At 38.4% G+C, this 72,089-nt stretch overlaps 1 protein-coding gene across 3 annotated transcripts; it reads right to left on the reverse strand.

Moving 5' to 3' along the window:
• Positions 1–26,744: 26,744 nt before the first annotated feature.
• LOC104229059 (nardilysin-like) lies at positions 26,745–49,504 on the reverse strand. 3 transcript variants are annotated; one of them, XM_009781630.2, is made up of 19 exons: positions 48,911–49,504; positions 48,730–48,805; positions 45,532–45,578; positions 45,183–45,295; positions 44,155–44,228; positions 43,975–44,070; positions 43,761–43,880; positions 43,192–43,425; positions 42,373–42,521; positions 36,823–36,979; positions 34,702–34,854; positions 33,069–33,445; positions 32,742–32,891; positions 31,584–31,766; positions 30,434–30,637; positions 30,200–30,306; positions 29,425–29,578; positions 28,785–28,906; positions 26,745–27,281 (listed from the first exon to the last, which is right to left on the reverse strand). In XM_009781630.2, the coding sequence occupies exons 1-19, from the start codon at positions 49,226–49,228 to the stop codon at positions 27,038–27,040; spliced, it is 3,078 nt and encodes a 1,025-aa protein (XP_009779932.1). In that variant the 5' UTR covers positions 49,229–49,504; the 3' UTR covers positions 26,745–27,037. The 3 variants fall into 3 exon arrangements, with proteins under 3 accessions (XP_009779932.1, XP_009779934.1, XP_009779933.1); XM_009781632.2 differs by having other exon boundaries at positions 45,183–45,287; positions 48,911–49,439; XM_009781631.2 differs by lacking the exon at positions 26,745–27,281 and adding an exon at positions 27,955–28,365.
• Between the last annotated feature and the right edge of the window lie 22,585 nt (positions 49,505–72,089).

Raw genomic sequence — 72,089 nt, forward strand, 5'->3', positions numbered from 1 at the left:
TCCAAGACCCGGAAACCCACAAATCGCAAGCTAAGAAAAACATTACATAGCTCTAACTCTAGAATGTCTAATAAGAACAGAAAAATACAGAAGGGCTAAATACTAAAAATAGGAATAGAAAGGGACTTTTTGGTCTGCGGACGCGACAGATGTACCTCAAAGTCTCTAGAGCAGTCGCCTCCTCAAGGATGGTAGACCTGAGTAGCGATACCTGGATCTGCACATGAAAAACATGCGTAGAAGAGGCATGAGTACACCACAGTGGTACTCAGTAAGTGCCAAGCCTAACCTAGGTTGGGTAGTGATGAGGAAGGTCAGGGCCCTACTGAGATAAAATAAAGAATATGAGACATGACAGTATAAGATAAGCAGTACAGTTGAAAATCTACAGTAAGAATCTACACAGGATAATAAGGAGTACAATAATGGAAACAGAAATAATAGCAAACACCAGGAAGTACCACTCATAACAAGGATGATAACTGGGGATCTCTCAGTATCCTGAGGATCTCTTAGTACCCTTAATATATACCAGGGATCTCTTAGTATCCCGAGGATCTCTCGGTATCCTCAATGTATGTTAGGGATCTCTTGGTATCCCGAGGATCTCTTGGTATCCTCAAAGTATGATAGGGATCTCTTGGTATCCCGAGGATATCTCGGTATCCTCAATATATTCTAGGGATCACTTGGTATCCTGAGGATCTCTTGGTATCCTCAATGTATGATAGGGATCTCTTGGTATCCTGAGGATCTCTCGGTATCCTCAATAGATGCTAGGGATCTCTTGGTATCCTCAATGTATGATAGGGATCTCTTGGTATCCCGCACCTCAGTTCAGATCATAAATACATACAGGGGATCTCCCGGGATGTCGTCCCGTAGTCCCAAGGTAAAAACACACAGCAGCAACACAAGAATACCCAATTAAGCTAAATTTTGTACCAAGTAAACTGTTAATTCTAGCCTAATATGCTTCACGTAATGCAATTAAGCCAGTTTAAGAAAATAGACAATTAAGTCAACTAAACATGCTTTTCTGAACTAGCAACAGGCTAAATTCACAAGTAGAATAAAATAGGAAAAAGAACTCAATTGAAATACTTAAGGAAAAAAATCGAATTTTCAACAATTAGCTCAAGTACGAGCTTGTCACCTCACGTACAAGGCATTTCAATTATCAAATATATCATATCCTAAGGGGAAGGTCCCCCACACAAGGTTAGACAAGTCACTTACCTCAAACCAGCTCAAAATCAACCCGAAACCACAATTTTGCCACGAGTATCCAACTGCGAATGGCCCAAATCTATTTAAATTCAATTGCATATTGTAAATAACACTTCAAGTACTGATTCTACAATTAAAGTCTAAGATAATACGCAAAATTATGTAAAATGACCAAAATACCCCTCGGTCGCACATCTTGGAATCATGTGAAATTTACAATCAGAAACCTCGTACTCTCACTAGTCTATACATAACAAGAACACTGAAATCGAAGTCCAAATGACCCCTCAAATCCTCATTTAAAGGCCTCTTAAACTCAAGCCCTAATTACCCATTTTTCCCAAATTTCTCATCACTAATTAGGTCTGCAATCACATAAAACGAGTTATGAAGTCAAGGACGTTACCTCCAAGTAATTCCTCTTTGTTTTCCTCAAAAATCTCCCTCAAAAACTTCAAACCCGGATAAAAATGGTGAAAGAATGGCTAAATTTCGCAAAGGCAACTATTTATATGTTCTGCCAAGCGATTCCCGCATTTGCGGCCCTGGGACTGCATCTGCAGTCCCGCTTCTGTGGAACAAGTGTCGCATCTGTAACTTTCACTTAAGGACCCAACTTTCACATCTGCGGAACTCTAACAGCAGGAGCGGTTCCGCTTCTGCGGGCATTCAACCGCATCTACGGTTCTTGAGGAAAATCCCAAATTTTGCTTTTATGGCCCTTTACGCCGCTTCTACGGCTCCGCATCTGCGGTTCCCAAACCGCAGATGCGAAAATACCAGAAGAACAACTGCTGCACAACTTCAACTCCAAAATTTCCTCCGTCAAACATCCGAATTCATTCTGAGGCCCCCGGGACCTCAACCAAAGGCATCAATATATCCTAAAACCTTACTCAAACTTGTACCAATCTTCAAAACACTTCAAACAATATCAAAACAACCAAAATACATCGGATTCAAGCCTAAGTTTCAAAAATCTTTTGAATTCCGCTTTCGATCAAAAACCTAACCAAATCACGTCCGAATGACCTGAAATTTTGCGCACACATCCTGAATGACACAACGGAACTATTGAAACTCTCAGAATTGCATTCCAACCCTCGGATAAAAATTTCACTATCGGACCGGAAACTTCAAAAAATTCAACTTTCGGCATTTCAAGCCTAAATTAGCTACGGACCTCCAAAACACAATCCGAACACGCTCCTAATCCCAAAATCATCCAACGGTTCCATTCCGAGGCCTTCTTCATACTGTTCCGACTATAGTCAATTTTCCAATACTTAAGCTCTCATTTAGGGACTAAGTGTCCCAAAACTCTCCGAAATTCAAAACCGAACATTTCGGGGCGTGAATTCTTAAGATGACCGGACGGGTCGTCACATCCTCGTTGTTAGTCATTTCGGGACCCCGTATGGATTGGCAAATCACTTCGCCCGTAGGGACTTCGAGGATGAGTCCTAATCCCGATCCTTACGCATGAGATGCGACATCAGTGTAGAGAACCCAGAGGTCGGATCGTGCAGAAGTGCGAAGCGCTTCTTGCTCAACCTTGGGCAGTATTTTTGCACTGAAATCAGCGACGAAATCGGCGAGCACTTGCGACTTTATTGCAGTTCGCAGTTGATATGTTATTTTGTGCTCGCTAATTCTATGGCCCATTTGGCCAACCTACCCGATAGCTCGGGTTTGTGTAGGATGCTCCTGAGGGGGAAGGTTATTGCCACCTTTATGGGTGGCATTGAAAATATGGTCTAAGCTTTCGTGAAGCTACGACTAATGCCAGAGCCAATTTTTCAAGGTGGGGGTATCTCGTTTCGGCATCAATTAAGGTTTTGCTAATATAGTAAATGGGAGATTGCATACCTTTGTTTTTGCGGACTAAAACTGCACTTACCACGACTTTGGAGACCGCTAGGTATACCAGGAGGCACTCGCCCAGATCTGTTTTGCCAAGTAATGGCGATGAGGACAGGTACGCTTTCAAATTTCTTAGGGCATCGACGCATTCTGAATTCCACTGAAGTCTGTGATCTTTCCTTAATACATTAAAAAAATTATGGCATCTATCTGATGATCGTGAAATGAACCTTGACAGGGCGGCTATTCATCCTGTCAATTTTTGTACCTGCTTTTTGCTGGTTTATGTTTCTGGTATTCCTTCGATGGCCTTGATCTGATTTGGGTTGACCTCGATGCCTCTTTGCGACACCAAAAAGCCGAGGAACTTACCCGAGGTTACGCCGAAGGTGCATTTTTCAGGATTTAATTTCATGACGTATTGCCTCAGTATGTCGAAGGCTTCCTTCAGATGATCGATGTGATCTTCTTTCCTTTTTGACTTCACTAGCATGTCGTCGATGTAGACCTCCATGGTCTTACCGAGTTGATCTTTGAACATTTTGGTGACTAACTTTTGGTATGTCGCCCCCGTGTTCTTGAGTCCGAACGGCATGACTCTGTAGCAGTACGTTCATCGGTGAGTGATAAAAGAAGTTTTTACTTGGTCTTCTTCTACCATTAGAATTTGGTTGTAACCAGAATAGGCATCTAAGAAGCTTAGCAACTCATGCCCGTTGTTGCATCGATGAGTTGGTCGATGTGTGGTAACGAAAAGGAATCTTTTGGGCATGCTTTGTTTAGGTCGGTAAAGTCGACACACATTCGCCACTTTCCATTTTTCTGTTTCACCATGACCACATTGGCAACCCACTGAGGATACTTTGATTCTCAGACGGAGCCATTATCGAGTAGCTTATCGACTTCTTCGCTAACTGCGTCGTTGATTGCAGCGTTGAACTTTCTCCTCATTTGCCGCACAGGCGGGTAGAGGGGGTCAACATTCATTTTGTGTGTGGCGATGTCTCTTGGGATACCCGACATATCTGAATGGGAGAAGGCAAACAAATCGGCATTGTTAGTTAAGAATTTATGGAACTTAACTGGTTCTGAGAGGTTGTGCCCGATATAAGCTTTTTTGTGTTGTCATTATTGTCCAGATGGACGGGATCGAGGTCCTCTACAGTTGTCTCGCATGCTTCTACAACATCCGGGTCTTTGATAGCCTCTATTTATACGTCGGGTTTGGTTCCCGATATGGCTGATTGTTATGCTTCTGCACTTGCTCCTTTTAGTTGTTGGGTATTGTAGACATGTAATATTTGACCCTCCCCAAGATTTTACACATTTTAGCATAAATATTTAATTTAGGTGTAGTATCGCTATTCTAAATAGTGTTGACTCTTTTACTGTATTTTTATCACAAAAAAGTCAAAAATTACAAAAAAAAAAATATTTTTCATCTTTAGGTTAAAGTCAATTAGTATATTTATATTTATAGTATTATAACATTTGAAAATACAAAAAAATTAGTTCTATGCGTAGTATTTAGTTTTATATTAGTTTATTTTAATTTAGAGTGATTTTTATATTTTTATAGATACATTGTATTATTTGGTCTTTTTAGCCAAAGTTCAAACCCAAAAGACATGGTCCAACCCAATTACTCTTAGCTCATTCTTCCCAACCCATTAGCCCACTTAAGTGCAAGATTTAATCATAACCATCTATTTTCTTCTAATCCAATGGCCATCATTCTTTCTCACATCCATATAAAATACTCAATTATACAAATACCCTAAGTTTTCAATTCCTAGACCTTATAAAAAAAATACCTACAACCTAGAAGGACTCCCTAAAAAATCGGCCGCAGCTGAAACTTGGAGATTGGACATTGATCTTCGAACAATGAGCCTCCCGCTTAGGATCCATATTAGAATTTCCATGCCTCTTTGTCTGGAACCTATAGTGAAAGAGTAAAAAATGTTAAGCTAAATTCTATTACCACTCTTTGTGGTTTCGATTGGATCTGAAAGGGATCAGAAAACAATGCAAAGAAATTGCAATAATATCGAATTCAATCAGCAGCTCAAATGGTGAGAGTTTATTCTTCTTCTTTGCATATTCCGCCAACTACTGGAGCACCTACTCATTTCGCTCTCTCTTTTTGGAAAATCACATCGCTGTTAACTCCAACTTCTCGCCAATTATCAGCATTTACCCGTTTAGCGTTACTTCACTCGAGAACGTTGTTACCCAGTTCGCGTAATATCCAGTTTCCCATCTTTAAAAGGGTATCAACTATGTTGGGTCAAGGTCATACTTGTTCTAAAGTTATTACAGTTGTCAGATATTTGAGGTTTTAGTTTATTGTTTGACTGAGGTCGATTTGGGTTTCGAGCTTTCAGGTGTCAATTCAAGGTTCCGGTTCGCAATTTCGGCGTTTCAGTCTAAAGATTGTTGCTTTGTTTAGCCCAATTGATTTGTAATTTTCAACTTTGTTCATCAATAGAAGGCCCATTTCTCAATTTTCATTCTCATTCTATTGTGTTATGATAGTTTGGTGCGCGTGTTGGTTGATTTGTGATTCTACGTTGTTTGAGTAGCATGTCCTAGTTTTTATTTAAATTGTTTTAATTAGTTTTTTATTTCGATTGTGATGCATGTAATCTTAGGTTCTTGAATAAATCTTTTAATCAGGTAAATGAAAAAATTGGAGTTATTTCTTTCTTGGCAAGGAATAAGAATGGGCCATAGATCGGTTTTGAACCATAAGGAATCTGGCCAAGTAATAAATCATGTTAGCTAGCCTATTTGCTTCCCAATAATATCTTGTCCATAAATTTGGCATCAATAATCTCAAAAGATTAGGAAATAATTGAATGCGCTAGTTGCTTTAGGCGCGTTATAATAAAATTATCATAGCTACGGGTACGGTTCCCGTGACGTAGTTGTGATACATAATTTCCAAATCCGGGGGTACATTTATGTGACCTGGACACAACAACTAATAATGTTAATAATTTAGACATGTTGTGAATCGTGGGTACAGTTCCCGTGACGCGATTCATAATATGTACCAAACAAACAAGTGTACGATAATCGTAACTTGTTCCAGAATAATTTCATAAATAATTAAAAGCGGTCAAAAATTAAAAATGCACAATAGGTTTAAAACATGTAATAAATCAGATAATGAGTCCAATTATTAATAGTTGAGCGACCGTACTAAAACCACGAAACCCGGGAATGCCTAACACCTTCTTTCGGGTTAGCAGAATTCCTTACCCGGATTTCTGTGTTCGCAGACCATATATAAGAGTCAAACTTCCTCGATTCGGAATTTTAAACCGGTGACTTGGGACACCATAAATTATCCTAAGTGGCAACTCTAAATTTGAATAAATAATTCCGTTTCGGTTATTGCCACTTTAATTGGAAAAACTCCCTTATATCCCTTTTCGAGGGTGTAAAAAGGAGGTGTGACAGCTCTGGCGACTCTGCTGGGGAGAAGAACCCAGAACTTCTAGTTCAGGGTTTAGAATTCGAGCTTAGAATAACTGTTATAGTTGGATTTTATTTATTATCTGATTTTTACGTGTTTGAGCTTAATGTGCTAAATGTCGCTTTTTACCGCTTTGATATTGCTTGGACTGTATATAAACTGTTACGAAACCCTCTTCTCTCTGAGTCTTTTAAATCATCTGGGAAGCTTGCACTTCGTGTGGTTTATTTTCTGTTAGAGTCATATCCCAATATTAGAATGAGGTTCGGATAAGTTGCAAAGCCTGTGAAGCTTCTGTATTCCCGGTACGCTGCCCCCCCTCGGCTCGAGTTGTCCGCTCGGGTAAGTCAGGTCTAGAACACTACACCCAGATTTTAAACCTAGAATAACATAGCCTCATGCCGGATCCCTAGTAGGTACGTTTGTTTGCATCATGTGCATTTGACTTTGGGGACTCAACACAGGGGTTGGATATGTCTAGGACAGGGGTACCCAAAAATAAAAAGATCATCCTGATGCATTTACGTGCTACTTGTACATTTATTTGTTTTGGCTTGCATGTTGACTGGCTTCTAGAATATGGAAAGAAAATTTTAAAAAAAATAGAAGAAAAAAAGGAAAAAGAGAAAAAAAAAACAAGAGTGAGAGGTAGATATTTGAAAATTTTCGAAACTCTGCCAAAATTTTGAAAAAAAAAAGAAAGAAAATAAGCCAATGTTTTCAAAAATCATGTTTCCCTGTTCCATAAAAAAAGCGAACTACATGGGTTTGATTATCATCGGATGTGAGATACGTAGGCAAACCTCATCAGTTCCGGTCCACCATTTTCAAAAAATCTAAAATTATTTTCCTTTACTTCCTTCTTTAGAAAGTTTTTCTTTTAGACCCCAATTTTTAAAAAACAGAAAATTATTTTATTTTAATATCTCTAAAAATCCAAAAATATTTTCATTCTTCTTTCGAAAATTCAAAAGAAAATTTAAGATTCAAAAAATATTTTCTCCTTTCTTTCGAAGTATTCAAAGCGAAAGTCCAAAAATTCAAAAATATTTCCTTTTTTCTTTAGAAATTTTTCTGTTGAAATTCCAAAAAAAAAAAAAAAAAAAATCCAAAAAAAAAATTAGTTTATTTCCTTTATTCCTAATCTTCCCGAACTACACAAGATTTGATTCATGTTCCCACATGATACGTAGGCGACCCACATCAGGTTCGATCAAATGATTTTGAAAAAAAAAAAGAAAAAAAAGAATAAATGATAATAATAAGGACTGACTGAGTCCATTCTAACATGTCTTGTTTTGAATTGTAAAGAAAGTTGAGGTGGCCAGTTTGTAGTAAGCGGACAACACAAGATCCAAGGAAATATGATAACTGACATCGAAGTTGTTACAAGTTCTCAAAAGACTCAGGGTCAGAGGGTTCGACAAGAGTCTACTGTGTTTGAGGAAAATAGAATACTGAAACAGTAAATGGTCAAAATGTGTCAAGCATGGGCCAATGGCCAAGGACAGCCTTGTCATGAGTAACAATTTGCTACCCAGCAAGAGCAGTACCACTCTCCGGAGTATCACTCGTACTTGTTTGATCTTTCTGCAAACATTGAGAAGCATGTCCGAAAGATGGCACGGGAAGAAATGACCCAAAGAGTGAAAAACTTAGAACAACGGTTGAAAAATATGCAAGGGTTGGCAGGTCAGAAAAGTATTGCCTTCAAGGATCTATGTATGTTCCCCGATGTCCACTTGCCGCCTGGTTTCAAGACTCCCAAATTTGAAAAGTATGATGGACATGGAGACCACATAGCCTACCTGAAAAGGTATTGCAATCAACTAAGGGATGCGGGAAGAAATGAAGAATTGCTAATAGCTTATTTTGGGGAAAGCCTTATGGGAGTAGCATCCGAATGGTTTATGGATCAAGACACGTATCGCTGGTATGTCTAGGATGACATGGCACAGGACTTTGTCAAACAGTTCCAATACAACATCGACAACGCCCCAGACTGTAATTCCCTTTCAAACCTGAAGAAGAAACCAACTGAAAGTTTCAGGGAATATGCCATTAATTGGAGAGAGCACGCAGCTAGAGTTAAGCCACCTATGGATGATCACGAGCTAATCACTGTCTTTCTTCAGGCTCAAGAGCCAGATTATTTTCAAAACATGATGTCCGCAGTGGGTAAATCCTTCTCGGAAGCAATCAAAATGGGGGGAAATGGTTGAGAATGGTCTTAAGACAGGCAGAATTATAAGTCAAGCAGTTATCAAAGCTGCAACTCAGGTTGTCAGGTTGAATCTAATAATTTTAGTGACACGAATGAGAAGGACGAAGAAATCATAATGACATCAGGGTCGAGAAGAGGTCCTAGGAAAGCATCTCGAAGCTATGAGTAGCCTCATCAGGTTTCCCATGACTCCCTGGAGCACTACTATCCACCTCAGAACTCACAATACTCTGTTGCTCCACCTCAGAATGTCATCCAGCCACCAAATCACCCGAGAAGGCGAGCACGAGCACCGCAAAATCTCCACCAGCCTCCACAAAATTTTTAAATGCCCTATAATCCACATCCAAGCCAGGGGTATAGAAGGGAACAAAGGTTAAAAGATAATTTTACACTAATAGGAGAGTCATATGCAAGCTTATTTGAGAAGTTAAAGCATTATGACATGATTGCACCTATTCCTCCAAATCATGTGGACCCATGTGCAAGAAGCTTTGACCCTTCTAAAAGGTATGAATACCATTCCAATGCCCAGTGGCACAATGTTGAAAGCTGTCGAGATTTGAAAAGAGAAATAGAAAGGATGATCCAGAAAAAACTGATTGTGATCCAAGACAGTGACACCTAGAATATCGTGCAGAATCATTTACCTGCACATGATGATGCACACTTTGTGGGGATGATGCCCGGTGGCATGAAGTATGATAATCCTCTCGGGAACTTGTTGGCCGAAATTGGAGAAGGTCATGGTGATTCTGATGAGCAAATTTGTGGCTAAATGTCAAGCTTAGCAATTGAAAAGTCATTCTCTCCTCACTAGGAAGGAATCTTGGTAGTTTGTTTTGATTTTTTTCTATTATCTGGTTTATTTCAGGGTTGTGATCCATATTCTATTTGTTTTATTGAGTCAAACACTTCTATCCCTCTATTCTATTCGTGTGAGTTTTGTCTGCATGTTTTGTTGCTATTTTCATTCGTCAAGTTGTTTGTCTGTAACTCGGATTTTAGGTTGATTGTCTTGTTGTCAAATCCGTTCATCCTTTACTCAATGAAATACAGTTTGTCCTTTTGTGTCATTCTGTTCTTAGTTTCTTTCTCTCTAGTTCTAATGACATGACATGCATGCGGAAATTTTGGCCAGATCTTAGAAACTGATTTAATCTGGAATTGGATAATTGAAAAAAAAACACTTTTGAGGATGAATAAAGAGTTGAAATACTTTGGAATTAAGGTCGAGTAAAATTCACCTTCAAATCATTGTGAAGATCGGGCTTGAGGATATTGAATCAATTGAAGCTTGGTCGAAAGTTTGACATTAATGGAAGGAAAATGTCTTTCGACCACGACACACCAAGAAGACAGACATGTTCGTCAATGTTGTGATCGCGAAAAGATACTATGTTTGGCGTTTTCGAGATTGGGAGGCTCTTTTTCTGCTACCCAAACACTTTATACCCTTTGTCACCCCTTTGACCTTGTATTATTTTCTTTGACCACCCTCTTTTGGAATCAAGTTTAGAGTCAAAAGTCAAAGAAAATGATGAAAAAATGAAATAACAATAAAAGTCCATGCCCCAAGAGTACAAATCGGGGCATCTTTTAGAAAGTTCTAAGTGGAAAAAAAAAGAATTGTCAAAGGTCCATGCCCTCAAATAATAGAAGCTGGGGCAGTTTGTTTTGAAAACAAAAAGAAACAAAAAAAAGATAGAAAAAAAAAGAGAAAAGAAAAAAAAGATACAGAAAGGAAGAAAAAAAATAGTTGGGTCAGATGTTTGAACTACGTTCGACCTGATTCCTTAAAAAGGATACGAAGGCAGCCTCACGGTTCGGTCCAACCAAATAAGAATTCGAAAAAAAAATTCCAAAAAATCCCAATAGCTGAAACTGGGGCAAAGATTTTATTTCACTTTTGAAAGAATCGATTCCAAGAGTTGTAAGTCTACAACCTCCTTTACTTTGAGTCTACTTTGAGCCTTCATATCATCCCTTCTTTCCAACCTTATCTAAAAACCTTCCAAATAAAAACCTCCCGATATGGCTCCAAGAATACCAAGAGAAGCATGCAATAAGCAACGGTTGTCATGCGACATAGAACACTGTCAAGTTGCTCACAAAAGAAAAAGAAAAAGAAAAATGAGAGAGTCTTGCTAGTGAAAACCTTCACGGGCACTGTAAGGCGATGGTAAGCAGAGAAAATAAATAAGAGAGACTTGTTGGTCAAAACCCCTCGGGGTACCACTAGTCGAAAATGAGTCGTGAAGCTGATACGAAGGATTGACACGAACAAGCCCGACTTCAAAATCATAACAATAGTAAAAGGGAAGATTGGATTAGTTTGATAGATCAGGCCGTTAAGTCCAAAATGCATGTCATGATCATTAAGGCTAGTTATTGAAAAAAAACTCTTCCTTTTAACCTTCCGACAGGGGCATTTCTTGTTAATACTTGTTTCTTTGTATCATTGTGTCCTTCACTCTGAATCAGTCCTTGTCAAAACAAGTAAGAAAAGATTTCAAAATCTGCTACCAGCTTTTCAGTTGCATAAAGTACATTTTGCCAGCACACTCAGTTGTTACTTTCAACATGCCTTGAGGATTCATGCAAAGATCCCCCCAAAAGACTCTTGTCAATCAACTTGGCACAAACAAAGATAACTTGTGATTCTCTCTGAAAGACAAATTGCTCAAAAGTAGGAAGTCATTCAAGATATCAGAAAAGGTCACCTAAGCAAAGATCTCCAGTTGGGATAAGGCTGATTGAGCCACAAATACAAATGGTACTGGGTGTGAAACAATCAGAGTTGGTACAGAACAAAGACTCAAGCTGATAAGCAAAAGCCAAGCTTCTCAAGACTCAAGGCCACAAACCGACCACTACTTTTAAAACTGAAAAAAAATTCTTTATTTTAATAGGAACAAAGCAGTGCAAGGAAAGTGGTTTCAAAAAAAGAAAAAAAAAGATAAGAAAAAGAAAAAAAGAGAAGAGTTGATAAAGGGAAGTTTCTCAAATCTTTGCTTTATTTGCCTTGCTATTATGCATAAAATCTTTCCATTGGTCTTCACATTTTTTCCTCCTAGGATAAAAAGTCCTAGTCTGATAGATTCTCCCAATAAAATCTTAGTCTGATAAATTTTCTCCTAGGATTGAAAGCTTAGTCTGATAAATCTTTCTCCTAAGATAGAAGACCAAGTCTGATGAACTTTCTCCTAGGATAAGCATCTTAGTCTGATGAATCTTTCTCCTAAGATAACAAAAAAAAACCTAGTCTGATGAATCTTTCTCCTAGGACAAGAAATCTTAGTCTGATGAAACTTTCTCCTAAGATACCAAAAAAAGAAAAAAAAGACCTAGTCTGATGAACTTTCTCCTAGGATCAAAATATTAATCTGATGAATTTTTCTTCTAAGATAGAAGACCTAGTCTGATGAACTTTCTCCTAAGATGCTAAACCCTAGTCTGATGAACTTTCTCCTAGGATCAAAATCATAGTCTGATGAATCTTTCTCCTATGATAGAAAACCTAGCCCGATGAATTTTCTCCTAGGATAAACGACTTAGTCTGATGAATCTTTCTCCTAATACACCAAAAAAAAAGGACTTGGTCTGATGAACTTTCTCTTAGGAATCTTAGTCTGATAAATCTTTCTCCTAAGATAGAAGACCTAATCTAATGAACTTTCTCCTAGGATAGAAATCTTAGTCTGATGAATCTTTCTCCTAAGATAGAAAACCTAGTCTGAAGAATTTTCTCCTAGGATAAATATCTTAGTCGGATGAATCTTTCTCCTAAGATACCAAAAAAAAGGACCTAGTCTGATGAATTTTCTCCTAGGATAAACGTCTTAGTCTGATGAATCTTTCTCCTAAGATAGAAAACCTAGTCTGATGAATTTTCTCTTAGGATAATTTGAAAAAAAAAGGAAGTCTGGATTTTTCTAAAAAAAAAGGTCAATTTTTAGTTTTCTTAAGTTATCAATCTTTAGTTTTATCGAAATCAGGGGTCCCGCCTGGAGAATAGGGTCAGTTTTAACTTTAGTCAAGCGTAGTTTATAGTTTTCCGCAAGTTCAATCTTAAATCTAGGAGATGCACTTCCTAGTTTGGGTCATTTAGGTTTTTTTAGTAGACGTATTTGCTAGTTGAAATTTTCTTGGTTTTACTCACAGGAGACACACATCCTAGTCGAGTCCTCAATTTTACTCTCATCAAATAGCAAGATGATTTATAGTTCTGCTAACAACTCACAAATCTTCCTAGTATAAACTGGAGCAGAAAAGTTTATTTTGTTTTGTCTGTTTTATTGTAGTAGCAGGTGCCCACCTGGAGAATAAGGGAACTCATTTCAGAATTCATTTCAGAGTCATTCGAAGCTTCAAGTCAGTAGCAGGCTAAGGGAATAAGGGAATTAATTTCAAGTTGCAGTCAGAAACAACAGGATCCCTCCTGAAGAATAAGGGCAACCTCCAGTCCTATTTAAGTTAGAAGTAGCAGAAGCTCGACTCAAGAATGTGGGTCGACAGGGGTCCGAGATAACCAAAAGAAGTCTCAATTAAGATTAAAAGAAAAAGAAAAAGAGAATCCAAAGTGTAGAAGCAGAGAAAATATGTGGACTGTTCAAGACATAATTGATGTCACAAGCTCCGCATGTCCCATCGTGATCTGAAAAAGCTAAAGAAGATTGAACCAACACCTGCAGCTAACAAGTATCGAGATTCAGATCAGAGTCCGCATAAAGAACCATTCAAGACTCAAGATCAAGCTTCAGAAGACTCATAGATAGGAATCTTGTAACTCATAGCTGATAGGCTTAGTTAGTCTTTTCAATTTTGATTTTTGATGTAATAACGGGACCGCGGACTGGAACCTCGACGGCACCTCAATCGGTTCTCCACCTCGGTATAATCCATCACCTCATTCACTTCTGAACTACACGTGGCATGATTCCTTTCTAGCCAAGGATATGTAGGTAGCTCAGATACCAGGGCTCGGTCGCATTCTCCTTTCTCTTAATTTTTGGTCTCTCTAAATAAGGGTCGGGTCAAAAAACCTGTCTCTTCGTTCTTTGTCTAAAAACTCTTCGCGTTTCCAGTCAAAGAGGGGCAGCTGTTGACATGTAATTTTTGACCCTCCCCAAGATTTTATACATTTTAGCGTCAATATTTAATTAGGTGTAGTATCGCAACTCTAAATAGTGTTGATTCTTTTACTTTATTTTTATCACAAAAAAGTAAAAAATTTCAACAAAAAAAATATTTTTCATCTCTAGGTTAAAGTTAATTAGTATATTTATATTTATAGTATTATAACATTTGAAAATACAAAAAAAAAATTAGTTTCACGTGTAGTATTTAGTTTTATATTAGTTTATTTTAATTTAGAGTGATTTTTATATTTTTATAGATACATTGTTTTATTTGGTCTTTTTAGCCTAAGTTCAAATCCAAAGGACATGGTCCAACCCAATTACCTTTAGCTCATTCTTCCCAACTCATTAGCCCTCTTAAGTGCAAGATTTAATCTTAACCATCTATTTCCTTCTAATCCAATGGTCATCATCCCTTCTCACCTCCATATAAAATACCTAATTATAGAAACTCTACCCTAAGTTTTCAATTCCTAGACCTTGCAAAAACAAAAATACCTACAACCTAGGACTCCCTATAAAATCTGTCGCAGCTAAAACTTGGAGATTGGACATTGATCTTCGAACAATGAGCCTCCCGCTTAGGATCCATATTAGAATTCCCATGCCTCTTTGTCTGGAACCTATAGTGAAAGAATAAAAAAATAAGCTAAATGCTATTACCACTCTTTGTGGTTTCGATTGGATCTGAAAGGGATCAGAAAACAATGCAAAGAAATTGCAGTAATATCAAATTCAATCAGCAGCTCAAATGTTGAGAGTTTCTTCTTCTTCTTTGCATATTCCGCCAATTACTGGAGCACCTGCTCATTTCGCTCTCTCTTTCTGGTAAATCACATCGTCGTTAACTCCAACTTCTCGCCAATTATCAGCATTTATCCGTTTAGCGTTACTTCGCTCGAGAACGTTGTTACCCAATTCGCGTAATATCAAGTTTCCCAGCTTTAAAAGGGTGTCAACTATGTTGGGTCAAGGTCATACTTGTTCTAAAGTTATTGCAGTTGTCAGATATTTGAGGTTTTAGTTTATTGTTTGACTGAGGTCGATTTGGGTTTCGAGCTTTCCGGTGTCGATTCGAGGTTTCGGGTCGCAATTTCGGTGTTTCAGTTCAAGGATTGTTGCTTTATTTAGCCCGATTGATTTGCAATTTTCAGCTTTGTTCATCAATAAAAGGTCTATTTCTCAATTTTTATTCTCATTCTATTGTGTTGTCATAGCTTGGTGCGCGTATTGGTTGATTTGTGATTCTACGTTGTTTGAGTAGCATGTCTTAGTTTTCATTTAAATTGTTTTAATTAGTTTTTATTTCGATTATGATGCATGTAATCTTGGGTTCTTGAATAAATTCTTTTAATCGGGTAGATGGAAAAATTGGAGTTGTTTCTTTCTTTGCAAGGAATAAAAATGGGCCATAGATCGGTCTTGAACCATAAGAAATCTGGCCAAGTAATAAATCATGTTAGCTAGCCTATTTGCTTCCCAATAATTTCTTGTCCATAAATTTGGCATCAATAATCTCAAAAGATTAGGAAATAATTAAATGCGCTAGTTGCTTTAGGCGCATTATAATAAAATTATCATAGCTACGGGTTCTGTTCCCGTGACGTAGTTGTGATATATAATTTCCAAATCCGGGGGTACATTTATGTGACCCGACCACAACAACTAATAATGTTAATAATTTAAACATGTTGTAAATCGTGGATATGGTTCCCGTGACGCGATTCACAATGTATACCAAACAAACAAGTGTACGACAATCGTAACTTATTCCAGAATAATTTCATAAATAATTAAAAGCGGTCAGAAATTAAAAATGCTTAATAGGTTTAAAACATGTAATAAATCAGATAATGAGGCCAATTATTAATAGTTGAGAGACCGAGCTAAAACCACGGAATCCGGGAATGCCTAACACCTTCTCCTGGATTAACAGAATTCCTTACTCGGATTTCTGTGTTCGCAGACCATAAATAAGAGTCAAACTTCCTCAATTCGGTATTTTAAATCGGTGACTTGCGACGCCATATATTATCCTAAGTGGAGACTCTGAATTTGAATAAATAATCTCGTTTCGGTTATTGTCACTTTAATCGGAAAAAGTCCCGTATATCCCCTTTCGGGGGTGTAAAAAGGAGGTGTGACCAGGTATGTGCACAATCCTGGGCAATTCGGTAGCATTCTTGGGCGGTGCGTTGCTCGCCCCAGATGCTGAATATTCCCCACGGAATAGGAAATTTGATTACTTGATAGAAACTTGATAGGACGGCCCGCATGGTGTGTATCCATGGGCGCCCTATGATGGCGTTGTAGGTTGTTTATTGGTTCATGACGTGAAACGTTGTTTCTAGAGTGACTCCTCCGGCCAGAACGGGCAGCACTATCTCTTCGGAGGTTCGTTCAACTACATTATTAAAACTCGTTAGTGTTATGCAACGCGGTATTATTTTATCTTCGAGTCTCATTTGTACGAGGACTCGAGGATGGACAATACATGTGCCACTTCCGTCATCCACCATTATTCTTTTTACATCAGTATCCGCGACACGTAAAGTTATAACAAGTGCATCATAGTGAGGGAAAGACAAACCGTCGGCATCTGACTTATCGAAGATGATACTATATTCGAGGTCATCATACCGTTCGTGAGCGATTGACCGTTTGAGTTTGTGTGTAGTGGTGAAATTTACGTGGTTGATTGTCGTATCATCGCGGCCACCGATGATCATCTGTATAGTACGAGTGGGTGAAGGTGGTTTTGGGGGTCCCTAAGGTTGATCACGCCCTCGAGCGAAGTTAGCCCGTCCTTGATCGCTCAGTAGTTCTTTCAAGTGTCCCTGGCTTAGCATTCTTACTACTTCCTGTCGCAGGCCTATGCAGTTTTGGGTCTTATGCCCCTTTTCCTGATGGAATTCGCACAGAACATTCGATTTATGGGTGCTCAAATTTCATCTTTTGCAGCCATTGCACCTTTGTGCCGAGCTTCTCTAGTGCATACACTATTTCTGAAGGAGAAACACAAAAGTTATGAGCAGATAATAGTGGAGGCATACCTCTTTCGTTTCGATGTGGCACGACATGTCGAGGAGTGATGTCTACGTGTCATGGAGGAAGTATGATGGATGTCCAGATGTAAGACTGATGCCTCTCTCGACTGAGACGAGGTAGTTGATCACTTCGGCCAGCGTTGTGGCGATCTTTCCTTGTTTTAGTTTGGACTGATGTCAGCCATTAGATCGGACCATTGAGATCGTCCTCGTCTGCCCTTACTTAGACATAATAGGCGTTGTGGATTTCTTCCCAAGTGGTGGGAGGGTATTTCATGAGCCTATTTAACAGCTTTTTTGTCACTTTCGACCCATTCCTGCTTAACCCATTTTGGAAGGCTGCAACTGGCATCCCCTCTGATACGTTTGGTAGGCTCATTCTCACCCTGTTGAATCTGGCTAGGAAGTCCCTAAGTCCTTCGCCCGTCATCTGTCTAATGGCGAAGATGTTGTTTACCTTGGCTTCTGCCTTTTTCGCTCCTGCATGAGCGGTGACGAATTTGTCTGCCATTCTTCGAACGTTGATATTGATTGTGCTGGAAATTGTGAGCACCAAGTCAGCACTCCCCCCTGTCAAGGTTTTGCCGAACTTTTTCAGCAGCACCGATGACACTTGTTCTTTCGACAGATCGTTGCCTTTACCGGCTGTGAGGTAGTGGATTATGTGATCTTCCGGGTCCGAAGTACCATCATATATTTTCAAGTATGGTGGCATTTTGAAGGTTTTTGGAATGGCGTGGGGGGCTGCCTCTTCATTGTATGGTTGCTCGACGAATCGACCGACGTCCCATTTTGGTAGTAACTTCGGAGCGCCCGGTATTTTATCAACCCTTTCTTGATGCTCCATCATCTGATCATAGAGCGCCTTGTTCTCATTTTCCATTTCCTCCATTTTCTTTAGGATGGCTGCGAGTGCGTCGTTACCTGTATCAACAATAATATGAGTGTTACCTGTGCGTGGAGTTTCTAGTTCGCCGGCGACTATTACGGCGTCTGCATGCATTGTGCCTCCGATATCCCTTTGAACGGGTTTATCAAGTATGTTTCTCAAAGTGTTTGTCAGCCACTCTTCCAATAGCCTTTTCACAACTGGTGGTGCTTTTCCTATTGCGGATGTGGAGGCTTCCTTCTCGCGTGAAGCGGTTACGCTTTCATGTGGGGGAGGTGAAGCTTCTCCTCTAGGTGTGGCATTTGTTGTTCCGTTTTCATTCTCCTCCCTACTCTATTCGTCGATGGTGTTTAGGAGGTTGGTTGAGACACCTACTATTGCTTTCAGCCTTGTATCTCCTTTACCTACAATTGTTAACTTGTACAAAGCTAGGAAGAGGCGATTATCTCTTTCAAGGGTTAGTTTATGCAAAGCTAGATGGAACTAAAATCTTAGCTAAAGAAATCCCCACAGACGGCGCCAAATTGTTTGACCCAAAATATATTGAAACCTTTTTTATTAAATCAATTAATGAAGGTGAAGAGGTAAATCTAAGCTAAGTATAATAAAATCTAGATTGAATGATGTAAGAGAAAGACAAGGTGAACGATGGTTCCTAGTGTGTTGGAACCAAATAATTATTCATAAATGCGAGAATTTCAGATGTAAGAGAATATAGCAATAAATGCAATTAGTCAAGACCAAGGATGATGTAAGGATTTTTTATTTGTAATAAGCAAAAGCCCCCCTTTTACAGAGTGTTCTCCTTTGTTTTTATAGGGGACAATCCCCCTTTTTACCCTAAAAAGGTACAACACAAGGAATATTTGAAAGGCATATTTCCTTCCCTATCATGCTAACACTACTACATACGCCGTGTATTTTCTAGCCATTGTTAGTTGTCACCCTTCATAACGATCGAAGGACGCTACATCGTAAGAACCTCGTTCTTATCCCTCCTGAAGAATAAGGGCAACCTCCAGTCCTATTTAAGTTAGAAGTAGCAGAAGCTCGACTCAAGAATGTGGGTCGACAGGGGTCCGAGATAACCAAAAGAAGTCTCAATTAAGATTAAAAGAAAAAGAAAAAGAGAATCCAAAGTGTAGAAGCAGAGAAAATATGTGGACTGTTCAAGACATAATTGATGTCACAAGCTCCGCATGTCCCATCGTGATCTGAAAAAGCTAAAGAAGATTGAACCAACACCTGCAGCTAACAAGTATCGAGATTCAGATCAGAGTCCGCATAAAGAACCATTCAAGACTCAAGATCAAGCTTCAGAAGACTCATAGATAGGAATCTTGTAACTCATAGCTGATAGGCTTAGTTAGTCTTTTCAATTTTGATTTTTGATGTAATAACGGGACCGCGAACTGGAACCTCGACGGCACCTCAATCGGTTCTCCACCTCGGTATAATCCATCACCTCATTCACTTCTGAACTACACGTGGCATGATTCCTTTCTAGCCAAGGATATGTAGGTAGCTCAGATACCAGGGCTCGGTCGCATTCTCCTTTCTCTTAATTTTTGGTCTCTCTAAATAAGGGTCGGGTCAAAAAACCTGTCTCTTCGTTCTTTGTCTAAAAACTCTTCGCGTTTCCAGTCAAAGAGGGGCAGCTGTTGACATGTAATTTTTGACCCTCCCCAAGATTTTATACATTTTAGCGTCAATATTTAATTAGGTGTAGTATCGCAACTCTAAATAGTGTTGATTCTTTTACTTTATTTTTATCACAAAAAAGTAAAAAATTTCAACAAAAAAAATATTTTTCATCTCTAGGTTAAAGTTAATTAGTATATTTATATTTATAGTATTATAACATTTGAAAATACAAAAAAAAAATTAGTTTCACGTGTAGTATTTAGTTTTATATTAGTTTATTTTAATTTAGAGTGATTTTTATATTTTTATAGATACATTGTTTTATTTGGTCTTTTTAGCCTAAGTTCAAATCCAAAGGACATGGTCCAACCCAATTACCTTTAGCTCATTCTTCCCAACTCATTAGCCCTCTTAAGTGCAAGATTTAATCTTAACCATCTATTTCCTTCTAATCCAATGGTCATCATCCCTTCTCACCTCCATATAAAATACCTAATTATAGAAACTCTACCCTAAGTTTTCAATTCCTAGACCTTGCAAAAACAAAAATACCTACAACCTAGGACTCCCTATAAAATCTGTCGCAGCTAAAACTTGGAGATTGGACATTGATCTTCGAACAATGAGCCTCCCGCTTAGGATCCATATTAGAATTCCCATGCCTCTTTGTCTGGAACCTATAGTGAAAGAATAAAAAAATAAGCTAAATGCTATTACCACTCTTTGTGGTTTCGATTGGATCTGAAAGGGATCAGAAAACAATGCAAAGAAATTGCAGTAATATCAAATTCAATCAGCAGCTCAAATGTTGAGAGTTTCTTCTTCTTCTTTGCATATTCCGCCAATTACTGGAGCACCTGCTCATTTCGCTCTCTCTTTCTGGTAAATCACATCGTCGTTAACTCCAACTTCTCGCCAATTATCAGCATTTATCCGTTTAGCGTTACTTCGCTCGAGAACGTTGTTACCCAATTCGCGTAATATCAAGTTTCCCAGCTTTAAAAGGGTGTCAACTATGTTGGGTCAAGGTCATACTTGTTCTAAAGTTATTGCAGTTGTCAGATATTTGAGGTTTTAGTTTATTGTTTGACTGAGGTCGATTTGGGTTTCGAGCTTTCCGGTGTCGATTCGAGGTTTCGGGTCGCAATTTCGGTGTTTCAGTTCAAGGATTGTTGCTTTATTTAGCCCGATTGATTTGCAATTTTCAGCTTTGTTCATCAATAAAAGGTCTATTTCTCAATTTTTATTCTCATTCTATTGTGTTGTCATAGCTTGGTGCGCGTATTGGTTGATTTGTGATTCTACGTTGTTTGAGTAGCATGTCTTAGTTTTCATTTAAATTGTTTTAATTAGTTTTTATTTCGATTGTGATGCATGTAATCTTGGGTTCTTGAATAAATTCTTTTAATCGGGTAGATGGAAAAATTGGAGTTGTTTCTTTCTTTGCAAGGAATAAAAATGGGCCATAGATCGGTCTTGAACCATAAGAAATCTGGCCAAGTAATAAATCATGTTAGCTAGCCTATTTGCTTCCCAATAATTTCTTGTCCATAAATTTGGCATCAATAATCTCAAAAGATTAGGAAATAATTAAATGCGCTAGTTGCTTTAGGCGCATTATAATAAAATTATCATAGCTACGGGTTCTGTTCCCGTGACGTAGTTGTGATATATAATTTCCAAATCCGGGGGTACATTTATGTGACCCGACCACAACAACTAATAATGTTAATAATTTAAACATGTTGTAAATCGTGGATATGGTTCCCGTGACGCGATTCACAATGTATACCAAACAAACAAGTGTACGACAATCGTAACTTATTCCAGAATAATTTCATAAATAATTAAAAGCGGTCAGAAATTAAAAATGCTTAATAGGTTTAAAACATGTAATAAATCAGATAATGAGGCCAATTATTAATAGTTGAGAGACCGAGCTAAAACCACGGAATCCGGGAATGCCTAACACCTTCTCCTGGATTAACAGAATTCCTTACTCGGATTTCTGTGTTCGCAGACCATAAATAAGAGTCAAACTTCCTCAATTCGGTATTTTAAATCGGTGACTTGCGACGCCATATATTATCCTAAGTGGAGACTCTGAATTTGAATAAATAATCTCGTTTCGGTTATTGTCACTTTAATCGGAAAAAGTCCCGTATATCCCCTTTCGGGGGTGTAAAAAGGAGGTGTGACCAGGTATGTGCACAATCCTGGGCAATTCGGTAGCATTCTTGGGCGGTGCGTTGCTCGCCCCAGATGCTGAATATTCCCCACGGAATAGGAAATTTGATTACTTGATAGAAACTTGATAGGACGGCCCGCATGGTGTGTATCCATGGGCGCCCTATGATGGCGTTGTAGGTTGTTTATTGGTTCATGACGTGAAACGTTGTTTCTAGAGTGACTCCTCCGGCCAGAACGGGCAGCACTATCTCTCCGGAGGTTCGTTCAACTACATTATTAAAACTCGTTAGTGTTATGCAACGCGGTATTATTTTATCTTCGAGTCTCATTTGTACGAGGACTCGAGGATGGACAATATATGTGCCACTTCCGTCATCCACCATTATTCTTTTTACATCAGTATCCGCGACACGTAAAGTTATAACAAGTGCATCATAGTGAGGGAAAGACAAACCGTCGGCATCTGACTTATCGAAGATGATACTATATTCGAGGTCATCATACCGTTCGTGAGCGATTGACCGTTTGAGTTTGTGTGTAGTGGTGAAATTTACGTGGTTGATTGTCGTATCATCGCGGCCACCGATGATCATCTGTATAGTACGAGTGGGTGAAGGTGGTTTTGGGGGTCCCTAAGGTTGATCGCGCCCTCGAGCGAAGTTAGCCCGTCCTTGATCGCTCAGTAGTTCTTTCAAGTGTCCCTGGCTTAGCATTCTTACTACTTCCTGTCGCAGGCCTATGCAGTTTTGGGTCTTATGCCCCTTTTCCTGATGGAATTCGCACAGAACATTCGATTTATGGGTGCTCAAATTTCATCTTTTGCAGCCATTGCACCTTTGTGCCGAGCTTCTCTAGTGCATACACTATTTCTGAAGGAGAAACACAAAAGTTATGAGCAGATAATAGTGGAGGCATACCTCTTTCGTTTCGATGTGGCACGGCATGTCGAGGAGTGATGTCTACGTGTCATGGAGGAAGTAGGATGGATGTCCAGATGTAAGACTGATGCCTCTCTCGACTGAGACGAGGTAGTTGATCACTTCGGCCAGCGTTGTGGCGATCTTTCCTTGTTTTAGTTTGGACTGATGTCAGCCATTAGATCGGACCATTGAGATCGTCCTCGTCTGCCCTTACTTAGACATAATAGGCGTTGTGGATTTCTTCCCAAGTGGTGGGAGGGTATTTCATGAGCCTATTTAACAGCTTTTTTGTCACTTTCGACCCATTCCTGCTTAACCCATTTTGGAAGGCTGCAACTGGCATCCCCTCTGATACGTTTGGTAGGCTCATTCTCACCCTGTTGAATCTGGCTAGGAAGTCCCTAAGTCCTTCGCCCGTCATCTGTCTAATGGCGAAGATGTTGTTTACCTTGGCTTCTGCCTTTTTCGCTCCTGCATGAGCGGTGACGAATTTGTCTGCCATTCTTCGAACATTGATATTGATTGTGCTGGAAATTGTGAGCACCAAGTCAGCACTCCCCCCTGTCAAGGTTTCGCCGAACTTTTTCAGCAGCACCGATGACACTTGTTCTTTCGACAGATCGTTGCCTTTTACGGCTGTGAGGTAGTGGATTATGTGATCTTCCGGGTCCGAAGTACCATCATATATTTTCAAGTATGGTGGCATTTTGAAGGTTTTTGGAATGGCGTGGGGGGCTGCCTCTTCATTGTATGGTTGCTCGACGAATCGACCGACGTCCCATTTTGGTAGTAACTTCGGAGCGCCCGGTATTTTATCAACCCTTTCTTGATGCTCCATCATCTGATCATAGAGCGCCTTGTTCTCATTTTCCATTTCCTCCATTTTCTTTAGGATGGCTGCGAGTGCGTCGTTACCTGTATCAACAATAATATGAGTGTTACCTGTGCGTGGAGTTTCTAGTTCGCCGGCGACTATTACGGCGTCTGCATGCATTGTGCCTCCGATATCCCTTTGAACGGGTTTATCAAGTATGTTTCTCAAAGTATTTGTCAGCCACTCTTCCAATAGCCTTTTCACAACTGGTGGTGCTTTTCCTATTGCGGATGTGGAGGCTTCCTTCTCGCGTGAAGCGGTTACGCTTTCATGTGGGGGAGGTGAAGCTTCTCCTCTAGGTGTGGCATTTGTTGTTCCGTTTTCATTCTCCTCCCTACTGTATTCGTCGATGGTGTTTAGGAGGTTGGTTGAGACACCTACTATTGCTTTCAGCCTTGTATCTCCTTTACCTGCAATTGTTAACTTGTACAAAGCTAGGAAGAGGCGATTATCTCTTTCAAGGGTTAGTTTATGCAAAGCTAGATGGAACTAAAATCTTAGCTAAAGAAATCCCCACAGACGGCGCCAAATTGTTTGACCCAAAATATATTGAAACCTTTTTTATTAAATCAATTAATGAAGGTGAAGAGGTAAATCTAAGCTAAGTATAATAAAATCTAGATTGAATGATGTAAGAGAAAGACAAGGTGAACGATGGTTCCTAGTGTGTTGGAACCAAATAATTATTCATAAATGCGAGAATTTCAGATGTAAGAGAATATAGCAATAAATGCAATTAGTCAAGACCAAGGATGATGTAAGGATTTTTTATTTGTAATAAGCAAAAGCCCCCCTTTTACAGAGTGTTCTCCTTTGTTTTTATAGGGGACAATCCCCCTTTTTACCCTAAAAAGGTACAACACAAGGAATATTTGAAAGGCATATTTCCTTCCCTATCATGCTAACACTACTACATACGCCGTGTATTTTCTAGCCATTGTTAGTTGTCACCCTTCATAACGATCGAAGGACGCTACATCGTAAGAACCTCGTTCTTTGCTACGCTCGGTAACGGTCACGGTCGTCCAAATTTTAACCTATACAAGCACCTCTGCTCAAATGAGTATATCAAATCAAATGAAAGATTCATGTAACATGGCCCTCAACTGTAGTGGTAGGTATATCATCGATCCTTTTTAGCTTGTATGTCAAATCTCCTAAGGTCATTGTGAATCTGTCTTTAGAGTGTAGCTCCGCGTCTTACCCATTGTGTAATGACAGTGTGCATTTACCCCATGATCTTAGTGCTCCGATTGCGCCTTCTGTATTTGTAACTGTAAGTGCATATGTATACACTAATTTATATGTGGGTTCCGCTTCGGGGAAGATGAGTTGATAGTGAGTAGCAAAGAAGGGTAGGGTTTAAAGTTTAGGGTTTTCACTTCCACGTCCCAGCTCGTCGAAGCTACCGCGTATCGATTGAAATTTCCCTCCTCAGCCGGAGGCGGAACCGGCTCCCCCTGAACCATCCTCGGAAGAGTAAGAAAGGAGAAGGGAAGGGGAGTTTCTCGCCTCCAAAGAGTATAAAGAAGCGGAGTGTCACCCCAACAAACTAGACGCACGCATCAAGGCGTTCTGCCAAATTATAAAGGACTATGTTCAACTATTTCTCGCGACCCCAAACAAAAGTTGGAAATACAGGTATCTCAGACTTTGACTGTTTAATATAACACAGCAAACTTTGTTTTTATATCGTGTAAGACCACCACGTCGTCACACAATTTGTCCCAACCAGAAGCCGTATGGATTTTATCCACCTTCTGTTCTGCTAATTAAATACTGACAGGGGAGGCAGGGTCCTGTTTATTAAAAAGACATCTGCTGTAGTGTCAAACTGACATGAAATCGACAGATTTGGATGCTTTGTTTGGGCAAATAACAGGCAAACAGAATAGGACTTTGTGATACATAGCCACATGATGATGATAAGCCCACCATGTGCACTTTCTGTTCATACACTTGGTTGCTAAAGCAGCTAGAAATTGCCCAACACAGCATTCAATTAGGTTATAGATGAATTATAGTTGATGTTTTCTCCTGTCCAACAACATCAGCCTCTAACCATCCTAAAACTAGTGACAGGTTACCAGAAAACAAGTTCATGAATGCAATTAGAGGTGGCAAAATAGTAAAAGAAAATAGTTATCCACCCATATTATCCATCAAAAAATGGGTTGGATAATGAATCATTTAAAAACAAATCGAATATGGATAAAGAACCATATTATCCACTTAGAAAATGGTTAACCAAATGGATAACCAATGGATAACTAATGTGTTTAACTTTTATATTTGTAAAGCCTCAAATTGGAGTTCCACAAGTTTGAAAGCCTCAAATTGGAGTTCCTCAAATTTGAAGACTAGGAATTTTCTCATAAATGATCATATTTAAGAAGCCATGGATAATATGGATATCCATATTATCCGCCGGATAAACCCATTTTTTATCCGTCTCAAATATGGGTCGGGTCAGATAATTTATCCATTTTTAAATTACCGATTTTGACCCGCTCATATCCGACCCGACCCGCCCGTTTGGCCCCCCTAAATGCAATATGTAATCTACTTGCGGAATTCCGACATTTCACATCTTCTTACGGCATCACAATATCAGTAAGAAAAAGCTCACGATATGGACTGTGATTTGGAAAGATATCCTTGGATAGAACACGTCTAGGAAAAACAAAGCTGGAAAGATTTTCCTGGATTCTAACATGTCTAAAAACAAAAGATGTTTTCCGTTGATCCTAAGATGTCTACAAAATATAGGTTTCAACAATAGATGTAGCCTTTTCTCAATACTTACTAGTATCATGGGCACCTACTAGAAAAATCCCACATCTGGTGATCCAGAAATACTAACTAATTATTAGCCATTAAAATGCAGAAACTAACTAGCCATGCACAACACAAACTACAAAGTACCAAGCAATTGTAACAGTAGCATTGTTAATTCGATGAATACTACTGTCCCACTTCATAAATAACTCAACAGTGTTACTGAACTCAGCAAAATGAGTGACACAAACACCTATGTGAGAATAATAATGTGATTAGCAGTTACAAACCCTCAGCAGGACATCGAGCATGAACACGGCAAATTTGTATGTTCATATTTCCTCAAGTTTGGGAAAAGGTTCCGAAGTTTCAGATAAATACCTAACCTACAACAGCGGCCACAAAGACGCGAGGGGCACAACTGAAGATGCTAAAGAACACACGCTCAAAAGAGAGTAGGTGCAGGAATCTCCACACTTCAATTACAGCTTATCTTGAATACGAAAACCCAATGGAAAACAAGTTTCCATATGGAATCTGAAGAACTTACAATATGCACTATAAATTTCTACCCCTATCGATCAATGAACGCAGTGGTTTATTGAAAGTTTTGTCAAATAATGAGTCTTCCAGATATTCTATGATCAAGACCTGAGTAGTTTTCCGCACATTCAAACAATAAACAAAGACCTCAAGACGACAATTAACTAGCCAAAACTAATGATACAGGAAGTTCATAGGAATTTATAGCTCTCAACATAGGCTTGGATAAAACTTGGCTGACTTCTTGAAGGCAGTAAGGTCTTTGATGGCCTGCACAGATGCTACAGGTGAATCCGCATCTTTCCAGTCAGCGTTGCAACCCCACACCCGAACAGAGAGTCTCCGGCACTTGGGGGATGGTCGTCTTAAATAAGTATGGTACCACTCAACTAAATCACTTTTTTGGATGCTCCGCAGCTCCTCTGCTTCCTTCTCAGACATGTCAAACATGTACCTGAAATCAGTGAAACAGAGATGAGGTCCATTCTAAAATTGAAGCTATTTCTTTTTCTATTTTCATTTGACAAAGCAAAAGGCTAGCTACTTGGAGTTGAATTAGCCTGATTCCGATCCAGTTTGTGGTAACATATATGAGGGCATACTACGTTATAATACTTCATGTGAATACATACATACATACATATTGTCAGCAAATCAACCTCCGCCCAAATACAGTTTAGCAAAGTACAATCACCTCTTTGATAAATTACCATATTAATTATAAACTGTGCTAGCATATTACCATTAACAAAAATATAATAAGCTTCTACGTTATTATTACAACTTACAGTGTACTGCCATGTTCATAACATAATAAGCTACATTAAGAATTGAAAAGCTTTTTTTTTAAAAGTAATATATATATATATGTATATATATATACATATGTATATATATATATATATATATGTATATATATATACATATGTATATATATATACATACATACACAAATATAGACTGCATTAAGGGGAAAACAGTCACCCAAATATACAAAAAGTGGGATAGGAAGATCCAGATTCCCTACTGTAGTATAAGGTTCCTAAAACTTCAACAATGGATTCTGGATATTCCAGATAGTCTTGTTTACACCAAAAGTGGATAAGGACTAAACGTTGCATTTTCAATTTCTTGCTAGTGCTTCTTCTGTCTTCAAAACATCTTTGGTTTCTCTCTAACCAAACTGTTCACCAAATGCAGGGTGGGACAAACTTCCATCTCTCTTTCTAGTTGGGGGAAGTACCATGCTTGCTCCAGCCAGGGGCGAAGCTATGTACGGGGAAGGGTGGTCAACTGAACACCCTTCGCCGAAAAATTATACTGTATAAGGTAAACTATTACTTGTTTTTTATTAAAAATAGACTTTGAACACCCTTGCATAGCTCATTGGCAAAGGGTGTTAAAAATTTGAACACCCTTATTGAATTTCCTGGCTTCGCCACTGGCTCCAGCATCTTAGAACATCCAGTATACCCCGAGGCATTACCCACATGATCCCTTTCAGATTAATGAAAATCCTCCATATTTGCTCTGTAATCCTACAGTGCAAAAAAAAAATGGTTGATTGTCTCAGTTTCTTCACCACATAGGTAGCATCGGGAGCATAGTTGAAAGCCTCTCAGAAAGAAAATCTGCTTGACGTTGCTGGAGAAAACCCTTGGAAGGTGGTGTAGCTAGATGGAAAAGTTAGGAGATCTTAACCTTGGGAAAGGTGACTGGGAGCATCCTGCAAACTTGATTTCGCCGTACTAAAAAGATAATAAAGAAATATCGGTGCCAACATTTTTTGAATTGAAAAAACTTTTACATGATTCTAGATGTTTACATTAACTATATTATGATTAAAATATTAGGATATACTGCAAAAAATAATGCACCATCACATTCCAAAACTCTTTGTTATTAATAGGTGACATCTAGATGCCCAGCATTGTGCAACATGGCATAGACCAAATACCTTTTATCAGTAATCTGACCCCAAAGGCGATTTGTTTCATATGCGAGCGATGGATCTTTCTCCAAAAGTTTTGCTATCAACCCACTTCTGTAGCTCTCAAAAGATTTATCATCGAGGTCGTCCTGTCAATTGAAAAATGTTCAATAATGTGCCTGAAATTAAACATCGCCAAATTGCAGCCGTGCAAACATCAGAAACACTTTCCTATTCATCCCATCCCAGTACCCAATGAATAACGTAAATTAAGATTCAAGTATATAACCTTGGGACATATCCTAGTCATGAATAGCATTAGGCATATGCAAAGTCTCTGATCAACAACTAAACAATTCAATCCTACCTAGGAAGTTTCAGATCCTATATAACTTAGTTCATCTTAGCCATAATCCTTATTGTGCACACATGAATTCCTAATTCCAAAACATCCTCAAACAGCAGCACTTGCTACTAATATCCTACTCCATGCAACATATATCTCAACACAATGTACAATTTGGTATTTCAAAACATGTGTTATGAACCATCTTCTGCTTTTCGAAAAGGTATTATGACAAAACCCAAAGCAGCAGAAGAGGCAAGTAGTTAAATAAAGCATAGAGCTACTCACGAAACTCAAACCAAAACTAAAGTTTAAGCTTACCAACAACTCTTTCACACCATCTATGAAGTTGTCAATCCTCCCTTGTAAGTAGACAGGATCATAGTCAGATGACTGAACACGGAAACAGAACCCCATTATGCGATATGTTACACGTGCACTACAGTCAACAACATAACCAAGCTGCTCCTTTGTCCTATTTCAGAGTAGAAAAGGTAGATTCAATCAAGTGACAGTCCTTAAGGTAGAAGTCCATAACTGCAAACAGATTATGGACATGTTTGCTGGTTCACACATAACCAGGATAAAAGCACACATAAAAAATGTTCTCAAAGATACAGGAAGCGACTGAAAATAAAAAAGATAACCTAAAATTAATATAACATAAGAACACTTGAAGATGAGTCACTCAGAGTGTATAAGAGGTAATGAAATATGATGAACACGTCCAGAAAAGGTCCAATTGGAAAATATCAAAGATGCATGGAAGGAAAATACTTGACCACCAGAGAGGCATAAGGTGGGTCAGGATTCAAAGGAACTATAGATAATTCCAGGCAAAGCATGTATAACGGATTCAAAGGAACTATAGAAAATTCCAGGTAAAGCATGTATAACAATATGGCTTCCACATAAAGCATGTCAGACTCACAGAATATGAGTTGAAACACTTATCACAAGAAAGTTGTATTTAATTTACTCTCTCACTATTAAGGACGGTTTGGAGCTTGAGAAGAATCAAACGATACACCTGCAATATCAGTACGTATTGAAGCCTCAACAGGTGGTCATACAAGAGAGAACAGTCTCATTATACCTTAGCTGATTAAAAAGTGGCTCCTCCACAAATTCATCAAAGAGATCTGTTACTGCTTTTAATTTTATCAAGGAAGTGTCTTCTTCAGGTTCAATCTGAAAATACAGCTGCAGACAAAAAAAGCATAGATCACATGATTCATCGGATTTATGGAGGAACCAAAAAGACTGAAAAGAAAAGAGAGAAAGAGAATTAAAAGAAGAGAAGGATGCATAAAAAATCATGTTTAATTACCTCAACCACAGAGTTTGTTTCCAGTTTATTTTTTACTCTGATATCTCTGACTAGGTCGGCTGCGGCTGGAAGACACATGACATACTCTTTATGCCTCATCTCAGATGGTAGCGGTTGTGCAGAGAAATTACTTCTAAAAATGTTTGATATGTTTAGTGCTTCTTCCTCCAGCAAATTGCCATGACAAAGGCCCTCAATATACAGCTGCAAAAATAGAGAGGTTAGTGACAAATGATTTGCCCTCTAGACTCTTCATTTTTATGACATCTGTCACAAGGCACGAAATGAGTGATCGTGTGAAGTGCAACCTGTGTACAACCCCGCATCAGCCAATAAACAGTCAAACTAAAAGGTGGATTATCATTTTCTGCCAGACTCAAAGTAAGTATTCGTAATATTTCTCTTCCATTTGCTGGACATCCTTATCGATTCTAGCAAACATGCAGCTACCGTAGTTAATGTCATACCCCAGCCTTAGCAGAGGGCCTTCTTTAGATTTACCATTCTGCTTGTGATTTTTATTTTTCTCATAAACTCCATAGACCTCTCATCTTCATAGATGAAAGAACACCAAAAGACCAAATGATTTCATTTCCAGCTTGTGGATCCTCCAGTTACCAGATATGTCCCTTGTAAATATCAATAACCTAGAAATACATAACTTGTAATGTTCCTTGCCAACAGAATTTTTCAGTAACAAAGAGCTAAAGGTGTAGCATGCAACAACAGGGAACTAATCAAAGTGTCGATCAGTAGTTGCATGGTAAAATGCTAAAAACTGTTGCGTCGATGTAACTGGCTAAATCCATTGGTCTTTATTAGAATTTGCAATAAATAGTACATTCAGTCATATCTTTTGGTAAGTAACCTTGAGTATTATTTCTCAGCTCATTTATCCATTGTGAGTCATTTCGAGGCAACAATTAGCCAAGAAACATGATACCGAAACCTTTATCCTATCTTTTGCAGTTTTGCTTAATCTAAGAACATACAACGTGCCTTCGCCTTCAACTATTGCATATATACACAACCATTCACTAATAACATCATTAAAAAAAAATAAGGCTCTTAAAAAGGTCAAGGCCTTCACATATAACTGTCAATTACAATTTACAGATCACTTAAAGATATTAAACTTTAACTGGCATACCTGGGAAAGAAGCTCTGGAATGAAAGCTTTCAGCTCAGCGAGAGTCAGGTCATTTAACAAGAGCAACTTCTCTTCCACGTTCCAGAAGCTCTGACACAAGACTTGCAATCGCAGGTATGATGAATGATTCAATGGTTTCATGTTAGTGTTCTTCAAAGTTCTTTCCATATCTTCCTTGATAACCTGTCAAACTTCACCCTTATTGCAAGAAGCCAAGAAATAAAACACCTAAATCTCATTTAGAGCAAAATCATTATCACAGACAGCGAATGTATGCTCAAGCATGCAACACATTTAGCTTATGCTAAAGATACTAAACAGTTACTGTTGCAAAGAAGCCAGAAAGGTCTTCAGCAACAAAGACAGGCTTTAAACATAGAAGCCCATTCAACATGCGCCTGACTGTCCACAATGCTCCATTTAAGCACATCTTCGTCCAATATTATATAAATAATTTGAAATTAAAAATATAAGGTACTACATTTCTCAATATTTTTTACCGGCATATAAATCTCTAACAACACTAAAAGATTCCTAAAAATATTGAACCAAAAACATACTAACATGACTAAAACTTATTCCCAACTAATTGGTATCGCCTATAAAGATCTTTTTTGTTTCATTGAGCCCTATTTTTTGCTAAGTTTGCATGGATCAGGAGAAAAGCCTTTCTAGGAACTCCCCAAAGACACCCCTTCATTAGAAAAGTTAGGGAAAACATAACAACAATCTGGACACAGTTTCCAAACGCTACCTTTACACACACATTCAAAAATTGAAACATTCACTAAGAGGAGAGTGAACGAGCAAGTTAAAATGAAAGAGCCAAGGATCATCAAAGAGCCATCCTTTCACTACTCAAGAATAGAGTATAGAAGAAATGGAAACCTTTCCACATTTTCTTCCTTCAACTATACCCACACAAAAAAAAAACATCATTTCGTTTTGTTTCTGATGGGTAAACAGCGACGCAAAAATTCAGTAATTGAAGTGAATTTCAGGAAAACTCTTTTGCCACATCCCTTTATATTTCTGTCCCCCATATTCTCAAAGAACAGCAACAATAAATGACGAGAAACATAAGATCCAAGCAAAAGAACAAGCAAAATTGAAGAAAACATAAATCAAAAGAAGCATGTTCAAAGCATTCACATATACCATGAAGCGATCATCCCTGGGCAAAAATGATTTTGTCATTGCCAAAACCTTCGATAAAAGAACCGGAAGCTTATCACTGAAGCCATAGACCTTAAGTTCCAACTTGTCACCATATAGAGAAACAGAAGTTTCCAATTTAGCCACACTAGCCTGCATTTAGATGCAACAACAGCCAAATACCACGAAGGAATATTAATAATTCAACAACTAAAAATACCACTATTAAGAGAAATTTGATGGTATTACATCTGTTCTTAGTAGTTCTTATGTAATTGAGCAATTTAGAAGTTGTTCATATTTGTAGAAGGGAACAATCAAGTAAATAACCTGATATATAATCTCATTCAGCTCGTCTTTTAGAAGGTGAATAAATAATTCAGTCAGCAAGGCATTCTTCAAATTACCGTAACCCCCTCTTAGTGTGATACGGAAATATGTATTGGCACGAGGAAGCTTAAATGTCTTATCTAGCTTGTACCAGATCTTCATCAGAGGCTCCTCAAGTATGCATCGTGGTTTAGCGTTTTTCGAATCACAGTTAGCCTTCTCAGCACGTATTGAAAAATCAGATGGAATAAACTCATTCTTCGCAGGCAAATGTAAGCAGACACTAATTTCGTCAGGGTCCTTCCACAATTCAAACAGAGAAGATGGAATATCTTCCTCCACATATCGTGATCCAAACCATGGTTCCTGCTGAACATCTGAGAGAGAAAGGAGGACATTAAGAACCACAAAGAAAAGGGGCAAACCCAGAAAGAATAAAAGAGACAATTCAGTGTATAAGTTATGGCTTTCTTTTTTTCAAAATGGGGAGGGGGAAGGAATGGAAAGGAGAACGGGTATAAACATGAAGCTGTGTCCCAGAAACAAAATGGAGTGCAAGCTGAGGTGCCTCTGGAGTTCTGCTCATTCGACTAAAAATTAAATGTGTCCAATGCATGCATCAGCAGTACAGGATAGATATATATTATCAGATACAAAACACAATAAGAGAACAAGTGCTTTCACCAAAGATCACATTGTTGCACATGAAGTGAAGTTTTACTTGCAAACTTTATCTGAATACGATATGTAGGGCGGGGAAGTGGATCAGTTATCTGCAAAAGCCCAACTTATTGCATCTTCTTTATCAAATCCAGTAATGCAAATTTCATATCTTGGAGCAAGTCTAATGATACATTTTCTTGGAAACATATTTGGAAAAGTAGTACAGCTCTGAGGTTCAAATTCTGATACGGACAGCATATACTGGGATAATTTGATTTTGGTATAATCTTCAATTCGGAGGATTCAGATTAGCAAACTGATTCTTACTTATCAAAAATAAAACAAAATAAAAAACTGAATCTTTGTAAGAAAGAGGAGGATCAGCTAATCATCTTTTGAATGTTCTACCATCTTTTATGGCATAGAACCTAACATCATAAGCCTTGAAGAGCAGAGCTTTGAAGACAGTTTGATTTGCCTGACTGGGGTCTACCGAATAAAAGATATAGAGGATTTTTCGAAAAAAGAATCTTTACCATTTACAGCATGATATCCATTTAGATTATCCTCTTGGGTTAAGAAACCTTCTGATCAAGGAGCTGATGAGCTTTCCAATTTCATTTGAACTCTTCTTTATTATTCCCCCCACCTCTTTTGAATGCTTTACATGCACTATTTTAGTTGCAGTTTTTCATATCAATGCATATCCCGCATTATCATGACATAAAATAAACTAATGGAAATTACACAAAAGAGCTCAAATCACAACAAATTCCAGGCAAATCCTTCTTCCAGTCAATTGAATCAATACTCTAAGCTATAACCTGAAGAAAGTATCACCAGACACCTTTTTAAACCCTATGTCTACACTTTTTCTTGATAACAGAATTCGGTACCAAAGCTATCTTTTACAGGACAAACATGCTACTTTAAACTTGAAGTACTAAGAAAAATGAGTTGTGGAAGTTACCATCTGACTTCTGAAAAGACTTCGTTACAATGTCAACTCTCATGTTCTCGGGCCTGAAGAAATCTAAAACATACTTTATAAACTCTGGATCCCAAAGATCATATGCATAGTCACCATAAATGACATGCTTGGGAGGATAAACAAGCAAACCCTCTGCAACAAAGAAACTATATTAGCAGATACGAGAAATATGATTGAGATACAGAAGACTTCCGATGTTACACATCAGACCCTACTATATAAAGAAGGAAAAGGATGAAAGAGATTCTGAACAACTTCCCACAGATAAAATAAAAAGTTTGTTGCAGACAACCAACTACTCTGCAACCCCCATCAAAAGGGTGAGCATACTCTCTTTTTTTTCCCTGAGATAACTATCGTGTTTGGCCTTGCTTGCTCGAACCTTGATTATTCCATCCTCCTGCTAGTAGCATGCACTCATACTTCTGTCTCTTTTAGTCAAGGTAGAATTCTAAAGGAAAGAGTTCAAAGCTAATCTCCATTTCTTCTTGAACCCTATGGGCTATGGGAAACGAAGGAGACTTCTCCTTGTCATAAATGAAATATTCAAAGTAAAGTTTTCGGCTAACCAATTGTGCTTAAACGGTTGCTCCAAACCCCTCACCTTCAACTGCTTACCTCATGTTATCCTAAAATTTCTTGAGATTTGTACACCCTATGTCGATGCACGTGTTAATACATTCTTCATTTCATTCAACATTACCCGATATAACCCACTTTGTATACAATTTGTAAAAGAACAGATTGATTTTTCTATGTCCTCTTTTCCCCTCTCTAACCGCCACACAAATCTGGAAAATTCTAGACAAGCAGCGAATTCATCCGTGTTTTTGCATTCGGATTAGGAGGGGAAGTCTTGGAATCTCCATTGTTAAAATCTTTTAGTTCATATCTTCAAAGTTGAATCTGAAAATTGTGAGTCCTATTGATTGTTAGTTGAAAAACTTGATTTGTTCTTGTGTTTGGAGCTCAAATCATGGTTAGAGTATTGATCTTGTAAGATTTGGGAAGTGAAAATCAGATTGAAAAGTAACCAACCGTTGTTGAACAAGCTTGAAGAAGTGGGATTGAATTTCAAAACCGATTTTTGTGTGAAATTTCAAGCAGGTGTTGTTTAGACTTGTTGAAAATAGTCTAACGAGGTTGTCTACAAAATTTCAAGTCCTTTCATGAAGATTTAGACTGATTTTGAAGAGGGGGAGCCTTGGCATAATTGGTAAAGTTGTTGCCATGTGACCACGAGGCCACGAGTTCAAGCCGTGGAAACAGCCTCTTGCAGAAATGCAGGTAAGGTTGCGTACAATAGACCATTGTGGTCCGGCCCTTCTCCGGACCCTGCGCATAGCAGAAGCTTAGTGCACCGGACCGCCTTTTTTTTTATTAGACTGATTTTGAACAAGAATTGCCACTGAACTCGAAGAAGTTCATCTATACAGCTAGCAACGTGTTATACACTTTTATACAATTTCATGCATTTTATACAATGTTGTTTTTATTGGTTACACTTTTATACAAGGTAGATACATTATTTAAATATGTGTAAATACATTATAATAATGTATAAGGGTGTATAAACACTGTTGCAAAAAAATGTTGGTTATGCTTATGTAAACGAAAATATGCTATGTTGCAAACTCTCCAAAATTAATGTCTCACCCGTGTCGGATCCTCCAAAAATACACTATTTTTAGAGGATCCAACCGCACCCGGCAATATTTTTGAAGAGTCCGAGCAACAAAGAAATATGCAGCGACATGGGTGCAAAGTGTTGTTTTGAGCTGTATATTTTTAAAAATCTCCTAAATATCTTTGCTAATGTCTTTTTATAAGTAAAATTTCTTTACTGATGTTTCCTTTCCAGAAGTAAGATATTCTAGGAAACATTTCTCTTGTGCTATTTAATGGATACTTTGAGTTGGTGAGAACACTATATGAGAGTGCTTACTGCTTAGAACACATATGTAGAAGGAAAAAAAATTATTTAAAAGAAAAAAAGAATAGATTTAGCAACATGCAACAGTTTGAATTAACCAACTGTCAATTTCAATATTATAGAGAGCAGAAAGAGACTCAGAAAATACACAAGGAAAGGTAGATAACCTGCAAGTTCTGCAGCATAATCATCTTGAGGTTGCTCCTCCGCGTATCTAAATTCCACATTTGCAGTATCTTGGAGTTCCTTGAATATCCACTCTTGAGGAGAATTTTGACGTAGGAGCTTGAGGTATTGATAGACAAAGCCAATGATCTCAAAGATCTGTATAAAAGAAATATTTACATATTAATATTAATGCCACCAATCAAGACAAATATAGATGATTATGCACTCCTAAAGATATAGTTGTAGGTTACTAAAATTAGTGGAGATGATGAGAAAGCTACAGTTTCAGGCATCTGAAAGAGTATCGATTCAATCTCATTTAACTTGGGAAGGTTTATAGTTTAGTGGTACCTGTGAGAATTTCCTTCATAATAAGTGTGGGTTCAATTCTTACTGTCCCCTTTCTGCTTGCCCCTTCCTCTATCCCCTTGTGTAATAGAATAAAATAGTTATAAGAGAGCCAATGGTTTTTTGTTTTTGTTTTTTTTTTTATTTTATTTTATTTTTTTGATGAAAAGGTATAAGTTTCGTTGAAGAGCGAATGTTAAGCCCATAAGGTCTAACGTATCCACACACTAAAGGTGTGTCGCAAGAATGCAAATGTTAAGATGGATGTGCGGTCAGACAAGCTTACACAAGATTAGAAATGATCACATAGTGGACGGTACAAGAGCACACATGGGATAAAATGATAAACTATCTAAAGTGGAAAATTTGTCGTCGTTTATTTTGATAATATACTTATTTATAGCAAGGATGAATATTAAGATGTGTATTAAGAACTAAATATTAAATGATTAAGACTGTTTTTCAACATCTGAATGTATAAAATTTATCTTTATTTAAAATTAATAAACATAAAATACTAATTAATGTAATATTCTGTCAATAATATATATATACACACACATATACATATATATTCCTTGAGCCGAGTGTCTATCGGAAACCACCTCTCTATCTCTATAAGGTAGGGGTAAGGTCTACGTACACACTACTCTCCCCAGACCCCATTTATGGAATTACACTGGATTTGTTGTTGTATCTAAAGTGGGAATAAAGGCCCTAAAACTAGGATCCAAATCCTAGCAGGAAAAAAAACACTAAATGATTTTTTATCATCTGCCTAATCTTTGGTGGGAGATGTGCATTGTACTTGTGCTGGTAGCAGGTACCAAGTGGATTAGTTGAGGTGTGCGCAAAATAATCTGGATACCACCATTATCCCCAAAAGAAAAGTAAGAGAGAAGGTAGATTGAGATCGTACGGTCATATTCTACATCGATCTCCAATAGCACCGGCCTGTGAGTTTGAAACCGTGGTAATTGAAGGTATTAAAAGGAGAAGAGGTAAACATAAAATTACATGAAAAGAATAGTCTCAAAAGACCTACATTCCATTGGAGTCCACGAAGAACAAGCGTAAAATAGCGTGATATCAACTAGTTCTGATTAAGGTTTAGTTCGTCAAGAGTCTTTTAGTCATGTTGAGATTTGTAAGCCAAAAGAAAATGTAATGAATTTCTAATGCTAGAGAACCCAAATCTTCAAACATTAGATTGTTAGGGGTCTCAATGAAGCCATGTTTAGCGCGGACTTATATTGCTGACTCCAACTAGCTTAGGATTGAGATATTGGCATTGTTGTTAATCAAAAAGCTATAATTTCCCTCTTAAGGATTTTATGGATCCGGTACCTAAATGTTCGTTTTCTCGTATAAGCATGATTTGAGCCACTGTGAGAAAGCACAGAAGAAAAATTATTATTGATATTCTATTAAGTGTTTTACAGTAGCCCTATTTCATGTGGGACTAGGGTTATTATTGATATATATTCTACTTCTATTTCATGTGGGACTAGGGTTATTTACATAACTATCTAACACTCCCCCTCAAGCCGGTGCATACAAATCACATATACCGAGCTTACTACATATGTAACTAATACGAGGACCAGTGAGGGACTTGGTGAAAATATCTGCAAGCTGGTCATTCAACTTCACAAACAATGTAGTAATATCTCCCGAGAGTATATTTTCTCTAACGAAGTGACAGTCAATCTCAATGTGTTTAGTCCTCTGATGGAAGTATGGAACACCGGATTTGATGCAATATGAAGGGTAGCTTGATTATCACACACAAGTTCCAGCTTGCTGATCTCACCAAATTTCAACTCCTTGAACAAATGTTTGATCCAAACTAGCTCATATGTTGTTTCATTGCTCGATATTCTGCTTCTGCACTAGACCGAGCAACCACATTCTATTTCTTACTCTTCCAAGACACCAAATTACCTCCTACTAAAACACAATATCCAGACGTAGAATGTCTGTCATAAGGTAATTCTGCCCAATCAACATCTGAGTATCTAACAATTGCTTATGGCCTCGATCTTCAAACAATAATCCTTTGCCCAGAGCTAATTTTCTAAACCAAAGCATGTGGACAATTGCACCCCAATGACTATCACAAGGAGAATCCACAAACTGACTCACAACACTCACAAGAAAGAAAATGTCAGGTCTAGTACAGTGAGGTAATTTAATTTACCAGCCAGACGCTTATATCTTGTAGGATCACTAAGCGGCTCCCCCTATCCTGACAGAAGTTTAGAATTCAGATCCATAGGAGTGTCAACGGGTCTACAGCCTAGCATTCTTGTCTCCTCAGTAATGTCTCGGGCATACATTCGTTGTGAGATCCCAGTGTTGTGAAGAGCGTGAAGCGAGGAAAAGCGACAACCCCCATTTCACGAAAAGCGAGAAGCGAGAAGCGAAGTGCTCGCTTTTTTTAAGTGAAGCGGAATTTAGAAAAAAAAGTTTTAAATAAATAATGCATAGACAACACATGTAATTGTAAGCAAATGTTCAGTACTTTAATTAAAAAACTAAAGAGTAGCATCAATTAAAACACAAAATGAGCATCCTATTCTTCTACAAGATTGTCAAATTCTTGTATTCCACTATCATTATTATATTGCTCGTCATCTTCTTCAACTTCTTCCTCATCAACTAGGGACAAAGTAGCTGCCTCGTTTCCCTTCCTCTGAATAAAGGATATAAAAATTGGGCAATAAGAACTAAGAATTGGGCAGAAATGGGGCAGAAACTGGAAAAATTGGGCAGAAATTTTCTGAGAAAGAACCGAAGGTAAAAAAAAATTGCCAGCATTTCGCTACTTTTTGGATGTATAGAAAGAAAAAGAAAAAGAAGAAGAAGAAGACTGAAAATCAAAAGTAGAAGAAGAAGACAGAACATACCTGTACTGTTGAAGTCTTGAAGAAGAAGAAAAACAAACCTTGATGCTTTGAGATAATTTCAGAAATCCGAAGTTGATGAAGAAGAGAAGAAGAAATCGCTGCTCTTGTTGAAGAAAAGCCCTAGTCTCGCTGCTGTTGAAGACTCCAGACAGCGTTTATAGTTTACAAACTCGTTTTTTAATAAAATAGGGCTTGGGTTAATTTTAAATACAGAAGCGTATGCTTCTCTCGCTTCTTCTCGCTTCACCGCTTCTCACTTTTTACAGAGAAGCGGTCGCTTTTTCGTACCAGAGTAGCTTCAAAGAGCAGAAGCGCTTCCCTTCCCGCCTAGCTTCGCTTCTCGCTTAAAGCGATGAAGTGAGCGCCTTTTTAATCATTGTAAGATCCTAATGCCTGAGCTAGACTGAGCGATCTCAATACCTAGAAAATACTTTAATCTACCCAGATCCTCAGTCTGAAAGTGATATTGTTTCAACTTACTTTATCGTCAACATAAGCCAACAGATAAATACAGAGATTTGAAGCAGAATGCCTATAAAACACAGAGTGATCAGATTCACTACGAGTCATGTCAAACTCCTGAATAACTGTGTTGAACTTACCACACCAGGCTCGAGGAGACTGTTTTAGACCAAAGAAGGACCAGCTCAACCAACATACAAGGCCACTAGACTCCCCCTGAGCAAAAAAACATAAGGTTGCTCCTTAGAAACCTCATCTTCAAGGTCATCGTAAAGAAAGCATTCTTAATGTCCAACTGATAGAGAGGCCAATGGCGAACAGCAACCATGGATAGAAAAAAGCGGAATGATGCTATTTTAGCCACAGCAGAGAAAGTATCACTGTAATCAAGCCCAAATATCTGAGTATACCCTTTGGCAACAAGACGAGCCTTAAGTCAATCAATCTGGCCTTAACTGCATACACTCAATGACAACCAACAGTAGATTTACCTGAAGGAAGAAAAACAAGCTCTCAAGTACCACCCATATGTAAAGTAGACATCTTGTCAATCATAGCATGTCGTCATCCTAGATGAGACAGTGTTTTACCTGTAGACTTAGGGATGGGAAAGAGGACAAAGATGATACAAACGCATAATGGGGTGATGACAGACGATAATAACTTAAACCAACATAATGGGAATTAGGATTAAGCATGGACCATATACCTTTCCGAAGTGCAATCGGTGGACTAGGAGGAGACAAGTCTGCAGTAGGAGCAGGGTCAGGTAGAGGATGTGAATCAGCTGGGCCCGATGCCGGGCGTGGACGACGATGATAAGTCAGGAGTGGTGGAGTTATAGAAGGTTGAACTGGACTAGGTGATGAAACTGGAGCTATAGGTGGTGAAGTTGTACGTGGTGGAGCTGGAGTTAAAAAAGAAGATGAATGGGAAACTTTTCTTTACTCTTAGTTAGATGGAGTTGGAAAGGGAAAGACGACCTTGGAAACCAAGTTCTTAACTAGAAATAGTGGAAATCAGTAACTCCTGCGGGAAAACTGAAGAAATATCTGGGAAAATATTGTTCTCGCCGGAAAACACTGTAGCTCGCTGGAAAATTCCAAAGTTGCTGGAATATGTACGAAATAGTACTGGTGGACTCATTATCACTACGAGTAAACTATCCTGAAGGAATTTTGTTAGAAACTAGTTGGAAGAGGTCTTATGCACCGGCGCGTGCACAGATCTCGCCGAAAATTTTCATGTTTGTCCGGCGCGTGAGAGCACATGGGTAGGATTTTTGCAATGGGGTTTTATGGGGTTTGGTCGCAGGACTACGGCAGACCTTGTTGTGGTGTTAGTTTGTGTACAACACTAATAAATAGTAATTTTGACGCAAACAGTCACTTATGCCACTGGAAAATTGCGAGGTGACTGAGTTATTTCTTCCCGGATGTCGCTGGAATGACACACAATGATTTTTTCTCACCTATGCTCTGATACCATGTGGGAAAACACGGGAGAAAAATATATTGTTGATATTCTATTAAGTGTTTTACAATAGCCCTATTTATAACTATACACAATACATATGCTATTCCTATTCCATGTGATACTAGGGTTATTTACATATCTATCTAACAACTACTAAGGATCTAATATAATGAACTGAAGATACTTCTCCTGTCTATCAACAACATTAACATCCATCACCAGAAAATTGTGTCATTCCACATAATTTATCCTAAAATCTCTGTAAGCATCAGTGATTATGAGAAGTATGCCAATTGACTACACTGTTCAATATAGAGTAATGATTAGAAAAATAGGTGAAACAAAGTAAACAACCTTTTCCAAGCCAGAATCAGTTAGATGTATTGACATGCCAAATATGTATGCGAACGAGGAGCAATGCATTCCTTCATCACCAACACCAGCAGAAATTGATGTTACCAAGCCTCTAGCTTTTAGGGAGAAGAGCAAGGAACCTTTTCCTTCTGAAATATTATATTTTTCTCAATGGTCAGATCTCAATAAAATGTGATACCACTTTGACTAAGTTAAAGCACACTTGTACAAGTACATAATTTGAATTTCCCAGCCACAAAATCATCAAGCGAAATATGTGCTAGTGAATCCAAGTGTGATAACAATAATACAGTACAAATATCTTAGTGACTTTAAGGTCACAGCCAAAAAGAACTCAAACGATGAATATGACATAAATTTTATTGAGAAAGGTAACAGTATATCATCAGCACCATGGTGGTGCTGGTATCAATATTTACAATTACAAATATAATGAACGTGACATAAATAAACATACCAAACAGAAAATAAAGAGGTAGAGACAGTAAAGCTGATCTTCAGATCTAAATCAGCTTCATGGAGCGTTATATTTATATGATAGTGTTCTCTTAGCCCAGCATGATGTCTTACTAATGTATCATTTATCAAATTATGATGCTGGTTGACCGCACTTGAGCACATGACAGTCAGTCAACCAACTGCAAGCAAAAAGCTAACAGAATTTGCAGCCTGAAAACAATAAAATAAAGAGGAGAGAAGCAAGCCAATATACAATAATTATGCATAACAAGGTGCAGTGCAGTATATCCTTATTATGAAGCCAAAAGAACAACTGATAACACCTCTGATAAAACTTACCATGGCCAAGGAGATGAGCCAGATAATCTTCAGCTTTTTTCAAGTACCCTTTCCGGAGAGAACGCAACGTCCATGATAAATCAAGGATATGAACATCTTTAACTGCCTCTAACCAATAAAGTTTGCCAACTCTCCAAATCGGAAGTTCAGTTCTTCCATCTGGATTTACCAGAGGACCTTTCTTGACACTGCTAAATAATTCAAGAACCCAACTTTCAAGGATATCTAAGGACTCTGCAATATTCAGAAATATTAAAATTAGCACGCAACAACTTGCACTGAAAAGTTATGTAGCTACTCCATAACTATATGTGGGACAAGCTAAAATAAAGCATATCAGAAACATATTAATGGAAGATTTTAAAATAGAATTTAACAGCATCCAGAGTGGAGATTATCCACACTAATGTGGCCAGTATGTGTATTGAGACCAGTTTTGTACAGGGATTAATACTCTCTGACTCAAACTCGTCATCTAACAACAAAATCCTTGTGGAAGCGGGTTTTAGCCTTAAAACATAGTATATCATAACTTATTGAATTTACTATTCTGAATCGCAAAAAATTACCTCCCCCTATAATAACCAGTTTCATGGATCCACCATGATAGTTGTCATGGTATAGTTTTAGAATTTGTTCCCTCAAATTGACTCCTCTCTCCACCGCATCAGCAAGGCTCTTTTTATTCCCTTCACAAAGTCATGCGAAGATCATGAAAAGATAATCAATATTACATCCAAAGGGAAAAGAAATAAAGCGATGGTTTTGATGTCGTAAACTTACCCCAAAAGAACCGGTTAAAGGGATGGCCAGGCGTAGATGTATGGCACTGTAGTTGTTGCAGGCGGCAGGAATCATTTTGTAAGACCTGATTAAATTCTGTATCCCAAGTGTCAAATAACAGCATTTAAGTTGGTAAGACGTGTCCGTTGATGAGATTAACAAAATTATAGTATTGCACACCTGAGTCCACAGCTTGTACCTCCCGCTCCATGGCTTCAGCTTTAACCAAAGGTGAAACGAAAAACTGGGAAAACCTGAGAAGGAAACATAGTGAGAGGATGAATAACCACCTTTCACGTTGCTTCGTTCTGTTTGAGGGGGTGGGGGTGATAAGCACCTTCAAAGATAAAGTTAAGAGAGGACGAAGAAAAAGCTACTTAATGTACTCCATCCATTCAAGATTTAAGTTTAAATTAAACATACTTGACCAATCAGAAACAAAAGATTATATCAGGGTTATGTGGAAAGTACTGAAACAACAACTTCTTCTGTGAAAAAGTAGAGTAGTTATTTAAATGGCAAATCAAGGTCAAAGTTTTCCTATTAAGAATAACTCCCAAGTATTTCCACAAGGGACGAATCGGAGAAAGTCGAACTTTTGGGACACAGTATTGGTCAAGTTCCAAATGTCCACATTGCACCAGTACGATCCAAAGAAGTTAACAGCAAAAAACGACCATGTAGAAGAAAACCATACCATGATAGAATAACTTCACTTGTCTGTGTTTGAACTATTATCAGGGGATTAAGAAAGATCATGTGCTGGAAATGTATAATCTTTACAGACATTATAATTCCAGCTTAAGCTTCAATGAAAAATCATATTTTGACTCGTATCAGGCATCTGCTGCTTTTTTGTGCACCCTGTAGCATCTTTCCTTGTACTGCGCCAGACACACAGGACACAGCCATATGCAAATAGCATCAACTTTCTGGGGTGTGGTAAGAATGATGCACCGCACATGACTGTCAGATGCCATTATGTCAGGACATAATAGGGCCTATTGTTCAAAAGGACATGGAAAAAAAAAAAGGAACTTCTCTAAGTTTTGGGTTTAGCAGTAATTTTTACATCAACATATAGGAAGTTGCAAAGACAAAAAGAAAAAAGATGCTCCAGACGAGACTAGTTTCATTAGATAACTCACATAAGTAACTAATGTTAGAGGCTCTTAAACTTAAAATGAGATATAAAACACGCATTTTACCTTCTCAGGGCACCCTTAAGGCAATCCCTCTTAACTTCAAAATGGTAGCAGGTGTGTTCTGTTTCTGTGTATGCATTTGAACACCCTCCACGCTTGGACAAGTAACTGTCATACTAGCAAAGAAAAGAGTCAAACAGAGATCCACATTCTCAAACTGACTTGAGAATTGGCACTTCATTACTTTGCACCATGGAGTCATATTTCTTGATGCTTTAAAATTAGCATGAGATGTGAGAAATTGCAAAGAAAACGTAAATGGGAAGAAAGGATGACAATTTCAGTGAGGTTGAGCAATAACCCAGTAAAGGATACCACAAACATATCCAGAAGCAAGAATAGAACAACATACCTCATTTTCATCTGGAAATTCAGTGCTTCCCATGAATAGCATGTGTTCTGAATGCATAAGAAATATGAAGAATTACTTGAGGGTCAAGATGCATTATATCAATATATAAATTGCCAAAGTCAGTTGTGCGATATGGTCTCCAGCATTATTGACACTGGTGAATGAGAAAGTTGAATTTTAATATTAATTGGTTTGGATAGGAGGAAAAGAAGATAAAAGAAGGAAATTGCAGATAAAAATAAGAATATTTGTTTACTAATGTGGTTTAAGAAGAAGAAAAAACAAAAAAAGAAGGTAGGGAAGAAAGGAAAACCTGTATCGCCTCACATTCAATTAGTAATTGCTAGGGGAAAAGGGTGGACTATAGAGGACAGGCCAATTATCGGCTGAATTTCTAACTGTGAGTGTGCTGGCCCTCGGAGATTTCACGATTACAAAAAATAGAAGTGTTCTATTTTATTTATTTTTCTTCCAAATGAAACAGTGAGAAGGAAATCCTTTGACATTCCATCCTTTTCCTTCTCTCCTATCCACCAAACAGAAAATGCTACTCTAATTTTCATCAACACAATCATACTTTGGCTTAAGTGCCTCATGAGCTCAATCATCATGATCATAAATCAAACTTCCATTTGATGATTAAACAATATGTTAAAAGTTCATCCATGAATTGGACATCTTGCAACAATTTTTTTGGAAATGGAAAGAGGTATCCTTTAAGAAATAAGCCAAGTAGTAGTATTCACGGCTTCAACCCCAGCAGCTTTTCAGATCTTTGCAATTATGGTGCCTAGTGTTTTATCACATTAGCCATAGAAAACTATCTGATTGATATGATTATAAAGCATCATTCGAGATGCACGATTCTCCCAAAAAAGAAAAAAGGAGATCAATCTGCCCAAGTAAGGAAGTCCCTTCGGGACTTGGTACAAGTCACTTCACTCAAAAACGAACAAATTAAGGGCAATCAATACTTTAAATTATCAATAATTTATTTGATTTTTTATATGGACACATTTATTCAAATCAATGTGAACTAAACCTCTTTTAGGTCCTAAACCAAGTGGCATGTGATATATAATTCTAACAATGCAGCTTCAATATGGTTATGCTCCAAAGCCAGTAGTGGATGTCTGGCATTAAAGAAGTTGCAAGTGTAAAAACGCCAAGCCAAGAAAATGAGGAGTTCAAACTTTGATTTCCAGACAAGGTTCATTAATATGCAAGCTGTGCTTGATTTCCAGACAAGGTTCAGTAATATCAAGCTGACCTATATAATTCAAAAAAAAGGCAATGGTAAAGGAGCATAAGACGAGTTTGAAAGATAGGAGGGGCATCAAACTGTGCAGCAGAGGTCTTTTGCGCGAATCTAACAGCAAATCCCCTGCACACCTACTTTTGCATTGTTCATATTCATGGGAAGTATGGACCTTGTTCCTAAATGTATTTGGGGTGTAATGGGTGGCTCCAGCATAACCGAAATCAGCAGTACAGAGCAGGCGGTCGCAGAAGATAAGGAAACAACTACTGTAATACATATGGAACACTGTCCATTTCAGCATTTTTTGGTCATTGTGGCAGGAAAGAAGCAACAGAGTTTTTTTAAAACAGGCATAGAAAAATTGTAATGAAATATAGGGTCTTGCAATTGCTATATTATTGGCCCTTGGGTGTAACACGCAGTACAACCAAAACGTGAAATATTTTATAAACTTTTTGAACTCCCTACATGTTTAAGGGAAGAGATAGTCCTTTTCTACTGTACAGATTGGCACCTTCTTGGTGCAATCAATGAAAGTATCGGACCGGAAATTGCATACATATGAAATGAAAAAAGAGAAACACTAAAAAATACAACATACCCAATACAATCCCACAAGTGGGGTCGGGAGATGGTAGTGTGTACACAGACCTTACACCTACCTTGTGGAGGTAGAGAGGCTGTTTCGGAAGACCCTCGGCAAAAAGAACACTAAAAAGGGAACACTAACAATTGGTTTATTGGGTGCATATGAGCCGAGATCACAGTAATATGCACGAGTCTAGTGTGATTAGAGCATAAAGAACTCGATAGGAGATTGGACCCTTGAGTTGATTCTTGACCAATTATGAACTAACCTTGCTTTAGTTCTTTGCAATTCTAACAAGGGCTAACATCCCTACAGAAGTTGCTATTGTTCATAAATCTCGATATGGAACCATATTGCAAATCATCATAAAAGTTATGCATGTCAGCTAAAGCTTATCTTCTCGAGGGAATAACATCTCAATTTTCAAAAACAATCAATTGAATAAAATCTCGTCAATCTGCGTTAGCGTGCAAATCACAAATGACATCAAAGAACTCTCAATCTGCTATTTCTCTTTCTTTACTTCTCCTCCAATCTCCCATTACTATTCTCACTGCATAATAGGTAGCCAAGCAGCTCTCGGTTCATTATTTAGGTTCCTGAAATCTCTCCTTTACTTTGCCATTCTCAGTACATAAAAATTAGACTCTCTCCACCTTTTGAATATTCAATAAACCAATATACGCTACTTGACCCCTTTTCACTTACCCACTCTGCAAGGTCTCCACATGCTTCTCCAACAAGAAGTAGGCCTGCCATTTCCACTATTTCCACAAGTCATAACAACAAATAAAACAAACTAATACGAGAGAACTATTACACCTGGTTTGTTCACTATGCCTCAATCATCTTTACCCACGAGACCACGATAGTAAATAGCATTCAGTTTTCCCTTTTCACTTCCTTTGACAGTTAAAACACTTGTCGTGCTTGCTAATCCATTCAACACTCCACTCCTCTCCAATAAATGATTAGAGAAACCCTTAGCTTAGTCAAGTACTATTGAAAAACCATCCTAATTTATGATCAACTAAGTAGATGTCCAAGCTTCTTTTTAAATTTATGACAATGGTGTCCGAGCCAGCTTGCATGCACTTTGACTATGCAACAAGATACCTGCTACCTCCCAGCACAGGTACCCGGTAATTGCAGCTTAGGTAGATGGAAAGAAATCGCCTAGTATTTTTTAGGTAACGTTCAAGCAAGAGTCAACAACTTGTACTCTTGATGAACAATATAATCAATTAGCTTCTCTAGGGGTTTTCAATCAATGATGATTTGCATTACGACCACACAAACTATGAACACAAAGTAATTTAATAATATAATAATAATATGCAAAACTAACCAAGAAAATGTGCGAGACCCTGAGCATCATAAGGATCAACAAAACTGCCCATTCTCACACACATTGCAGCTGCTGCCTGCAAAATGCCACCAAATAAACTGAGAATTTAAAAAAATAAAATAAGAAATTGAATAGCAACATATACCTAATCAATAGTCGATTAGAATTAAAAGAAACAGACCTTTTTCTGCGAAGCACCTTTACTCCCTTTGTCCTTAACTTCACTATCTTCTTCATCAGCGCCGTCACTTTCTTCTTCGTCAAAATCGCTATCTTCTGTTTCTTCTTCATCTTCGTCTTCACTTCCTTCGTCTTCTTCGGATTCGTTGTTTTCGTTTTCGGAATGTTCTGGAAGTCCATCGGGGTAAATATCAGGATCGTGAACTAGAAGAGCACAGAGGCCATTAGGGAGTTGCATGTATCTGTAGAGACGCTTATCGTGCGGCGACTTTTCTACTAAGTCATCAGCTGTCAAAGTACGGCCGCCGCCTACCGCCATTGTTTTCAATAAGATTTTCTGTGTGAGAGAGAAAAGAGATAGTAGTGCATTAGGCACTATGCTTTCTACTCTCTCAGCACAGAAAGTGTTGCTTGACGTCTGTTGTCTAGGGTCGCGTCGGTCGGTGTTAAAGCAATCCTTCCGCTGACCCGCTTTCTAGGGTCTATTCCAGCTCCAAGTTTCTCATTTGCACATCACGAACCTAAACCCTCCAATAAGATTTTCTTTTTTCAAGTCCCAATAGATAATAGTATAATTTTTTCCAAAACAAATTCCAATCTATCCGCGGATCCAGAATTTACAGGTTTTTGGTGCCAAAAATTTTGAAAGTAGTCATATTACGATTTACATTATCTAAATAAGGTATAAATTTAATCGGTTTGGTTTATTTGGATTTTGGTTCGGGTTATTCGTCTTTGAAGTTAACATAAACAAATTGATCGAGCAAAAAGATTACGTAATAATTATGATAACTTGAAAAAAAAGCATAAAAATTCAACTAAAGCATACATTTTGTACAAGAAAAAAGGCTCGTTATCACTTTATATTTAAATACTTAAGACAAAAACTTATACTAATAAGCACTCTAAATATTAAGTAAGTTTACGGATATTTTTTAATTTATATTTTTTATGAAAATTAACTCACTCAATATTATATACAATTGTCCTACTTCAGAGCAATCTGACAACAAAATAAACTTTCATCATTGATTAAAACAATAGTAACTTATTATGGAGATTTCTTTGAATAAATTTGTGAAAGATTTTTGTTATATATTTTTTGTTAAATGTTTAAAGAAATAAAAACAAGAAAAGAAATTTCAAAATAAACTAATAAGCCTCTTGATTTCGAACTTGTAAGATTATAATTCATAAAAAGACACTAAGAGCCCCTTATAATACTTATATGACTGCAATGCTCACTTCTTTAAAATATACTAACATAATATGCTCCTTTTAAAAAATTATTACCGGATACCTTCTCCCTTCTCTGCCCAAGTTTCACCTAAGGCCCTTCCCTTCTTTATTTCTTTTCCATGCTTTATTTTCACTTTTTTATTGTTTTTTCACTTTTTTTATTTTTTCTATTTTATTGTTAGTTTCTCATTGTCTTTTTCTTTCTAAATTCGTACTCTTCTGCATTTTTTATGTTTTTCTTATTTTTTTATATTTTTTATTTTTATTTATTCTTTTTTGTTCTTTCTAATAATAATCTCTTATTCTTTTTTGCTTTATTTTTATCTTAATTTTTTTTTGTGTATTTGCATATTATTTTTTAAATTTTATTTTTTTAGTAAAATCTCTTCATCAAAATTATTTGTCACTCTTTTTATTTTTTTCTCATTTTATTGTTGGTTTTTACTTTGTTTCTCTTTCTAATAAAATTTTGCGCTCTTTTATTTTTGTAGTTATTTTTTTATTTCTTTCTTATTTTATTCTTTGTACTAATAATTCTTTACTCTTTTTTACTATATTTTTTCCTTGTCTAAATCTTTTTGTTGTATTAATTTATTTTTCTTAGTTTTGTTCTTTTCAATAAAATCTCTTCATTGAAATACTTCTCACTCTTTTTTACTTTTTTTGTTTATTTTTATTTTATGTTTTAAGTAAATTTTCATTGTCCATACTTTTCTCATTTTTTTTACATTTATTTATTTTTGTTCTTTCTAGTTAAATAGATGAATTCTAAAAAACATTATTGAGTCACTGTCCACATAATTATTTATCGATCAAGATTATCAAGAATTACCTTGTCACTCTTTTACTGTATTTTTGAAACTTTTAATTCTTTATTTATATTGTAGATAATTTTATTTTATAATTTTTAGGATAATTTAGATAAATTTGTCTCATATTTTCTTAATATATATCATTAAATATACTAGTAGTATATTGTGAATATTGTTTCAATTCTAGTAACCATAATTATTTAATATTTTTTTTATTTTATTTGTTAATCAAACGACTATCGCTGCAAACCCTCTTCTCCCACTTCACTCCTTGCCGGAAAGAATGCATCACAAGTAAGATCTCTCCCCCTCTTCATCTCTCCTTCTCTTTCTTGATCTTTCTCCTTCTCCTTCTCTCTCTCTCCCTCTTTCCTTTTCTTCTTCTTCTTCTTTTCTTCTTTTCTTTGCTGGTCGGAGGCCGGCGATTGTGTCGATCGTCTCCTCCCTCTTGATTCTCCCTCTCTCTAGCACTCTCCATCGCTCTCTCTCTCTCTCTCTCTCTGTGTGTGTGTGTGTGTGTGTGTTTCCTTCTGCGGATAGAATCAGGGTCAGCCAACCCTCAATCACACCACAATATTATAGAAGTTGTATTCTCTTCTTGAATCAATTTTTGTGTCCAAGTTGGTGGGTAAACACTTGTATTTCTCCTTGAAACTCTAATATATATGATGGAGGTACTGATTCTTACCTTAATCAACAAGAACAATACGGAATCTGAGGTTACATCACTTTGAAAGATCCTCTAAAATAGCCACAAGATGAAGAACTACGATCTAGGAAGCACCACAGGATTTCTAGCATTGGATTCATGTTTTTATCTTTGGTTTTCAATCTAGAATTATAAAGACTGCTTTGAGAGTGTTTTGGGAGAGTATAGGGTCTAGTTGGGTCGAATAATGACCCCAAATAAGCTTTACCCCGATCTTTAAATCTAGAAGAATCACCCACCGCCTAAGTGGGTCCCATGGGAGCTCCTTAGTCTCGTGAAAATGTGGATATCTCTCTACTCCGATATTGTATCGACGAACGGTTTAATGAGTTGGAAGCTAGTCTCGTAAACCTTTAATTTTGGTATGTGGATCGTCCCTTAATTCCAAGTATATTGGTAGAAATGCTCATCTACATTTGACCTAATTTTCAACACATTATGAATGTAACTTGTGATGACCTTTGCCAACTTTTGTTCCACAACTTGCTCGACTTCAAAACGCAACACACAACTATCATATGACTAAAATAACTCATAACATAACCTTCTTATCATGTTAAGCACCCTAGTCTCACCCCAAAAGTACATGTTATAACATTCCAAACTTGTCGACTTTCTATGAAACTTATTTTCTTCAATTCGTTTAGATTCTAAACTTTTAAATGCTCTTGGTACTTGTTATACATGATCTTAAATATTTGTAACCTCAAAGGTAACATGATTAACTTACTTTATGTACTTTCAAATATAATCTCATTTTTGAGCTTACATCAATTAACTTACGACGTACTCTCACGTATGAAAATATGGGGTTAACATCATTCTCCCATTTGGAACATTCGTCTTCGAATGTTAACTGATGCACTTATCAGTCTCATAACCTATAGCTCTTACAAATTCTTTCATATTGTCCTTGCCATCTAGGAAACTGTTTTATGAATAAATCCAAAGGCTAGAGCATTTCCCCCTTTCTCACACCACAACTTGTGGGCGGAATTCTTTCATACTCGTAACTATTGCTACCTTTTGTCATGCAACTTATACGACTTTTTCCTTGTGTGTGCGCCTATGCGACTCTTCTCTCCTTTTTCCTCCAACTTTTAGCCAATCTCTATGCCTCACTTGTGAACATATACAAAACTATGACAAGTTTTCCCTCTAGGCATCTATAGGTGTACTGAAGTCCTTCGCTTGGTACTTTGTCGAACGTACAATTATTGTTATATCTTGTTGCATAGCATTGGTTATCTATGCTTATGGCTTTACTACATCTAGGTAGGTTATACTATACCATAATACTTACTTTGGTTTATTATTATTGAGGTCTTCTACCCAACTCCAAGTTACTATCTTGATGTTTATCCTATATATATAAATCTAAGTCATTTAATGCTTCCTCATTACTATTCATCTTAAGAATGATGGCCTATTCTCGTCTCATACTTTGTAACTTTTATCCATACATTATTGATTCACCTTAATATTGATCCATAATCTACCACTGATAACTTGAAACCTCTTACGTAATACATTGTCACTAGGGCTCGTGTCGCATCGGGGAACATTTGAAGTGATTTGCCTGATCCACCTAGGGACGATACTATACTTCAATAACCGTATTTCATAACATCCCAACGTGATTCATCTTATGGGGGTATTCTAATCCCGTGTAATTGATGAAATTCCTTTTCTTTAAATCATTACTCAATCAAAAGCCTAAATATAATCCCCTTATTCTACTACCAGGGAAGCATTCTATCTCTTTTAAATGATCCTAGTCTTAGACTTATTTGAGTTCATTCAGGCTATACTGAGCTTTTTATAACTTACGAAAACCATCAGCTCTCTTGTTTTGATGGGCTTAATTCCGAGGTCTTACCTATTCTTGTCGCCTTCTCAACCACATTTTCTTATCCTTACTCCTATATACCTAAACCTTGTCGCTCTACTATACTTTAGCTTGGGACCTACACATATCTAGTTATACTACTCGCAACCTTCCACTAACTTGCTAGCACCATAGATTTCCTTTCGTGCCTTCTCAGTTGTCTTTAAACATAAGCAATTATTTTTCCTATTTGTTCTGCCACTTGTTGTATGCATACTTGGCTTATCTTAGTGCCCATACATATTGGAATTCCATGCAACCCATATGATCTCGAATATTACTTTTAATTTTATTTTTTGTTCATTAACCACGATAGGTGCCACTTTCTTGTGGAGTGTATCCAATGTTGTAGTGAGACTGTTGTTACAAGACCATTTTTTCTTTAGGTCACGATGCTTAGGTTGAAGCCTTCTTCCTTATTTCCTTAGCTAGTCTTTCGTAGTAGTACTTAGGGAAGACCCTCTGACTCCTGTAAAGCTGTGAGCTTATTACATCGTATACCCGAAGAAATTTTTGATGTTCTTACTCGCCTATAATTATCCTTAGTTACTACTCGTAGGGTTGCTTCTGAACTGAAATTTTGACTCTCTCCCTAGTAGCACTATCTTTTATTTCCGTAAAACTTATACGATACCTTTAACTACCCAAACTCCTATCTGAATATTTCTCTAGGATCATGATGTCATCATATCTGCGAGACTGAATTCCCTATGTTAGGTTTCACTATGTTTATCTTGCACGATCGACTAATTTATTTGTATCTTCTTGTCTAGCCATAAATAGACTCTCCTGAATCAACTACTAACTACTTGTTGGCCCATTATCATATCTTAAATTACCTCTCTGTTTACCCTCAAAATCGGATAACAATTGAATTTATACGCGATTTTAAGGATACGTGATCTAACTTGATGCATATTGAGAAATCAGATTAATATTGAAACTAATGATAGAAAAGTGAATGCAAACCACACAATTTGAACAATCTTGGGCTTGAAGGTTGGTCACCCTCGAGTAAAAAATGCCTTAATCCATGTCGGAACAGAATGATGCGATAATGAGAACTAGTAATAACAATATATTGCTTTCGGATGCATCTTACAATGTGTCTAATGAATTATCAAACCTCTCCCCCTTTATATAGTAGAGGAGTCCTATTCTAGGTACATTTCTATAAAAGGTAAAAATCTCTATATTTGCTAATTGCCAATTCCTTGTCGATATGCCCCGAGATTCCTACCGTAATATCCGCTCGGTCGTAGATATTTTGGTCTCCCATTTGTTATTTTTGATCTCGCTTGAGGCTAAGGTTGATATCGGACTCATCGTTCCTCGAAGGCAGATCTTCCGATCTTAGGTTCTAGCTCGGTGAGAGTCGAGGTCAATCTCTAGTCCGTGGTTGCCACATTCTAAGCCAAATCCACCAAGTTGTATCGAGATCGACTTCGACTGTATACAGATAGTAGCCTATTTTTTGGAGAGTAGACTATGAGAAACGACATGAACTTTCGATCTTGATCTCGATATTTTGTGACAGAAACGACAAAACAATCAAAACATCTTGCCAGCCAAGTGCCTGTCAGTTGCCGGTCGTCCACTCTCAGTTATGAAAAGTCGCCGAGAAACTATAAATACCCCCTCATTATCTCATTCAAACTTTACTTTAAAAACTTCTTCCCCCGTACCTTAGAAATTTCAATATTCCCAAACATCAATTTTTTGATTACTCTGAAATCGCATTATAAGAACTTTTGTTCTTTACCCCAAATTATCAAGCATATCCTTTCAACTTCCTTTTTTCCCTTAACTTTCCAAAAAAATGGCGAAGGCCTCAAAGTCTTTTCCCTAAACAAAAACTCCCTGCCTCACGACCGGCTAAAGAGGAAAATGTTTCATCTACCGCTACTGAGGGAACGACATCGGAGTCCCCCTTGAAGATGTCCGTTCCTGTGTCGACATCGGAGCCTCCCTTGAAGATGTTTGTTCCTGCGGGGTGCACGACTAATGCTGATTTCAAGGTCGAGAAAACCTCCTCGGTGTCGGGTTAGTGCGAGCTGGTCTCGAGATATATATGCTCGATCATCGATAGTCTCCTTTACAAGGTTAGAAAGGATTGCAACTGGGTTGATAAGCACATGGTGGTGCCTATGCTCGAAGAAGCATTACTACCCAAGTGTAGGGTTTTTAAGTGTTTATGCTTATTCTTTCACGTTGGGCCTCTTGGACCCAGTTATTATCACCTTCTGTAAGAGATACGAGGTGACCCTTGGTCTAATTCATCCCTCTTTCTAGAGGATAGTAATTCTCTTCCGCTTCTTTATAAACAAAATCGAGGGGTGTCCCTTCACTATCGATCACCTCATGCAACTGTATAGTCCCCGATTCTATCGAGGGGGATTAATAAAACTTGTCCGTCGGACTGGTAAGGCCCCATTCTCAAGCATAAACGAGGATTAGGACCAAGGCTGGTTGGGTCGATTCGTTCGAGTAAAAACCTCGAATTTAATCCCGACGGAGGACATGCCATTTCCCAAGAAATGGAACATGAAACATAAGTATAACCTTGCATTTAAGATTTTGTTTATTGCTTTTTTTTCCTCCCTTCTTATCGATGTTTTGTGGTGCAGTTGTTGTTCGGATGCCAGATGCAGTTCCTCGACTCAAGTAGTGGGTTGAGGGCATCATGTCACAGAAGCCCTATTCCGAGCTCGCGTGGTGCGAAATTTAGAAGGGCTGGTGGGAGGCCCGTTCCCATGGCGAGATTGCTTTGTTGAATACATAACACTTAGTTTTCTTGCCGCACTCCTTCTCACTTTTTTCTTCCTTTGCAGGTCTTTCCCAAAGATATTGAAATGAGGCCTCCATATGGTAATGAAGACATCCTCCCCAAACCATCTGCTCCGAGGCAGGATAAAGAGAAGAAAGGAAAAAGGGCTCAGAGTTCCTCGAAATCGGAGAAGAAAAAATCGAAAAGGAGGATGGTGCGCAAATCCAAGGAAAGTACCAACGGCCAGGAGGTCCTATTGGACTTACTGAATCGACTAAGGGATAAGTCCGAAGATGAAGAATAAGAAGCTTCCGAGCTAATTACCCACGTGAGAAGCGGTATCGAACTACCTCAAATTAGGGTGGCTGATGAGGAGGTAGTGGCCGAAGCCTCTGGACCAGGGAGGGATGAAGACATTTTGCCTCGAGCTGGGGAAGTTGACAAGGAGACTATGGTCGTTACTCCTCAAGCAGAGGAAAGTGCCTCGAATGATGCACTTGGGGTGATAGATCACTCCGGGTCGCCTTAGCTCACAAGGAATAACCACAATATAGAATACTAAGCGTAATAAGAACAGCTCAACAAGGGAGAAAATAATATGAAACAACGATCCCACAATATGTAATCAACAACAAGGAAGCTAACACGAATCAAATAATTCCAAATAAGGAAATGTCAACTAAATATAGTATATCTAAACTTCTTTTAAGGTTGGGCAATTTACGGAGAATATACAACAATTTCAATTAAGGATGAGCAGCGGGAAGATAATCATAACCTCAATTAAGTCTAAACAATTACAGGGGAGATAATAATGATTTCCAATAATGAAGAGCAGTTATGAAAGATAGCATGACAATAAAAGAGGTAAAAATCTTCAGTTAAGCAAAATAAGAGTCAAATAGGCAATAAGAATGAATCATAAGCAATTAATTCCAATTAGAGCATGTAGCGGTAAAACTACTAAGTGGAAAACTCAAGCATATCAAGTAAACATTCATACACAGTGAATATAAGGACCTAGGAACACTAAAAGGCTAATTTTTCCACAAATAAGTCCGAGCACACACTCGTCACCTCGAGTACACGAACTACAATCAACATAGCAGACTCAAATCTTAAGGAGAAGCCCCCACACAAGGTTAGGCAAGATACTTACCTCGAAGACGACAAACCGATATTCTAAAATGCACTTTTGGGGTGAAAAGACCTTCGGACGGCTCAAATCTAACCAAATTAACTTCAAACCAAAAATAAAACACATAAGAAACTATTCCGGGTCATAAAGTCTCAATCTTTAGCAAAATGGTCCAAAAGTCGACCCCCCAGGCCCGCACCTCAAAACCCAATATATTTTACAAAAACCGAATATCCATTCCGATACAAGTTCAACCATACAAAATTTATCAAATTCCAATACCATTTAGTCCCTCAAATCATGATTTTTTATTTTAGGAATTTTCTTCAAAAACCAACATTTTTCCAAATCCAAAACACAAATTACATGATGAAAATGAAGATAATCATGGAATATGTTAGATTCTAGATGAAGAACACTTACCCAATCTATTTGTGTGAAAAACCCTCAAAAAATATGAATAAAATGGTCTAACCCTCAATTTAGGAATATATTCTGCCTGCCCAGTGGTTGTTCTTCGCGTTCGCGATGAGTAAATTTCGTCACTGATTTCCAAACTCATTCCAGACTGCCTTTAGTATAATGGCCATAGTGTTTTGCACATAAATCCAAATGACAAATGGTTTGATATTATGAAAAATAGATACCAAGGGCTATAGTTTCATAGGTTGCTCATTTCCTTAGTCATTATATATTGCGAGATATAAGCTTCCAAAGTCAACCCTGTGCAACAGAGATTTTCGAACTCTCCGCGGACAGCCTGTAGTGTAACTACTGTAACTTTTGTACACAAATCTAAATGCCAGTTAATTTACATTTCTGAAATCTAGACACAAAGGAATACAACTTTCATTTTTGGATCATCTCAATATTCCTTCTAGATTGTGAGATATGAGAAGTCAGACCTGTGCAACCGAGATTTCCTTCTCCGCAAATGCGAGTCTCTTCCCGAACACAAAGAACACACTTCCAGAAGCCAAATTCTTCTTTGCGAACGTGAGAGGCTCCTCGCGAACGCGAAGAACAACACCAGATATCAGATAATCAACATCCAAAGTAGCCCAAAATAATTCAAAACACACCCGAAACACACTCGAGTCCTCCGAGACCCCATCTAAACACTAAAACAAGTCATATAACCTAACACGGACTCACTCGTGGGCTCAAATCATATCAAACAATGCCGAAACAATGAATCACACCATGAATCAAACTATGAACTTCCAAATCTTCCAACTTCAAAAACTTGTGCCGAAACCTATCAAATCAACTCGGAATGACGCCAAATTTTGCAGACATGTCCAAAATGACATAACAGAGCTGTTCCAACTCTTTGAATCGCATTCCGACGAGCTGGTGGTGTCGGACAACGTGGTCGTGGGCGGAGAGGAGGTGATCCCCAGCAAGGGGGTGTTGAGGCTCTTATTGATGATGTTGCTACTGATATGGCAGGTGGCATGCATGAGACGGACATGTCGTCTTACAGCCTTGGAATTTAGCGCACTCTAGTGCCATCGCAGGTGACCCCATCGGGTCAATTATTGATCACGAGCTCGGATATTCAAGGAGTGGATTGGGGTAGATACTTCCCAGGCCCGTATACCACTGTTGAGGATCGACCGACCCGAGATTTTTATAGTGGGTGCCGACTGGGTTATGGCTCCACATCACATGCGCAAGTATGAGTTTATTAGTATTGAATTTGAATTTGTTTTAACTGTAACTTATTTATTTTCTTTAACTTTATTAATTTCCTTTTTAAGGCTTCATGCGATACAGCGATAGATGACTACATTCAAGATCTAGAGACGATTATGGTAAGACAATATAAATTGTTGTGAATTGTTATGTAGTTATCTATACTAAGTTTCATATTATTGTGTAGGACATTTACGACGGTTGTGTCCTGTTTGCGAGCATATATCACATTTGCGCGCATAAACGGTGTCACTAACATCCATTTGGTTTCATATACTTGTTCTCTTCTGCACCTATCTTTTACGCAAATAGGACTTGTTACGCACCATTTTAAATGGTTCCGGAGGCCAATAATGCTCAACACCTACTGACTGCAACTGACCACTATATGTGTTTAGGTACTTGGAAACACTATATTGTTGATCAACATAGTTGGTCTCCACATAACCAACACGTTGAAAACACTTGATGGCATGTGAGCAAGGCATATGGTAGATAGACCATTTCCCACAGGAGCATAACCTTACAGATTCATTTACAGTATGTACATTATTACCCTGATTATTATGGATATCGGTGCGAACTTCAAAAACACCTCTTTCGTTATCATACTGCAAAAATGAATGCCAATGTGCTCGCCGTATGTATTTCTCAAATCTCTTCATAGGCACTGGCATAAATTCAACACCCTTCTCCATCAATTTCGTTGCAGTTGCAGACTGTTCAACAAACCTCTCCGCCATCTGCTTAAACGACATCCGCACCATGGCTATGACAAGAAATCCTCTTGCCGACTTTAATAACCCGTTGAAGGACTCTGACACGTTTGTAGTAAGAATTCCCCATCGTCTGCCACCATCCGCATGCAACATCCACTTTTCAGGGTCATGTCACATTAACCAACGATAGGCTACCTCGTCTTCTTGCTTGATAGAATCCATATGCCTCCGTAATTTATGATGTTGGTGGTCTGTTGCTGCCATCCACATCAAATCATGTAGATCGTTGTTGGATTGTGCCTTCTGGAAATTGGCCTTAAAGTGCCTCACACAAATAAGAGAATCACCTTTCGGCTCAACAGATACCACCATGAAGCGTAATGCTATGAACCCATCTAACAAAGGAGAAATAAAACACACTAAATAAGCACAAAGGATTATATCCCAATATAACCCCACTACAATGTGTGAGTCGATCCAAACACCAGTCCACACAGAATACCTCGAGGCATGAGTCTTACAAACAATAACCATATGCTTAATATTCAACAAACACGTGTGGCGCATGACCATAACCGTGGAAAAATGGATATAACTATATATATATATATATATATATATATATATATATATATATATATATATATATACCACAAAAGAGAAGACCATCACCAAGGCACAATCTACCATTCAATACCCTAGGAGCTATTTCGCTCGAATTCTGCCACAAAGCCCAAACAATATTGAATCATGTGTGCAAATAGTCAACAGTCTCATAACTCACTGTAGCATAGGAGATTAATACACGGAACATATTAGAACACGAATAATATCAACTCTAATTGATGACACTACCATTAACATCAGCTGTGCAGGGCAAACAAATTCTGTCATGCCTCAAACCTTAAGAGGCATGACCGGCACCTGGTGCCCTACTCGGCCCGAGCGTACCACTCTATAGCTGTGAACTCTGGAGGGCTAACCCTCAACTTAGGCCGATGAGGCCATATTCTAAATTGTCTGAAAATAACATCTCTCTCATCTGTGGGGTAAACATACCCAAAATCTGATATATATATAATTGTGTAGGCCAACGAAGCCGCCATGAACATCTATTGATATACAAAATATACATGACTCGTCTACAAGCCTCTAAAGATAATAGAACTGTACCATGGTCGGGACAAGACCTCGATCTACCCATCAAACCTATATATATAAAATGGCTCCAAGGTTTAGACTTGGTAACTCCAAGGAAGTGGAGACTACCAACCAAGATGATGTTTGGCTTTGTCTGTTGGGACGGTTTGTCCAACTGTCAATCAGGACATGCATGGATGAAATGCAACATCACCGGCAAAAGGGACGTCAGTACGAAATAATGTACCGAGTATGTAAGACAACTAAAAGCTGAAACTGAACTGATAATACAATAACTGAAAGTAAATATGAGTCAAATATAATCTGAAGATATGCTTACCTGCTGATACTGACTCAACTCTCTCAATATAGTAAGTAAAATAGTTGTCCGGCCTTATAAGGCTCGGTATGTGTAACTGCTCTACCGTAGTAGGCTTGCTCATAGGCGCTTGGCCATACTAGGCTCTGTATCTCGACCATTTGGGCTCACTCATAGGGGCTCGGCCATAATAGACTCAGTATATAACTTACTATCTGATCTGAGGTTGCCTAATAGGGGCCTGCCCATCGATTATAGCTCGATAGTAGTAAAAATACTGGAATACGATATATATATATATATATATATATACTCTCTGCTCTCTTAGCTGGAAGAAAACAATACTAAATGAATATGAAGTCCCGATAAGGGAGAATATGATAACTTATGAGACTAGGATAATGTACATAAATTCAGGAATATGAACTTCTCTTTATGTCTACTTATCAAACACATGTAGTTACAAGATCATGCCAAAATGAAGGAAAGGTTTACCCTTAACATTCCTTAACTCTGTTAAGTCCTTAATACCTTCCAAGAAATTTTTCAAACAACTCAACTCAATTTACCACAACATAAGGAGATTCAAAATCAGTACTGATTAAAGACTAAGTTCGCAACTTAAACTAGTATCGTTTACTGTTACGCGACGCCTTCCTGAGATTCCTTGGAAGGGCGACGTAAGGCTAAGCAACTGATGTCAGTGCAGTTGCTGTCCGCCAACTGAGGTCCCCTCCGTACGCTAGACTAGATTGTCAGTGTCGTACGGGAAAACCAATGTCAAGAGAAATTGAGAGAACAGGAATGAGAATTGAGAATGAAAGAAAGCTTGATTGCATTAATGAAAGCTATTACAGAAAGGAAATGCGGTGTCGAGGGGGAGAGACACCAGTACAGAGAATTGTTTGCTTGCTAGAAAGTTTTGATTGTTTGGTCCCCCTTAATAATGCTTAAAAAAAATAATCCAATACAATATACCAACAACACCAAGAACAGAACAATAACAATATGTATTAATCATTTTCCAACCTTATTTCCATCACTATATATCACAAAACAGTCCACACACCCTAATCACTTCATACATAAAAAGACAACAAAAGTAGTGTCAAACAACCTAAAAATATAATGACGAATGACTAGCCCACCATTTTGTCATTATGTAGTGTTTCTCCAAACCTTTTATCCTCCAAGACTCCATAAAACATTAGCAAAATAGACAGCCCAAAAGCAATACAAAACAGCCCACAAAACAATTCATTACAAGTCGAATAACTCGAACTCACGGCTTCCGATCACCGTCCCATGAGTTATAACTATTAGGAAATGAATTTATCAACCTTCCTTGATATTTAAAGCTTAAATAAAGAAATTAGACATTTTCTTAAATATGAAGTACCTTCCAAAACTCAAACTACAAAGAAAAATAGAGGTGATATCGCAATACCTACATCGTAGGATCGTTCTAGTGTTATCGCTTCTTGATTTCATACTCAGGATGTTAATATTCTTGGAAACCCTTGTGGAGAGTTTCAGGATAAGTTTAGTGGTTTTATTATAGTTGTGGTATGTGGAAAAGTGAAGAAAAAGATGACATAAGGCCTATATATATCCATTTTTGAAAAGTCAAAGAGGTACTAGCTTGGCACCCTATTATTAGCTCTTCTTCAGACGCTTATATCATTTTATCCGGACGTCGTATGAACAAACGGTTAAGGGAGTTAGAAACTAAATTCCAAGAACTTCAATTTGGTATATAATATGTCCCAAAAAGACCTCATATAACACACGAAATGTATTGCTCAAAAGGCATTTGTGACACACCTACTTGTCACCTATGCAGTCTGCGCAGTCTCGCAAAACTGCAAATATCTCTCTACTCCTATGTCGTATCGATGATCGGTTTAATGAGTTAAAAAATAGACTTGTATATCTTCAATTATCAGGTGTATCATCCCCTAATTCAAAGTATATTTTGCGAAAATCTTAGCTACATTTGACCTAAATTTAGTATCTTTATTTATGTATCTTGTGATGATCTTTACCAACTTTTGTTCCATAACTCACTTGACTTCAAAACATAACACACAACTATCATAAGACAAAAATACATCATAACATAACCTCTTTATTATTTTGAGCACCCTAGTCTCACACCAAAAGTACATGTTATAACATTCCCAACTTGTCAGCTTTCGACGAAACTTATTTTCTTCAATTGGTTTAGCTTCTAAGCCTTCCAACCCTCTTGGTACTTGTAGTCCATGATCTTAAATATTTATAACCTCCAAGTTAACATGATTAACTTACTTTATGTACCTTCAAAAATGATCTCATTTCAGAGCTTACATCAATTGACTCACGACGTACTCTCACATATGAAAATATGGGGAGTAACAAATTCGACCCGATATAGAATAAATATACTCATTAGGCTTACTAGTGGCCTCCAAATCAATTCTGATTCTTCCAAAATAGGTATATAGCCTCCATAAATCCCATAATAACATATCTATAGCATATCCCATCACTCGCCAACCTCTTAGCATTCCTTCACCGTCTGCAACCATGGAATAAGTTGCCTTTAAGAATCTTCTTAGTCTTTAGATCCTTAGAATACCATAATCTCCACATCTGATCCCTACTACACTACTCAAATGACTCACACATTCATCATACATGACCAGTCCATGAGAAATGCTTCGGTAATTCCTTCATGCCACATAGCAAAATCTAAACATCAGTAGTTGATCAACCAGACGATTACCATAATACTAGTCATGTATCTGCAACTTGAAACATAGTGCACCTTATGATGTGTTCACCCTCCTTAGGTGGTACCAAATAATGCTAGAATGCTTCTAAGCTGTATACGATAAAATCGGAGGGTCGAATTTTCGATCATTATGACGCTTCATAAGCACGTTTCCATAGGCTTGATATTATGGTCGAGATTAACACCTGAGGGATTATTGACATCCAGCCTCGGGCAGTGCAGGTCGATAGTTATGGTGAAAAAATGGGAGGCTCCCAAGGCATGTGACTAAAGTTGACCTAGTCTATTTGGCTAGTTCAAGTCCGTATCGTGGCATTAAATAGCTATACTAACCATGTATCTTGGTAACAAAGGCATTTGTACTATGTAGGGATTCCCCCTTTATATATAAAGGGGATCCTTGTCATTTTGTAAGACATCTTATACTCAATATTAAATATACAAGAACATTCTCTCTACTCTCTAACATATTTTCTTGATCTCATTACTTACATTTATTGCTTATATTCATTGTGTTCTATTTATTGTTCTTCATTTATTGACCATTATTGATCATAAAGAGCTGCCATAGCAGCTATCATAACGGTTAATCACCCCTCGATTGCCCCTAACCGAGCATCCAACATGACCTCAAAGCCCATATACATCAGCTTGAGGCCCCGATTTCCAGCCATTCGGTTTGGTCATTATACTATCTACAAGCTCTTATCTCATTTTCCAATCTCTTACTTAGCATCCATTGCCTAACAACTAGCATAAAAATAGACAACGTATTTTTAGAACAACAAAATCAAATCTAATTGTAATTACCATATTCAAGGTAAACAGTTTGGCGCCCGCCGTGGGGCTAAAAATAATAGTGATTATTTTCTTGGTGGTTTGCTACATATTGCAAGTTACCTTTCACACTTTTTCTTGTCCAAGATCTTTGATTTCTGGTTAAAATGTTTTACTCAGGAAACCCACGTGAAAACAACAATCTTGAAGACCATGGAGAAAACGGTGTGGATGTTCCAGGGGTTGGTGCACCACTGCGAAATCCTGAGAATGCACCAATTCCCATGGACGTGGTCTCGCGCAATGCTCAACACGTCGAAATAAACTCCCACACCAACAAGAGCATACACCAAGAAGATCAACAAGAAGCTTAAAAAACCCCAGCTCAGGAAGAACAAGGGGTTATCCTTCACATCATCTTCGAAATGTTAAAAGCACATTAGCTAGCGATTTCTCAGCTGCAAAGCCACCAAAAGACTCCTAGCACGGCAGCACCGGAAACGGCTCCCTGAGCCAAACAGGTACTAGAAAGATCAAGCAACAACGAGTCGGCAACTAACCCGGCCATCATAAAGATGCTCGAGCATCTCAGAAAGAGGATCGAGTCGGGCGAAAAGAACATAGAAGCCAACGACAAGAAGGTAGAGACCTATAATTCTAGGGTCGATCAAATTTTGGGTGCACTCTCGATGCTTAAAGGTGTAGATTCAAAGAAGTTTATACAAAAGCCGTTCTCCCAGGAAGCGGCCCCAAAACCCATTCCAAAGAAGTTCAGAATGCCCGACCTTCCGAAGTACAACGGAACCTCGGACCCCAACGAGTACGTCACTGCTTACACTTGTGCAGTGAAGGGCAACGACCAAAAGGACGATGTCACGACCCCGGTTCGCCCTCCGTGAACCATCGTGACAGCACCTAGTCTCTACGACTAGGTAAGCCTAAATTGTGGATGATAAACCAAAATTTATGGAAATTAAACGATTTAAAACAAAATTTGAGTAATAAAACAGTGTTTAAAAGTGCCGCTCGACATACACAATATTTAACTCTCGAACCGATACATACTTTCAAGACCCGAAAAACCCATGAATCACAAGCTAAGGATATTACATAGTGCTCTAACTCCAGAATAGTCTAAAATAAGTAAATACAGAAGGGATGTAGCTACAAGAGAGAATAAAGAGAGACTCCTCGGTCTACGGACGCGACATATATACCTTGAAGTCTCCGATGGGTCGCCTCGCCTCAAGGATGGTAAGTCTGAGTCAAGGTACCTGGATCTGCACATGAAAATTATGTGCAGAAAGGACATGAGTACACCACAACGGTACTCAGTAAGTGCCAAGCCTATCCTTGATCGGGTAGTGACGAGAAAGGTCAGGGCCCTATTGAGGTTAAATAAAATATAAGGTCTAATAGTGTAGAATAAGACATTATAATTAAGTGAAACCATAAGAATAACATAGAATAAAAAGAACAACAGCAACTAGAGCAGAGACAAAATAATCACAGAAAGGAAATACAACTCAACACAGAGATAACAACTGGGGTACCATCCAGGATACCGTCCTATAGTCCCAATTACATCTATCTAGAGGATCTCCCGGGATACCATCCCGTAGTACATCATATATATCCGAAGGATCTCCTAGGATCCCGTCCCGTAGTCCAACTATCAGTGCGCAGAGATCTACGAGAATCTCGATCCGTAGTCCAAAATATAAATATCCAGTACTGGGGGAATCTACCAGGTGCAGTCCCATAGTTCCATATAGCTGTGCAGGGGGATCTACCGGAATCCCACATCCATAGTCCCAAATAAACAGACAAGGGGGAGCTACCGGAATCCCACATCCGTAGTCCCAAATGTAAATACATAGCAACATCAGGAAAATATTCAGAAATGTCAATTTCATATCAAGGCAAACAAGTAGTTCTAGCCTAGCATACTGCATAGAATTCAGGTAAAGCAGTTCGAGCAAATAAGGCAAATAAAACACTTAGACATGATTTTCCTAGGCTAACAACAGGCTTTCAATGCCGGTAATATAAACAGGAAAAGAAACATACAAGTAATTACTTAATGAAAACCGGATTTTCAACAATTAGCACAAGTACGCACTCGTCACCTCACGTGCAAGGCATTTCAATTACCAAATATACCAAATCCTAAGGGGAAAGTCCCCCACCCAATGTTAGACAAGCCGCTTACCTCGAACCAGCTCAAAATCAATTCGAAACCACGTTGTTGCCACGAGTATTCGACTTCAAATGGCCCAAATCTATTCAATTCAATTGCATAATATAAATAACACTTCAAGTAACCGATTCTACAATTAAATTCTAAGCTAATACGCGAAATTAGGTAAAATGACCAAAATGCCCCTCGGGCCCACATCTCAGAATCGGGTAAAATTTATATTTTTAGAATCCTCATACTCTCACGAGTTCATGCATACCAAAATTATCCAAATCTAAGGTCAAATTCCCAATCAAAAGTCGAATTCTAGGCCTAAGAACTTTTTTCCAACTTTTCCCCAATTTTCATCTCCAATCCGAAATTAAATGAAGAATTCATGTTTAGATTAATAGGTTACAAGATAAAAGGAGTAAGGAATCGTTACCCAATTGATATCTCTAAAAATCCCTCAAAACCTCGCTCAAATCCGAGCTCCCAAGCTCTAATTTTCACAAAAATGGCTAAACCCTTGATTTTGAACTTAAATATTCTGCCCAACTAATTCCTTCTTCGCGAACGCGGAAGGCTCCTCGCATTCGCGAAGCATAATTACACTTGGGCCCAGATTTCTTCATTGCGAAAGCGATGCACGGGATGCGAACGCGATTCAAAACTTCCTCCTCCTACGCGAACGCGGGAAAGCCATCGCAAACACGTAGGTCTAGAACTCCCAACTTCGCGAACACGGGAGACACTTCGCGAATGCGAAGCACAAATTCCTTGCCAGCCCCAGCTTCTCTTAGTGGATACGAGACCCCACTCGCGAAAGCGAAGAAGGAAACTAGAACTGACTGCTGCAACATTTTCTACAATTTTCTAAGTTCCAAAAATGACCCATTGGGCATCCGGACCACACCCGAGGCCCCTGGGACCTCAACCAAACCTACCAACATATCCCATAGCTTCATTCAAACTTGCTCCAACCTTCGGAACGCTCAAAACAACATCAAAACACCTTTGTTTCATCGGATTCAAGCCTAAGAATTCAAACTCTAAAAATACGCTTTCGATCAAAAGGTCTCTCAAACCTCGTCCGAATGACCTGAAATTTTGCACACACGTCACATCAAACACTAAGGAGCTACTCTAACTTCCGGAATTCCATTCTGACCCTCGGATCAAAACCTCACTATCGAACCGGAAACTTCAAAAATTCAACTTTCGGCATTTCCAGCCTAAATTAGCTATGGACCTCCAAAACACAATCCGAACACGCCCCTAAGCCCGAAATCACCCAATGGAGCTAACTGAACATTCGGTTTTTGCATTCCAAGGCAGTCTTCACACTGTTCCGACTATGGTCAACTTTCCAACACTTAAGCTCTCATTTAGGGACTAAATGTCCCAAAACTCTCCGAAACTCACAACCGAACATCTCAGAAATTCAAAATAGCAGAAATAAACACGGGGAAAGTAGTTAATAGGGGATCAGATCGTAAATTCTTAAGACGATCGGCCAGGTCGTCACATCCTCCTACACTTAAACATTCGTTCGTCCTCGAACGAGCATAAAGATATACCTGATGTAGTGAAAAGATGAGGGTATTGGCTGCGCATATCCTGCTCGGTCTCCCAGGTCGCCTCCTCAACCGGCTTAGCCCGCCACTGAACCTTTACTGATGCAACGTTCTTTGACCTCAACTTTCTAACCTACCTGTCCAATATTGCCACTGGCTCTTCAATATAAGATAGATCCTCATCCAACTCGACCGAACTGAAATCCAATACGTGCGACGGATCACCGTGATACCTCCGTAGCATCGAGACATGAAATACCGGATGAACTCCTGCCAAGCTAGGAGGTAAGGGAAGCTCATAAACAACCTCCCCAACACGCCTCAGTATCTCAAAAGGCCCAATATACCTCGAACTCAACTTTCCCTTCTTCCCAAATCTCATAATGCCCTTCATAGGCGAAACCTAAAGCAGAACCCGCTCTCCAACCATATAGGAAACATCACGAACCTTCTGGTCCGCGTAACTCTTCTGTCTGGATTGGGCTGTACGGAGTCTATCCTGAATCACCTTGACCTTCTGCAAAGCATCCTGAACCAAGTCTGTGCCCAATAATCTGGCCTCGCCCGTCTCAAACCAACCCACCGGGGATCTAACCCATCTACCATATAAAGCCTCATATGGTGCAATGTGAATGTTGAACTGATAGCTGTTGTTGTAAGAAAACTTCGCCGATGGTAAGAATTGATCCCAAGACCCTCCAAACTCAATCACACATACAGAGCATATCCTCAAGAATCTGAATAGTGCGCTCGGATTGTCCGTTCCGTCTGAGGGAGAAATGTTGTACTCAACTCCACCCGAGTACCCAACTCATGCTGAATGGCTCTCCAAAATTGTGATGTGAACTGAGTACCTCTATCTAAAATTACGGAAACTAGAATACCATGCAGACGAACAATCTCCCGGATATAGATCTCCGCCAACCACTCCGAAGAATAAGTAGTACACACAGGGATAAAGTGAGCAGACTTGGTCAGCCGATCCACAATCACCCAAATAGCATCGAACTTTCTCAAAGTCCGTGGGAGCCCAACTACAAAGTCCATGGTGATCTACTCCCACTACCACTCCGGAATCTCTATCTGCTAAAGCAACCCACTCGGTCTCTGGTGCTCATACTTCACCAGTTGACAGTTGAGGCACCGAGCTACAAATCCAACTATATCTTTCTTCATCCGCATCCACCAGTAGTGCTGCCTCAGATCCTGATATATCTTTGCAGCACCCGAATGAATGGAATACCGCGAACTATGGGCCTCCTCCAGAATCATCTCCCGAAGCCCATCAACATTGGGTACACAAATCAGACCCTACATCCTTAATACACCATCGTCACCAATAGTCATATCTCTGGCATCACCGTGCTGAACCTTGTCCTTAAGGACAAGCAAATAAGGGTCATTATACTGACGCTCCCTGATACAATCAAATAAGGAAGACCGAGAAACCACGCAAGCTAGAACCCAACTGGGCTCCGAAAGATCCAATCTCACAAATTGGCTGGCTAAGGCCTGAACATCCATCGCCATAGCCTCTCTGATGCTGGTAAATAAGCCAAACTCCCTATACTCTCTGCCCGGCGACTCAAGGAATCAGCCACCATGAATCAGTCATACTGACGCTCGACATACACAATATTGAACTCTCACACCGATACATACTTCCAAGACCCAGAAACCCATGAATCACAAGCTAATGATATTACATAGTGCTCTAACTCCAGAATAGTCTAAAACAAGTAAATACAGAAGGGATGTATCTACAAGAGAGAATATATAGAGACTCCTTGGTCTGCGGACGTGGCAGATATACCTCGAAGTCTCCGATGGGTCGCCTCGCCTTAAGGATGGTACGTCTGAGTCAAGGTACCTGGATCTACACATGAAAAATATGCGCAGAAAGGGCATGAGTACACCACAGCGGTACTCATGAAAAATATGCGCAGAAAGGGCATGAGTACACCACAGCGGTACTCGGTCGGGTAGTGACGAGGAAGGTCAGGGCCCTACTGAGGTTAAATAAAATATAAGGTCTAACAGTGTAGAATAAGATAGTATAATTAATGCAACGGTAAGAAATAACATAGAATAGAAAGAACAACAACAACTAGAACAGAGACAAAATAATCACGGAAAGGAAATACAACTCAACACAGAGATAATAACCAGGGTACCTTCCAGGATACCGTCCTGTAGTCCCAATTACATCTATCCAGTGGATCTGCAGGGATACCGTCCCGTAGTCCATCATATATATTCGAAGGATCTCCCAGATTCTTTCCTGTACTCCAACTATCAGTGCGCAGGGATCTACCAGAATCCCGATCCGTAGTCCCAAATATAAATACCTAATACTGGAGGAATCTACCAGGTGCAGTCCCGTAGTTCCATATAACTATGTAGGAGGATGTACCGGAATCCCACATCCGTAATCCCAAATAAACAGACAAAAGGAGCTACCGGAATCCCACATCCGTAGTCCCAAATGTAATTACACAGCAACATCAGGAAAATATTCATATATGTCAATTTCATATCAAGGCAAACAAGTAATTCAAGCCTAGCATGCTGCACGGAATTCAGGTAAAGTAGTTCGAGCAAATAAGGCAATTAAAACACTTAGACATGGTCTTTCTAGGCTAGCAACAAGCGTTCAATGCAGGTAATATAAACAGGAAAAGAAACATACTAGTAATTACTTAATGAAAATCGAATTTTCAACAATTAGCACAAGTATGAACTCGTCACCTCACGTACAAGTCATTTCAATTACCAAATATACCAAATCCTAAGGGTAAGGTCCCCCACACAAGGTTAGACAAGCCACTTACCTCGAACCAGCTCAAAATTAATTCGAAATCACGTTCTTGCCACGAGTATTCGACTCCAAATGGCCCAAATCTATTCAATTCAATTGCATAATGTAAATAACATTTCAAGTAACCGATTCTACAATTAAATTCTAAGCTAATACGCAAAATTAGGTAAAATGACCAAAATGCCCCTCGGGACCACGTATTGGAATCGGGTAAAATTTATATTTTCAGAATCTTCATACTCTCACGAGTTCATGCATACCAAAATTATCAAAATCTAAGGTCAAATTCCTAATCAAAAGTCAAATTATAGGCCTAAAAACTTTCTTCCAACTTTTCCCCAATTTTCATCTCCAATCCGAAATTAAATGAAGAATTCATGTTTAGATTAATGGGTTACAAGAAAAAAGGAGTAAGGAATCGTTACCCAATTGATATCTCTGAAAATCCCTCAAAACCTCGCTCAAATCCGAGCTCCCAAGCTCTAGTTTTCACAAAAATGGTTAAACCCTTGATTTTGAACTTAAACATTCTGCCCAGCTATTTCTTTCTTCGCGAACATGGAAGGGCCCTCGCGTTCGCGAAGCACAAGTACACTTGGTCCCATATTTCTTCATCGCAAAAGC

Source organism: Nicotiana sylvestris, chromosome 7 (assembly GCF_000393655.2).
Source record: "Nicotiana sylvestris chromosome 7, ASM39365v2, whole genome shotgun sequence".
Taxonomy (NCBI): domain Eukaryota; kingdom Viridiplantae; phylum Streptophyta; class Magnoliopsida; order Solanales; family Solanaceae; genus Nicotiana; species Nicotiana sylvestris.

What these genes read in the sequence shown, in the direction of transcription:
- LOC104229059 (XM_009781630.2), bottom strand. Translation starts at nt 49,228, where the DNA reads ATGGCGGTAGGCGGCGGCCGTACTTTGACAGCTGATGACTTAGTAGAA. An exon ending in GGGTCTCGCACATTTTCTTG is followed by an intron (nt 45,579 to 48,729) that starts GTTAGTTTTGCA and finishes TTATGCATTCAG; the next exon opens with AACACATGCTATTCATGGGA. An exon ending in TGAATGAGATTATATATCAG is followed by an intron (nt 32,892 to 33,068) that starts GTTATTTACTTG and finishes ATCTAAATGCAG; the next exon opens with GCTAGTGTGGCTAAATTGGA.